At 42.1% G+C, this 58,524-nt stretch overlaps 3 protein-coding genes and 1 pseudogene across 3 annotated transcripts; 1 reads left to right on the plus strand and 3 right to left on the minus strand.

The window, feature by feature from the left end:
* Nucleotides 1-1,216: 1,216 nt before the first annotated feature.
* Nucleotides 1,217-14,475, minus strand: UBAP1L (ubiquitin associated protein 1 like). Its single transcript, XM_019630432.1, has 5 exons — nt 14,267-14,475; nt 8,401-8,958; nt 5,997-6,203; nt 3,150-3,251; nt 1,217-2,232 (listed from the first exon to the last, which is right to left on the minus strand). Exons 1-5 carry the CDS (start codon nt 14,384-14,386, stop codon nt 2,098-2,100), a joined length of 1,122 nt encoding a protein of 373 aa, XP_019485977.1. The 5' UTR covers nt 14,387-14,475; the 3' UTR covers nt 1,217-2,097.
* An 8,570-nt stretch (nt 14,476-23,045) lies between these two features.
* Nucleotides 23,046-24,432, plus strand: LOC109375183 (methyltransferase-like protein 17, mitochondrial; annotated as a pseudogene).
* A 1,752-nt stretch (nt 24,433-26,184) lies between these two features.
* Nucleotides 26,185-37,759, minus strand: PDCD7 (programmed cell death 7). The gene is made up of 5 exons (XM_019630431.1): nt 36,790-37,759; nt 34,690-34,828; nt 29,292-29,528; nt 28,932-29,019; nt 26,185-27,320 (listed from the first exon to the last, which is right to left on the minus strand). The coding sequence occupies exons 1-5, from the start codon at nt 37,657-37,659 to the stop codon at nt 27,197-27,199; spliced, it is 1,458 nt and encodes a 485-aa protein (XP_019485976.1). The 5' UTR covers nt 37,660-37,759; the 3' UTR covers nt 26,185-27,196.
* A 5,910-nt stretch (nt 37,760-43,669) lies between these two features.
* On the minus strand, nt 43,670-55,259 carry CLPX (caseinolytic mitochondrial matrix peptidase chaperone subunit X; the record flags this gene model as incomplete). Its single annotated transcript, XM_019630435.1, has 8 exons — nt 43,670-45,435; nt 46,447-46,553; nt 47,879-47,971; nt 48,796-49,095; nt 52,438-52,602; nt 53,592-53,680; nt 54,516-54,680; nt 55,055-55,259. Coding segments are annotated over 8 exons (1,215 nt in total), but the record flags the coding sequence as incomplete, so codon positions are not given.
* Nucleotides 55,260-58,524: the final 3,265 nt, after the last annotated feature.

The following is a 58,524-nucleotide window of genomic DNA, read 5'->3' on the forward strand; positions in this document are numbered from 1 at the left end:
GGAAGAGCGCAATGATGGTGCCAACTTGGGCCAGTGAAGCAACGTCCTCCACAACTAGACTGAGGAACAAAACGACAGCAACTTGTCTGTTCCCCTTCTCCCAATTCCCCAGCACTGTTCCCATCTCCCCAATTCCCCAATAAAAAATCTTAAAAAAAAAAAAAAAAGAAATCTTGCCATTTGTGACAATATGAATGGAACCTCAAGGGCATTATGCTAAGTAAAATAAGTCAGAGAAAAACAAATATGATATGATCTCATATGTGGAATCTAAAAACAAAAACCCAAAAAACCAAGTTCATAGATACAGAGAACAGATTAGTGGTTGCCAGAGATGGGGTGAGGGGAGGGTATGGGAGAAATGGGTGAAGGGGGTTGATAATAAACAATTTTTAAAAAGATTTTTAAAAAGGAATCCCAAGAGAGCTTCTTATAAACACAAAACGGATTCCTAGGAGCGGCCAAGTTGGACTTTCTGAATCAGATTATCCAGGAGTGGGGCCTGGGACTCATCAACAAACTCCTCAGGGGATTCTCATGAATAGCAGCCAGGTCTAATCGCTCTACTTTTCCTGGGGACACTGAGGACCAAAGAGGTCTTCAGCCAGTCATCAACATAACCAACAACAGAAATTAGATCTTTGGACTACCAGTTAGATGTTCTCTCCACACCAAGACCAGGAACCTATAGTACCCAAAAGAATTGCTCATCTTTTTTTTGTTTTAATTTTCTTAAAATCAAAGTTACTAATGCACACAATTTTAAAAGTCAAATACAGGTAGTTTTACAAGGTTTATATGAAAAAACACAGCTCCTTGTCCATGCTCCTCCATTGGCCCCTCCCCATAGGCAACCATTTAAAAAAAAATTTTTTTTTTAAGACTTTATTGGGGAATTGGGGAAGGGGACAGACAAATTGATGTCCTTTTGTTCTTCAGTATAGTTGTGGAGGACGTCACTTCACTGGCCCATGTTGGTGTTATCATTGCGCTCTTCCTGGGTGAGGCAGATTGGTTGCCGGCCACTGGACGGCTGCTCACAGCGGCTCTTGGCTGCTCACAGCGGCTCTTGGCTGCTCACGCCGGCTGCCAACCGTGAGCTGCCAGCCCCTCACGGCAGCCCACTGCAGCCCCACTGCAGCCTACGCTGTCGCTGTTGACTCACAGCAGTCCAGCTCTAGGTCGAGCTGTTGTTCACCATCTTAGCTGTAGAGGGCGCAGCATCACTGGCCCTCATGTGGGATCCGAACTGGGGCCCTGCTGCTCAGAGCTGGCGCTCCCAACCCAACTCTTATCCAACACATCACTTAGCTGGCCCCATTTTCAAAACTCTTTTAGCTGATTTATTTGTTACTGAAAGAAACCAGAATTTGACCCCAAAATGTGCCTCTTTGACATAAAAATGATTTTGAGCTGAATGAAGTCAGTTAAGAAGCAGCAAATGCAAGAAAAGCTCTCTCTACCCTTCCCCCGTCTCTGTCTAAAGAAGGATATAAATTCTCCTTTCCTGGAGATAGGTTCTTATTCTCCTAGAGATGCGCCAGATGAATCTGCAAACACACCTTACTCCATTAGTTTCCTCCCATATATTGGGTTGTTGGAAAAGTCATGACACATTTTTGAAACGAAAAATAGAAAAAATACGTCATGACTTTTCCAACAACCCAATATTTACCTTCCAACAGTATGCCATCCTTAGAAGCCTAAAACCGATTCCCTTTACTCTGTTATTTCTCTCCAAATGTGTTCTTTGTTGAAACTGCTACATAAGCCAGAATTCTAAACTGCTGCTTTGAGTTAATTTTCATTGAGGTTTCTTCCACATGATAGGTGCTGCATGCATTAACAAACTGTTTTTCTCTTGTTAATCGGTCCAGCTGAAAACCTAAGATGGGCCAAGTTATGCCTCCCCTATAGTATTTGCTCTCACCTGTGGCATTATTAGCATTTTTACAATGAGGATGCATCGTAATTAAATGTAATTACGTAAATAAATGTAATGAGGATGCACATATTCTTATGTGGTCTACATTTAGAATGGATTGCCAGGTCTAGCGCAGGTTTGGGATGCCTGGGCATTGCAGAGTGCCCCAGTGGTCACTGGGCACAGGCCACCAGCTCCTCCAGGGCTTGTTCTCGGCAATTGCCATGGACCAGCAGCACCTCCTTGATCCGGTCCTGCTGGAAGCCCATGTCGCTGAACTGTTCCCAGAGGCGCAGGTATTCCCCTGCCTGAGAAAGCGGAGGCAGAGAGGGCGCTGGGAACTCTGGGAGGCCTGGCCTCCAACCTGGGGAGCCCCCTGCCTGGTGCTGTCTGTATCTACTTCCAGAAAGCTGTGGCCCCCTCAGGCCAGGGGACCCTGATCCTGGGCAGCACCTACATTTTCCCTGTACTTCTGGGGTGACATGGGCTTAGACCTCCCTTTTTGTACCAAGGAAGGAGGCCCCAGCCTGGCCACTGGCTCAGTCCTGGTTTTTCTCCCCTCCTCCAGCTCACTCCTGACTGTATGTGCTTGGGGGCTGGGGCAGGAAGAAGGAGGCCAAATACTGGTGTCCCGAGGATACACAGCCTGGGGTCTCTGGCCAGGCCCCAAACCTTGCCAAGGTATCACATACCATGGCCTCTACTTTCCTTCCTCCTCTGGCCCCAGTGCTTGAAGCTTTCCTGCTTCTCCTCCCTCCCTCCTTCTCTGTATGTCTCCCACCCTCTGTCACTCCTTCAGCCTCTGTGAAGAGCTGCTCAGCGAGCCTGGACCAGCGGCTGATTGTGGACAGGTCATATTCATAGGGCACCCAGAATGTAATGCTGGGCCCAGAGCTGCCCATATTCTGGGTTCCAGGTAGGTGGCAAACTCCTTGAGCTAAGTTCAAGCAACTCTGTGCTGCCTGTGGCTCCTGTCTGGGTTTCTAACAAAGAGTCGGCATTCAGTAACACTTGTTATATTGATTCAGCTAAATAGCACGAAAGCCTTGCCTCGGGTTTCCCTCCCCACCTTTTCCCCTCGCCTTCCAGGCTTCATCGCCCTTGGCTGTCTCCTTCTCCTTATGGCACCCAGCCTGGCTCTGGCACTGTGTGCCCCTGCATGCCAGGCTATTTTGTGTACCCCCATCCGCCCCTCCCCTGCGGCTCAGGTAGGTGGCCTGCTGACCTGGCTCTCAGAGAACTGGAACATCTCCATGGCCTCCTCCACCAGGCCCTCCTCGTAGCCCTGCCGCAGCAGCCGGTCACAGGCGCTAAGGTAGCTGAGAAACTGGGCAGAAAAGGGGCAAGGAGGGAGGGTGGTAAGAGGAGGGGCAGGGGCAGCAGATGGGGTAGAGTAGGCATCTGAGGACCTCATTAAGGCCTGAGCTCGGGCCAGGCTGACTAGGCAACCCCTGGCACACAACATGGCCCCAGAAAGCCCGTAAGCCAATAGAAGAGGGACAGAAGCCTCCTTTAGGGACCTTCAGACAGGTGGACAGCAAATCCTAAACAACTGGCCCAAACTGAGGTCTGAAATCCAGGAAAAGGGCTGTCAGGGTGAGCTAAGGTGTTCCCAGAACCTAAGTGGGGAGTGGGACAGGCCTGGAACATAGGTGTCTCACCCACCACCCACCCCAGCCTGCTCATCCTCCCTAGGGAGCACCCACCTGTGTGAAGGTGACTCCTTACCCATCCACACCTGTGCACCCCACCCCACCTGCAGACATATACAAGGTCGGACAATTAAGTTTGCAAACTTGTTGCAATGATGTTGCTAACCTTTTTTGATATCAGAGGGATTATTCATTATGATTTTGTACCAATTGGACAAACAGTTAACCAAGTTTACTATTTGGAAGTGCTGAAAAGGCTGCAAGAAAAAGTCAGATGACCTGAACTGTTCACCAACAATTCATGGCTCTTGCATCACGACAATGCACCAGCTCACACGGCACTGTCTGTGAAGGAGTTTTTAGCCAATAAACAAATAACTGTATTGGAACACCCTCCCTACTCACCTGATCTGCCCCCCAATGACTTCTTTTTTTACTCGAAGATAAAAGAAATATTGAAAGGAAGACATTTTGATGATATTCAGGACATCAAGGGTAATACGACGACAGCTCTGATGGCCATTCCAGAAAAAGAGTTCCAACATTGCTTTGAAGGGTGGACTAGGCACTGGTGTTGATGCATAACTTCCCAAAGGGGAGTACTTTGAAGGTGACCATAGTGATATTCAACAATGAGGTGTGTAGCACTTTTTCTAGGATGAGTTCGCGAACTTAATTGTCTGATCTCGTATATCTCTGCTACCCAGGGCTGCATAAGCCCCCACTATGCTACAGTTCTGCACCGGTGCTGGAAAGGGGAGGGGACAGAGGAGGATCCCACAGGGCTGAAAACCTGTGCAGGTCACTTCCTGCTTAGTCATTAGGGGCTGCTTTTACCCTCAGGATGAAGTGCTGCCTCCCAACCAAGACTCAAAGGTCTGCTCCTGCCCGTCAGTCATCTCAACTCCTCCCCGAACCCCTTAGGTCTCTGCATATCTGGCTGCCTTGCCAAGGCCAGCCTCACTCCTCTTCCCTGGGGACCCTCTCTGCCTTGTTTTCAATGTGTCATGCCTGGTGCTTTCCCTATCATAGTATATACAGTTTTGTAACTGCTCCACTGTCTTTCTCATCTCTCTCATCCACTAACTTTTTGCTCCATGAGGGAAGGGTTGTGCCAGTCTTGGTCACTACTGTTTCCTCAGCACCCAGCATGGCAGGCAGAAGGGGCTCAATAAATACATGTTGTGTTTATAAAGTGGATTAAGAGCCACCTTCAAGAAGCTCACAGCTCAGTGGGGGAGATAAACCAGATATGGGAAATCATGGGTGCCAGGCAAATCAAAGGAGGATTTATAGGGAGTCGGTGCCAAATAAAGGCTTCAGACCATAAGAATTATGGGTATAAGTGGAGAAGAAACAGGTTGGTTTCTGCAGACTGTCAGAGCTGGGCAGAAAGCACGGATACTATAGACTAATGGTTTTCAAACTGTTTTAGCTTCTAAACTGTCCAAGCACCTGCCCTAGGACACCTAGACCTTGTTGTGAGCACATTTGGAAAACCAACCAGCCAAGCCCTCCTTGCACAGTTAAGGAAACTGAGGTCCTGGCAGGGTGGGCAGCCCCACTTAGGAGACTCCGATGGACCTTGTAGTCTCCAGAGCTGTGGGGTTGGCTGACAATGTTATTGGGTCTACAAAGTTCGAATTCTCCATCTACCCACTCCTGCTTCTGTCCACTCCCTTCTCCAGGAGTTGATCCCAAGGGCCTCCTCCTTAATAACAATCCTGCATGCCAAACTCCATCTGAGTCTGCTTCCTGGGGAGTCCAATCTGCAACAGTGGTTTTTATGTACCTTGGTTTTCAGCATAGCTCCTAACTGCATCTAAACACCCAGGAAGTGTCCAATAAAACTGTTGACTAGATGGATGGATGGGTGGATAGAAAAAGAGAGAAGTGGATATGGGTATGGGTAAACCATTTGTTGAAGGAAGTGGTTAGAGCTGTGCCATCCAATATGGTAGCCAATAGCCATATGTGGCTATTTTAATTTAAATTTAAATTATAATTGAATAAAATTCTCAGTCACACTAGCCACATTTCAAGTAACCATATATGGCTAGTGGATATTGTATTGAACAACACAGGTATAAAACACCTCTCTCACTGCAGAAAGTTCTATTGGGCAGCTCTGGAGAGATCCTTGGCTGCCCAAAGCTCCAGCCCCCTGTATTTGTGGCAAAGACTAGGATAGGAGTAGAATATCGAGACTCGCCAAGTGGGCCTGAGGATTCCTGATAAATTGCTATGGAGAAGGTAGCATTAGGGTCTAGAAACTTGCTCACAACCCCCAATAATTAATGCCAGGCTGAGATTCTGCCTCTGAAGAGAAAGAAACAAATTTCTGCAAATTAGAGATAAAACCACGTGGCCACTCACCTGGCTCTAGCTCCACAGCCCCCCAGCTCTGGAAGGTCACTCACCTGGCTCAGGCTCTGCCGCCCTGTCTTCTGTAGAGCCATGATGGCCCTATGCATGGGATACCCCAGGGCAACCACAAGCCCAATGAGGTCTTGCTCCTCTTGGCTCAGGGCAGGTAGCAGGTCAGCAGAATCAGGGTATAATCTGTGGGTGATGAGAGGCTGGGGCACCCGCCCAAGAGGTGGCAGGCAGGTATATGGGCTGAAGGACTGGAAAACACACAAGCAGATGTGTCATTTACCACTGAAGACAAGACCTGGCTGGGAAGGACATTTTTAAAGGTACCTTTGCATGCCACCTTCTATACAGAGTGTAGGGGCTAATACTGTGGAGGGTTTGGAGTCCTGAAGACCTGGGTTCAAACCTCAGCTCTCTACTGTTTACTCAATGTACTCATGTGTAAAACGGAGGAAATTATACTAGGTACCTCAAGGTTTGTTACAAGGCTTGAATGAGAATATGAGAAAAGTGATTAGCAAAGGGCCTGGCATACAGAAACTGCCAGAACATGATAATATTTCATTTATTGCTTAGAATAACCCTGCAAGAGAAATGTGATAGGTCCATCCTGTTATCCCATTTTACAGATATTGAAATCAAGGTTCAGAGAAGTTAATGACCTAGTAAGCAACACATATTTGGGACCTGAACCCTACTTAGAATCAAATCCAGTGTTCTTTACCCCATGCCTAAAGGGATCTTCCCAGCCAGATCCCCCTTCTTGAATTCGGATGGGCTGAGGTTTGGCAGGGCATGGAGCAAGGTAGAAACTGGGCACAGCTGTGGTGCTGGGGGGACTCACACAGACCCTGGGCTAAGGTGAGTGGCTTCAAGGCATTTCAGTCGGTCTGGCCGGCATCACCCCTAACTCTTCCCCCATGAAGAAGCACCTATCTGCCAGCTCTGAACTCATCACCTTGTCCCCTCCTCCCTAAGGAAAGCCTAGCTGCTGCCCTGGCTCCTGGGTCAGCGTGTGTGTGTGTGTGTGTGTGTGTGTGTGTGTGTGTGTGTGTGTGACATATGAACTCCCCACCCATCCCCATCTGCTCAGGGGTTTCTCTGCCATGCCTCACCCTTGGGTCTGCCCTTTACCCCCAGAATGTAAAACATCCAAATCTTAGGATCTGAGTCCATTCTTGTGACCTTGAAAAAGATTCTTAGCTGCCCTCTGCCTCAATTTCCTCCTCTACAGAACATCTGCCCCAATCCTCCCCAGCCCACCCCTCCAAGGTTGTTGCTACAGTTAAATTTAAAGTAGACCAGAGAGGAGCCATCCTGGCATCAACATCCCTTGATGTGGGCATGGCTGGTCCAGTTCACAGAGCTTCTTCTCTGTTTGTTCCTGGGGGAGGGGTTGCTGGGCCACTTTACAGGCAGAGAAGGGATGGTTCGGAGCACTTCAGTGACTTGCCTAAGGTCACACACCAGTGAATGGGAAAGCTGGACCTCAGGTCTCTTTTGGATTTAATTTCATGTTGGCCTTATTCGTTTGCATCTCCTAGCCTGACTGTGGGGCTGCTGGGGGGCAGAGAGCTGTGCCCAATTGCTACCTCCTGCTATCAGTCCTGACCTAACCCATCTGCTCTGGATCCAAGTTTTGTGGAGTTTGAGACTTATACAGTTTGGACCTCTTAAAGCAAAAATACACAATTATGAATATAAAATTAGGTACAAGGCCTTGGAAGGAACAAAGTGAGGGGCCTGAGGCTTAAGCTTCCTTGGTTTCATGGTCAGTTCACTTCTGCTCTGGGTTCTTCTAGGAGCATGTCCTCTGTCCTGAAGTCTTCCCAGACTCCAGCCACCCTCACCTCTCAACACCTGATCCCTCCCACTATACAGTGCTGCCTTGTCCCACATCTTCTTGGCCAACTCTGTCCTGTGGTTTTGACCTTGTCTCTTCCAACCCAGTATCCGGCAGGAATTAACGTACTGTGACTACTCTTTGATAGAGCCTCCAGCTCACGCATTCTACAGCAAGCCTTGCCCACTAGGAAGCCCGAAGTTTGAGTCATATTCATTAATTCAACAGACATTCACTGAGCACCCCCTATGGGCCAAGTCTGCTTCTGGGTGCTCTGGAAACAAATGAATGCGATCCAATCCCTGCCCTAAAAGAACTCATATTCCACTGGAGGAGACAGGCAGGTACCGAATAATTACAATCATGCGACTTGTGCCCTAACAGAGGCAAAGCAGGCACAATGGGAAACAGAGGGAATGGGGGCCCTCGCAGCAGGGAATATTCCGGCAAACGGTCACAGTTAGACTAGCGTGGTTCAGAGCCAGGTGAGAGCAGGTAAAGGTAGGGAGGAGGAATGCGAAGAGGAGGGGACTGAGGCTGGGGATCCAGGCTATGGGGACCTCAATGCTGAGTTGCAGCCTTGGCTGAGCGGGCAGGTTCCTCACCGCGACCGTGGGCTTGTCGCTCCGCAGCAGGGGCATGGCACCCGCTGTGGAGGGCCGCGGGGGTGGCGCGGGTGTGCTGGGCAGTGGGGGCGTGGGGCCCACGGACAGCGCCGAGCTGGGGCAGAGGCTCAGCGCCCTGTGACGGATGCGGTGCAGGAGGGCGCGTGGTCGCGCGGCCATCCTGCCTTCTGAGAGTCGCCGCCGCGCCCCCGCCAGTTCTGACCTCACTCCGCGCAGCACGTCCAGCGAGCACAGGTAATGGCCTTGGCTGGGGGTCCCTGGGGTGCTGGGCTGGGGGTTGCAAGGACCCGGGTTTTCCTTGCTAGCAGAGGAGGCTTCTTCCTCTTTCTCCTCCTCTTCCTCAGGCAGCTGCTGGGGTCCGGCCTCAGGGCCTTTGGCTAAGGCAGGTGCAGGCAGCAGCCCGCGTTCAGGGCTGACCAGCAAGAGCCAGGCTGGAGGCGCTGACGCTGTCCCCGGGACATCACATTGGAACTGGCAAGTCTCCCGGAGGACAGCCTCCACCCAGAAGAGAGTCCTCCTCTCCAGGCTGAAGTCGTGCTGCTGAGAGAAGGCAACGTGAGGTTTGGCCAAACAAACCAGGGCCCGGGGCACACCCCTACCCCTGGTCTTCCCGGACCCTGCTCGACCAAAGACTTGCCAGACCTGCACAGCTTTCGATTCTGAGCCCCAAGCAGCCATTACAGCCCACCCTCACCCTCGGTTTTATCTAACACTGGGGTCAATGAATATCAATAAACATTTAATGTCAAACTGCATGAAGGATAAAGTGAGGAATAGGTTAACAGAATGAAATGTAGTGAAACCTAGTATGAAGGTCCCTTTGCCATTCAGTATGTAATTGAATGATAGCGGCTTAAAAACTTTCTCCAATAAAATTTGTTCTTACCAAAGAAGCTTTCACTTGAGCCCAGCACCATCTGCCAGGGAGCAGTTAGCCTTGGAGGCCTGCCCAGGTATGTACACCTCCCTAGGGAGTAATACCTGCCCCCATCCCCTTTGCTGCCATCTGAGGTTACTTTGGGACCCAGGAAAGGTAAAATACACGAATCTTTGTTGAACCCTACTTAGTAGGTTCTAGTGTTATTCCTATTTCCAGAATATGAAAACAAAGCTCAGAAAATGCAGTTTGCTAGAGGTCAGATTGGTGGTGAGTGACAGAGCTGGGGTTCCTCTGTCCATCTGACTGTGGTGTTCCCTCTACTACATATCCGGCCACCAAAAAAGCAATCTGGGGCCCACATAAGTAATCTAACTTGAGAGTTTATAAATGAGGCAAAAATAAAACATTCCTGTTGCCTACCTTTAAAATTAAGAACCAGAAATATAAAATGTCATTAAAAATATTTAAAGGCAATTTCAATGCTCTATGATGGTCAATTAAGGAAGAAAGAGGCTGGGGGAAGTGGTGTGTGTGAGGGAAAGGGGAGACAGACAGACAGACACAGACACATTAGATCACAGGCACTGCCCCCTCCCACCTCTGACATGACCCTACACTGAGGAGAGGAGCATACTTTAGCTGTTCCAGTGTGGCTCCCTGACTGAGGTCAAAGACCACGTCTTATTCCTCTCTGTATCCTCAGGGCCCAGGGCAGACCTGGCACAGAGTGGACATTAGTAAGTGTGTGCAGAATAAATGGTTAGAGAAAGAGATTGGAGTAAAATAGGAGAGTTCTAAAAAACAGAGGACAAACTTCAGAACTGAAGATGAGAGACTTGCAGAGAAGAAACTAAGAGATAAAGAGATAGCAGGACTTAGGGGATAAAATGATACAAAGACCCAATAAAAATACCAACACTGGGCCGGCCGAGTGGCATGTTGGTTAAGAACTGGCTTGGGATGCCAGAGGGCCCCAGTTCGGATCCCACATATGAGGGCCAGTGACACTGCCCTCTACAGCTAAGATGCTGAACAACAGCTCAACCTGGAGCTGGGCTGCCGTGAGTGGCCGGGGATGGCAGGTGGGTTGCCATGGGCTACCGTGTGTAGCCAGCAGCCAGTGTGAGCGGCCAGCAGCCGCAGTGAGCGGCCGTCCAGAAGCCGGCGACTGATCTGCCTCACCCGGGAAGAGCGCAATGATGGTGCCAACTTGGGCCAGTGAAGCAACATCCTCCACAATTAGACTGAAGAACAAAAGGACAGCAACTTGTCTGTTCCCCTTCCCCCAATTCCCCAATAAAAATCTTAAAAACAAACAAACAAACAAACAAACAAAAACAACATTTGTGATTTATAGAACTCATCAAGAATTCTACAGTTCATATGAAAAACAAGTAAGGATAGCCAGAAAAACTCCCAAGACAAAAAGATAAATAAAGGGGGCTGGCGCTACCAGCTGTTTTATTATATTTTATTGTATTAAATATCAATAATTAAAACTATGGTACTGGCACAGATGAAGGTATGGAATAGAAAGTCCAGAAATAGACCTTAATATCTATGGGGCTTTAATAAATAATAAAGATGGTATCTCAAGCAATGGGAAAAAGAGGAATTAGTCAATAAATGGTGTGAGCTAGCTGGAAAAAAAAATTTGTATGCATCCCCACATTATATATACAAGGATAAATTCCAAAAGGGTGAAAGATTCAAATGTGTGATATAAAACTATAAAAGTATTAGGAGAAAATAGGACAGAAATCCTTTATAATCCAAGTGGAGAAAGCCTTTCTTACTCTGAATCAAAATCCAGAAGCTACAAAAGTGCATACAGTCACATGTGTAAAATCTGCATGACAAATACACCCTATAAGCAAGGTCAAGGACAGATGTCAAACTGGGGTGGGGTGGGGTGGGGGGACAGCACCACATCACAGACAAAGGGCTAAATTTAGTAACATAGGAAGTACCTAGAAATAAGTAAGAAAAAGACCAATAGCCCAACAGGAAAATGGACAAAAGATAATATGGACAGTCCACGGAAAAGGAAATACAGGTGGCTCTTAGACACAGGAAAAGCTGTTCAACCTCGCTCACGATAAGAGAAGGCAAAATAAAACTACACCGAGATACCATTCACCTATCCTATGGCAAAGACCCAAAGCCTCATGATACTCAGTTGGGAGTGTAGATGGTAAAGGCCTCTTGTGGGGTGCTGATTGAGATGTAAATCAGTATAACCCCTATGGAGTGCAATTTGGCAATATATTCAAACAAATTCAAAAGGGCATTTGCATATACTCATTTTTTGTAGCATTGTCTGTAATGGCAAAAGACTGGGAATAAGCTAAGTGTCCATCAAGAGGGGACTCTGTTGATAAAGTATGGCGTATTCATAAAATGCAATACTATACAGTGACAAACAAAACTGAGGAAGCTTTTTATGTACAGATACGGAAGATCTTAAAATATATTAAGTGAAAGAAATCAAGAGGAACAGTGTATATAAAATGCTATCTTCAGTGTTAAAAAAAGAAATAGCTATATTTGCTTGTTTATGCACACATAATAATCTCTAGAAGAATATATTTAAAATGAGTAACAGAGGTCACCAGCGATGGGGTGCAGGTGGAGAACATGGCAGGGTTGGCAAACTGCCTGGGGCCAAACGCCCCCGCCCCAGTTTTGTAAGTCAAATGTTATGGGAACACAGCCGCCCACTCTCTCCTTTCCTGAATGTCTATGGTCTTTCCCTACAACAGCAGAGTTGAGTAATTGCCAGAGTTTTTACTACCTGGCTCCTTACAAAAAAATGTCAGCCCCTGCTCTGTACCATTTTATAATATATATTTTTCATTTTAAACTGTGTGAATATATTTTCTCTTTTTAAAAAATGAAGTGAAGAAAAATTAACTCTAATTAAAGGGATACTATGAAACAACAAAACACAGACTTGCCGAGGCTTTAAGTATGTAAGGAAGAGCCCCTTGGTATATGTGCTGCCGAAGCGAGCACAGGAAGAGCCCCTTGGAAAAGAGCAGGGTAGAGGGGAGTCTGACAGACTTGTGTTAGAATCCTGGCTGTGTCACTAATAAGCCTGTGACCCTGGGGATCAGTCGGGTGAGAGCTTTGATTTCCTATGCCATGGACTAGGAACACCCAACTGCTAAAAGGATCATAAAAATGAGAGAAGAGTGAACGTATAAAGAGGACCTAGCACAGGCCTGGTGCATAGCGGGTGCTCAATAAATGGTAGCTCTTATTATTTTTCCCTTTAGGTCACTATAGCTTCATCTGGTAATCTAATCACCACATATAACATCATTGTAATGAGAAAATGGGAATACAGCTCAGTGAACTCGAAGGACTGATCAGGAGAGGCTGTAAATCATACTTGGAGTCTCGTGCTTCTCTATTTGTTAGTTTGGCCCAGCAGTAAAATAAATGGAGGCTCAGGAAGGGAAACAGGCTTAAGGGAGTGCAGGTGCCCATATTGAAAGCAGGAGACGGAGCCAAGGTCAGCACATTGGCTGGGACATTAGACATGGACTTGGCAGAAGGGTGCCCATTTCTGCTATTAGGAGAAGTAACCTTCAGAATAGCCTCTTTCCAGCTTGGCTTGAGCTGGGCAGGGAGGGAAAAAGGGTGATAATCCACCTCCACTGGAGCTTAGTAAAGCAAGTTCCTCTTTTGAACAACACAGGCCCTACTGCCAGAGTGACAGTCCACAACACAGCACAGGCTGCCTGGGGAGAGCGAAAGCTCCTGCCCCATAAAGCATGGGGCCCTGGACCCTGTGCTCTGGACTTGACAGAGCTTATTTCAGTTCTGGAAACTTCAGTCCTGAGGAGCCTCAGGGCTACTCCAGGGTCTGCAGATGAAGCAAACCTGCACTGAGCACCCTGCTCCTGTGCCCCCAGGCCACTCAGGTCCCTCTACTGGGCCCTCCCCAGGCCTCTCCTTCCTGGGCTGCGCTCTCAGCTCCCGACTTCCAGCAATCCATTTTTACCTTCAGGCAATACCTGTCCTGTGTCTCTCCTGTTTCAATCCGGCTCTTCGCTAATATAAAATGATCTGGGGTCAGGACCTGGGTTTTATCTTGTCACTAACTTTGGACAAATCATTTCCTTTCTGTGGGCCTCAGGTTCCTCATGTTCAACATGAGTGAGAGCTGAACTAGATCCTCAAACTTTTCTACAAAGCACCCCGCAGACAGCCGAGAACAAGCACACAAGAGTCTGAGGACTCAGTCCCAAGCGGCCCAACACCAGCTCCACTGTTTTTGCAATCTTGTTTCATTTTTGAAAAATTCATGTGAATTGTATATTCTACCCCATGATACATCTGTTATAATATAAATGCAACAGGTTTCCCTTAAATCTTCAAGTAAACTTGACCCTCCAGGAAGTTAAATAATCATGTTTATCCTGAGGTCATATGTGATATGACCACATACACTGGGTGCACATCCTGGTGTGTACGCCATGGGGCATGGGGTGCTTTAAAGGTGCCTCCAGGGAAGACGTGCTTTGGGCTGGGGAACAGCAATCCCTTCTAATGTGTTCCAGGTAACCGTCTACATTTTAACAGAGGATTGTGGAGCCAGTGCCCAAAGGAGTGATACTAATGGTGGAAGAATTTTAGACATGGCAGCAGGCTGATAGGGGAGAGAGCAACTGGAACAGCCTTGCAATGACTTTCAGTCACTTCATACAGGCAGCCTTCCAGTTATCTTAAGGCTAACATGAGACCCATTAAATAATCCCCATCACCAGGCAACCAGCCTTCTTCAAGAAACACCCTTTCCTCTTGTGTTATGTCTAAACTCCCTAGAATATACCAGAGGAGGCCTGGCTGCCCTTTTAAATCAAGGAACAAGGTGCCATAAGACAGCGTCAGAACCACAGACCCAGGGATTGGGAGACAGACAGAGATACAGGCAGACTGACAGACAGATACACTTACCATAGAACCCAGCAGAAGCTCCCTGCAGGCTGGGACACTGAGCTCTGGCCCAAGGAGGGGCTCCGGGCCTATCACAAAGCCCTTGGGTACCTTGAATGGGACACCATCCAGGGCATTCATTCTGTCAGAGGAGTGTGGGGTTGTCTGAGCAGGCTGGGGCAGGCTGTCTGGTGGCAGGGAGACAGCGTAGTCCTGAGGACCAGGCTCAGGCCCCAAATGGCCTCAGCACTCTCCTGTGTGGTGACTTAGCTGAGTCCCACACAGCCAGGAAGGAAAAGATGAAGTGGCCAGTGCTGCACGAGGGAGGAAATGAATAAAAGAGCATTTGAACTGACAGAAATTGACTATTTCATGTTGAAGTCTTACTCTAGACAATTTCCCAAAACACGATCTACAACTCAAGTTGTAAAGCATTGCATCAAAAGAGTTTTTACCTAGATGTTTAAGGAAGAAATATCGAATCACACAAACTCTTCCAGGAAAAAAGGGATACTTTCTAACTTGTTTTGATTTCAGCATCATCTTGATATCAAAACTGACAAGAAAATTAGAGGCTGATCTCTCATGAACATAAATGAAAAAAATTCTTAACAAAAATAATTATGGATAGAAAAACACAATACTACCAGGTTGAGTTTATTTCAGGAATGAGAGGTTGGCTTTCCAAAATTAATCAGTGGGAATAAAGATAAATATCAATAGAAAATGAAAATTATATAATTATCTGTTTCCATAGATGCAGAAAGAGTGCTTGATAAAATCAATACCTATTCATGATTTTAAGAAACAACAAACAAACTCTTTTAACAACTTAGGAATAGAAAAGAATTTCCTTAACCTACTAAAGAAGATCTCTAAAACAACTAAAGCAAACATCCCACTTAATGGTGAAATACTGAAAGGTATCCCCAAAATTGGAAAGGAGACAAGGATGTCACCGTCATCTCTTCTGTTCAACATTGTACTGGTGGTACTAGCCTCTGCAAGAAGAGAGGGGGGAAAAATAAAAGTTTAAGGATTGAAAAGAAAGAAATAAAACCACCATTATTTGTATATGACATAATTATGTCAAAAATCCAAAATAATCTAGGAATAAAACTTAGAATTAGCTAATTTAGTATATTGATACAAGGTCAATATACAAAAATCAATTATATCTCTATATGCAAGCAACAAACCATGTCCATGGATTGTAAAACTCACTATTTTAAAGGTATCAATTTTCCCTGAATTGATTTATAGATTCCAGGTATCAAAATTCCATCACGTTTTTTTGGTGTAAATTGGCAAACTAATTCTAAAATTTATGTGAAATGCAGAGTCAAGAAAAGCCAACACAATCTTGAAGAAGAAACAACATAGTCAGAAGATTTATTCTTTCAGATATCAAGACTAACGCGTACTTCAAAGTTACGTGAATTAAGATAGTTTGGTACTGACATGAGGACTTACAGAGACCAAAAGAACAGGAAAGAAAGTCCAGGAGCAAACCCACACATATATGGATCCTTGATTTATGACCCTACAGAGCAGTGGGAAAATGAAGGCCTTTTCTTTTAGCCGAGCCATGCTGCCACCTGTTGGCAGCTCAGTGGCTGCTCGGTTTGGGCCAGGACTCGAACCGCTGTTGCTCAGAGCTCAAACTCTTGAGCGAGCTCTTAACCAACTGAGCCACTTGGCCAGCCAAATGAAGGCCTTTTCAATAAATGGTTCTGGATCAACTGGATATCCACCTAGAAAAAAATCTTGACCTCTACCTCATATCATACAGAAAAATTCTAGGTAGACTGTAGATCTAAATGTAAAAGGTAAAAAGTAAGTGTGAAAGGCAAAAAGGTAAAGCCGGAAGATAAAATTGGAGAATATATTCATGGTGTTAGAATGGGTAAACATTTCTTTCTTTTTTTTTTAATTGGGGAATTGGGGGAGGGGAACAGCGTTGGGGAGTCAGGGAAGGGGAACAGACAAGTTGCTGTCCTTTTGTTCTTCAGTCTAGTTGTGGAGGACGTGGCTTCACTGGCCCATGTTGGTATTATCATTGTGCTCTTCCCAGGTGAGGCAGATCGGTCTCCGGTCACTGGACAGCTGCTCACGGCGGCTTTTGGCAGCTCACGCCGGCTGCCGGCCACTCACAGTAGCTTACCGGAGCCCACTGCAGCTCCATTGCAGCCTACGATGTCACCAGTGACTCACAGCAGCCCAGCTCCAGGTCAAGCTGTTGTTCACCACCATCTTAGCTGTAGAGGGTGCAATGTCACTGGTCCTAATGTGGAATCCCAACTGGGGCCCTGCTGCTCAGAGTTGGCATCCCAAGCCAACTCTTAACCAATGCACCATTTGGCCGGCCCTGGTAAACATTTCTTAAACAGGTTACAAAAAAGACTAATGGTAAAGGAAAATATGATAAATTGGGTTACATTAAAGTTAAGAACTTCCATTCATCAAAAGACGCCATTGAGAGAATAAAAACAAAAATATCACAGAGCAGGTGAAGATATTTGCAGCACATAGGACTCATATCCAATATATACAAAGAACTTCTACAAATCAATAAGAAGACGCAATACAAAAATAGGCAAAAGGGCCGGCCGAGTGGCTTAGTTGGTTGAGTTGGCTTAAGAGCGCGAGCTCTGAGCAATAGAGCCACCAGTTCAATTCCCACATGGGCCAGTGACGCTGAGTCCGAGCTGAGCTGTTGCTGAGCTGCCAACAGGTGGTCAGATGGCTCAGCTGGTATAACAACAAGATTGCCTGCTTGATGGTGGGCTATGCCCACCCGCAATTAAGACTGAACTTGGCACCTTGAGCTGAGCTGTCACCCGGATGACTCAGTGGATAGAGCATGTGCTCTTAACAATAAGGCTGCTGGTTCGACTCCCGCATGGGATGGTGGTTACACCCACCCGCAACTAATACTGAACACAGCACCTTGAGCTTAGAGGCTACGAGCTGCCGTTGGGAAGCCAGATGGCAACTGACGCCCTCCACAACGAAGATTGAAGAACAACAAGTTGGCTGGTCCCCTTCCCCAATTCCTCAATAAAATCTTTTAAAAAAAATAGACAAGAGATTTTATTAGGCACGTCACAAAAGAGAATGTCCAAATAGCCAGTAAATATGTTAAGTTGCCTAAACTCATTATCCAATAGGGGAATACAAAATAAAAGTGTGATATCACTACACACACACACACACACACACACACACACACACACAGAGTTAAAATTAAAAGCATGACAATATCAAGTGTTGATGAGTGTGTGGAACATCAGGAACTCTCAGGGACTGTTGGTGAGAAAGTCAGTATCAGTCAACAGTATCTACCAAAACTGAGATCTAAGAATTAAAAACTCATTCACACTTAGCTTCTGGGCCTTTTGGCTAAGATCAAGTGTAATATCTATTAGCTTAATAATATTCACAACAGCCAGGGATTTGATTTTTTTATGTATTTTAAACCACATTAAAGATTCTGTCACCTTAAAAAATCAAAACTACACTTATTCACACAGAATTCAAGCTCATGATTGCCTATAATATATACTTAAATCTAGACTCCTGACTGCAGTCTGACATTTTGCAAATAATCAGGGCTTGCCAGGGAATAGCTCTAGCTTAATACAATCTGTCATCCCTACCAGGATGGTGCAAAACCCTGCTGCTAGAGGTCACTGGGGTCATCTCCATGCCCACATGAGAGCATCATGAAGAAGAGTAGGTAATCTGAGTGTAGAGAGGCCAGATGGGCAAATCCCTTAATTCCCTTATCTCTGCTGTCTGCTCACTCTTGTCAGCATCTTACTTTCTATAAGACTCAAAAGTCTGTCTCCCGGCACACTGGGAGTGGCTCTCTATGCTACAGGATCACACAAGTCCCAGTGTGATCAGCACTTGATCGGCCCCATCAGCCTGTTCTTACAGGGGAACTTTGAGGGACAGGGGATTGTAGGGAACACGGGAAAGTTCACAAGTGTTGGCATTCTCAGATTTATCATTCACATCTTCAGCTATCAGTAGAATTTTGAGCTATGGGAAAGGACTATAGTTTTATTGAGACCCAAGTGTGAACTGCCTGTCCACTGAGCAGGAACAGGGCCACCTCCCTCTCCCTCACCTCTGACCCAGCATCTGCACCCTAACAGATATTCTCTACTCAGTTCTGCACTTGCTTCTGGAGTAATGTAAGAGTTTGAGGATTCTGGAACTACATCTCTTAAGAATAGCGAGGGCTACAGTGTAAGACATGATCTAAATAGATAGAACATATTCTAAAATGATGGTCACGTCCACTGAATACAAAATGAGAAGTACAGGCCATTAAGAGGAAGGGAAGTATTCTGGTCCTTACGGGGGTTGGGAAGCTTCAGGAAAGATGGGACTTGATCTGGACCTTGGAGGATGGGAACAGGCTGTGTGCAGGGAAAACGTCGGGTGGAGAGGATGACGCCAGGGAGGGAACAGCTTGAGCCAGGGAGCAGAGGCAGCGCAAAGTGAGGGGGAGACAAACTGCTTTACTCATGCAGTGTGTGCTGGGAGCAGTGTGCAGTCAGACTGAAGGGGTAGATTGGGGCAGAGCTGGGAGGGCCCTGAACTTTAGGCTGAGTGCTGACTCCATTCAGTAGACAGGGGAGAAAGCTCCGAAGGGACCTGAAGGGGTGGGGTGAGGGTGGAGGAGTGGGGATATTAGGAACGCCATCTGTGGTGCCTCAGCAAACAGCATAATCCAGGACCTCTCCAACACCAGTCCCTGGGCCTGTGCCCATTTGGCGGCATCTGAGCCTGGGGCGAGGGGTGGGGTGGGTGGGGATTACTGATTACCATCAGTCTACATGGAGCCCAGGCTATGACATTAGTATTATTTTTTTAAAGGTCTCCATTATACTTTCATCCTTGCCCATAGCTTCAATGATCTATGTGCCAATGACTCACACATTAAACTCTCCAGTTCTCTTCTGAGATCAAACTCATAAACACAACTGCCTACAAGGCCTCTCCTCCAAGATGTCTCAAGGGTGCCTCAAATTCAACATATCAAAGTGAGCTCCTGGTTTTCCCCTCCCCTGAACAGTTCCTCCACCCCCAGGATTTTGTACCTCAAGGAATGTCTAAGGTGCACAAGCTTGGGATTCATCCCAACGCTGTTCTTCCCTCACCGCCATCCATCTCAAATCCCTGCCAAGTTTTCTCTCTTAAATCTCTGGAGTCCAGCCATGTCATGCTACCTCCATGCTATCATGGGACTCGAAGCCCTTATTATCTATCCATCACTTGGACAACTGGTGTCCATGTATCCTCTTCTGTCCTATTATTGTAATTCTGTTCCACACGCTGGGACAAAAATCATCATTTCAAAGCAGCAAACTAAGCCATTCCCCTGCTTAAAAGCCTCGAACGGTTCCCATCTTCTCTTGGAATTAAAATCAGACTTCTGACAAGGGCATCCAAAGCGGTGCGGTGTCTGGCCCCTCCGCCCTCACTTTTACTCCTAGCCATGCTCCTACTCCTATCTCTTGGCCCAACGCAGGGCCTTTGCATATGTTATTATAGAGTTTGCTGCATTCTTCTTCCTTACCTCTTCCCCACTAGTTAATAGCTATTCATTCTTCAGAGATCAGCTGAAACATCACTTCCTCAAAAACGCTTTGACTCCCAAACTTGGTTGGATAGGTCCACCTACTACAGTACAGTGGCTTTCAAGATTGTTTTTTTTTTACTGTGACCCACAGTATGAAATACATTTGACTTTGTGACCTGGCATATACATATGTAAATAAAATAATGATAATTCTTACCCTTATTATATGAGATATGTTCTATTATTTCACCTAAATGCATTACAGAATGCTCAGTTAAAAAAAAAAGGCCTTATTAATCTTATAGAAACATACCTGTCTTTCAAAGCACTCATCACATTTTTTATTATTGTTGGATTATATTTATCTTCCTCAAAACCTGTATTAGGAAGTATTTGGTGTTTTGCTCACTGTGATTGTCCTTGTACTTAGCAAATTACCTGAGCCTCAACAGGCACTTAATAAATATTTGAACAATGAAAAATATAAATTGGTGACTACACAATTTTTCTTTTACCACCTACAACAATTATAACTGACTCTAGTTATCTGTATAATCATTAAGATTCTCTACTCTAAAACTCCAACTCCAGGAGGGCAGGAATCCTGTTTGCTTCCTTTTATGTCTCCAGCACTTATCATCATACCTGGCAAATGGTAAATAAACATTTTTTCCCAAGAACGCAGTTCAAATCCTGGTATCCAGATTCTGGCAAGCATGAGTTAATAAAATTGAGAAGTGTGTCCTGCTCTGCATAGTTATGCACTCTAATACCAAGTGCCTCAGACTTCAATCTTTGCTTTGCAGACTATGAAAAACCCAGTTTATCCCAAAAGGCAAATGGAACTTGCAATGGAAACAAATTCTTCATGGATAGCCAGATGTGGCAAGTCAGGAACTATGTGTGGGTGTACCCAAAAGTAAAGTTAATTATACAGCAACAGCTTACTGGTTACAAGCATTAAAAAAAATATTTAGTTAGAAATGCCTCATGTAATCTTTACCCCTTAAAATATATCACTGCGAATACTTCATAGCATTCACATTCCTTCTATATATATTATACTTACTTAAATGAAACAAGACATACTTTGTGCTTACCTTGTTATTCCCAGGATAGCTACCCTGTGGACAAAACTTGTAGAAGTGAGTGAATTGCTCCAACAGATGGTATAATCCCAGCTAAACTCCTTGATACACATCCTTGCACAAAAGTCACATGGACACAGGGACATGAATGGTTTTAGAATGATTAAGGTTGTTGGCTTATAGTAAAGTCTTTGACGTCATAAACACAGCCTCTTGGGATAAACACTCTTAGAATTTAACATATAACTAATCTCTTTATTTCATTTTCTATACTTCCCTGTATTTACTTAATGTCTTAAAAATAAATGCTTTAATTGGAGTTTCTCACAAGTACAGGGTCTCCTTTACTGGGAAATAAGATAAATACTATTCTTACATATAGGACATGATGAATCAACACATTTCTGGTTAGTCTTTGAATGAGTTTATTTGTCTATTTTCATTAATTTATGTTCAATATACAGAGCCATTTAAGTATAGATGTAAAAAAGACATGATTTAGAACAGGGCTGAAGGCTCAAAAGAACTGTAGTTCCTAGTTCTGACTGAAAATAAGAACTAACAATGACCATCAAGAACAGGGCCGGCCGAGTGGCGCTTTGGTTTAAGAGCTGGCTTGGGACACCAGCTCTGAGCAACAGGGCCTGGGTTCGGATCCCACCTGGGGGCCAGTGACACTGCCCTCTACAGCTAAGATGCTGAACAACAGCTTGACCTGGAGCTGGGCTGCAGTGAGTCGCCGGCGCCAGCGTAGACTGCAGCCCCTGCTGTAGTGGGCTGCTGTGAGCTACCGTGGCCGGCAGCCGTGAAGAGCTGCCATAAGCGGCTGTCCAGAGGCCGGCGACCGATCTGCCTCGCCCGGGAAGAGCGCAATGATGGTGCCAACTTGGGTCAATGAAGCAACGTCCTCCACAACTAGACTGAAGAACAAAAGGACAGCAACTTGTCTGTTCCCCTTCCCCCAATTCCCCAGCACTGTTCCCATCCCCCAATTCCCCAATAAAATCTTTAAAAAAAAAAAAGATCAATGAGCACCCCTATCATGCAGACTGTGGCCTATAAATACCTTTTCCACTGAAGAGGAACCAGGGATCATTGGAGAAATGACTGCTTCCAGGCCTGGGATAGGAAATGTGCAAGATAAAATGGAACAAAATACTGAGACTGAGTGAAATCTCAGGAGCTGAGTTAAAGGGGCTCCCACTGGCTAAAACTGAGGCAATCGATAAACAATAACAATGGGTTGAAAGACAAATATGTTTAGATCCGAGTTCATAATGATACTTAAAAACAAAATTTACTAGTCACTTTTGGAGGACACGAGGAAAACATTATTTTGAAAACTAGTAAGTCAAAGAAATTACATATTTATCTCTTGCTTTTCCTATGCAAATTATCCCCCAGGGTAACTAAATAGTTGATGAGGGGATATTTCTCCTTCTAGAAGTAATCCAGCTAATAATTAAAGAAAGAATGGCAGAATTAAACTATTTTGCAATCCCAAATGAAATGAATCTAGGTCTTGACCATCAAATGGCTACAAGATCACAAAAAGAGACAATCAGACACTAGTGCTCCTGGAGTCCACACCAGGTTAATGAAACATTCTTGCCAGAAAATTCCAATCTAAATGTGATCAAGCCTCTGGATCAGCCTTGTCGAATAGGAATGAGAGCCATATGTGCAACTGTACATCTCAAAACTCAATTGCAATTCAAACTCCCAATTTCACACATAGCTACCATATCAGACAATACAGCTCTAACCACTAAATTATAAAAATTATGGGAACAGGGGAACATGCTATCACAAGGATGCAATTAGCAAAATCCAGACTGGGAATTCTTCAAAAATTGGGCAAAAAATGACCTGATTTCTTCAAGTAGTAAACTACAAGGGGGAGTGTACAGGAGTTAGCAGGAGAGAGACTACTATTGAGTATTAGAAAGAACACACCTATCAATGAACAATACACAAATTGCATCTAGATCTTGATTTGAACAAAGTGTAAAACACATTTATGAGATAAGGAAATTTAAACACTGACTAGATTTTTTTATATTTTGAGTTATTCGTTTCTTTAGATGCGATATGGCACTGTGATTAAAATTTTTAAAATATCTCCACGAGCGGCCCGAGGTATCTTTTGACGTTAGGCAGATGGCGTCGTGGCCTTCGTGTAGCTCCCCAGTCCTGGGCTCTCGCTGCCCTTGTGCCCGGCGTATCCCAAGTGGATAACAACTCCGATTTTCTGGGGAAGAGGCCGCATCGCCGGCACCCCGGCATCCGGCGCTGCCACGGGTGCGGCTGCCTCAAGCACTGACTGACACTGCGCAGGTACTGTTGCTCGGTGAGTAACGGTAGGAAAGGGAGGCTCAAGAACAAGCGGAGACTGGGCCTTCATGCAGCTGATGCCGCTTTTCATCTTTGGCGCATCGAGAACTCGATGCCCAATACGGAGAAGCAGGTGCAAGCACTGACCAATTATCTCTGGAGCCGGCGTGTACCCGTAGAGCCAGAGGAATTGCAAAGGCGGGCTATACATCTTGAGAAAAAATTCCTGGAAAACCCAGGTCCTCACTTCCAGTCCTTGTTCTCACCCCAGACTCATCTCAGACAGAGGAGAAACTTCGTGGAGCAGTGCTGCATTCCCTGCGTAAAACTACCTACCACTGGCAAGAACTGAGGTCCAGACTCAAATTCCAGAGTTCCAACCACAAACCTTGATGGATTTTGGATCGGGTACTGGGTCTGTCACCTGGGCTGCTCATAGTATTTGGGGCCAGAGCATACGTGAATCTATGTGTGTGGACAGTTCGGTTGCCATGCTGGATCTGGCAGAAAAGCTACTGAAAGGTGGTTCAGAATCTGGAGAACCTTATGTTCCAGGTGTCTTTTATAGAGCTTCTACCTGTATCATCACCTAAGGTACAATTCAATGTGGTTCAGCCTTTTCCGAGTGAACTGCCCAGCAAGGCTGAGCGCACTGACGTCGTTCACACCCTGTGGCGCAGACAAGTGATTTTCTGATACTGGTGGAAAATGGAACAAAAGCTGGGCACAGCCTTCTCATGGAAGCCAGGGACCTGGTCCTTAAGGGAAAGGAGAAGTCACCTCTGGATCCTCGACCTGGTTTTCTTTGCCCCACGTCCTCATGAACTTCCGTGTCCACAGTTGACAGCCTCTAAGCCCCTAGCCTGTAGCTTTTCCCAGGCTTACCATCCCATCCCCTTCAGCTGGAACAAGCAGCCCAAAGAGGAAAAGTTCTCAATGGTGACCCTTGCCCGAGGGTCTCCAGAGGAGGCTAATCACTGGCCCCGGATCACTCAGCCTGTCCTTAAACGGCCACACCATGTGCATTGTCACCTGTGCTGTCCAGATGGGCATATGCAGCATGCTGTGATTACAGCCCGCCGACATGGCAGGGATTTGTATCGCTGTGCCCGTGTCAGTTCCTGGGGACACCTTTTACCTGTTACACCATCTGAGCTTCCTCCGTCCCCTGCTGGAGACTCCCGAGAGTTGACAAGGATGTGTACCAAGGGTTTTCTTCTGTGGTGCTTGCCAAGGCTAGAGCTAACCTGGTATCCAGGATGGTAGTGTTGGTACCCCTATGTATCTGTGTGTGTTTGAAGTTTTAATAATAATAATTAAAAGTTTTCTAAGAAGGAAAAAAAATTTTAAATATCTTTTAGAAGTATATACTGAAAAACTTATAAAGTAATATGATGACTGGGATTTGCTTCAAAATAATCCAGAGTGAGTGGTGGGGGCACATATGAAACAATATTGTCCATGAGTTGACAATTATTTCAAGCTGGATGATGGGTGTATGGAAAAAAATCATTATACTATTTTTTACTTTTTTTTTTTTTTAAGATTTTTTAAATTGGGGAATTGGGGAATGGGAACAGCGCTGGGGAATTGAGGGAAGGGGAACAGACAAGTTGCTGTCGTTTTGTTCTTCAGTCTAGTTGTGGAGGACGTTGCTTCACTGGCCCAAGTTGGCACCATCATTGCGCTCTTCCCGGGTGAGGCAGATCAGTCGCCGGCTTCTGGACAGCCGCGCACTGTGGCTGCTGGCCGCTCACGCTGGCTGCTGGCTACACACGGTAGCCCATGGCAACCCACTGCCCACAAGGGCTGCAGCCTAGGCCGTCGGGGGTGACTCACAGCAGCCCAGCTCCAGGTTGAACTGTTGTTCAGTATCTTAGCTGTAAAGGGCAGTATCATGTGGGATGTGGGATCCGAACCGGGGCCCTCTGGTGTCCCAAGCTAGCTCTTAATCAATGCGCCACTCAGCAGGCCCGTTACTTTTGAAATTTTCCACAATAAATTTTTTTTTTTTTAAAGACTGTGGGGTAAGATTACAATGGCACAGTCCCTATTCTCAGAAGTGTAATTCGTTGAAGACACAACTGTAAGTCTAAATCCATAAAGTACCAGTGGCTGCTACCACCACCACTACACAAGGCAACAAACCAGGAAAAACTTACAAAACAAAAATTAAACAAACAACAAAGATAGTACTCACTTTATTAAAATTTTGCTTAATCTGACTGAGAGGAGAGAGAACGGTTTTTTCCCATCTGGCATTAAATGGCTTCTCTTTGGATTGTGCTGCCTGAGTTTTCCTGAGTCCCTGCTTCACACTCCCTGCCCCATCAATACAGACATCATAGTGGCAGGGCTATCTGGACACCAAAGATACATCGTATTATCCTTCTTGCATCTTGTCCCGAGCACATGGTAGAGATTTAGGGTACATGGGCCTGTGGGGTTCTGTGAGATTTTAAGGTTTATGAGCTTAGACACACTTTGGAGGGGTGTGGCTCGTATCCCTGTTAACTCTGAAATGTACACTATTAGGTTGTCGGAAAAGTCATGATGCATTTTTGCAACGAAAAACATAGAAAAAATATGTCATGACTTTTCTGACAACCTAACATATAAATTAAACAACAGAAAGGTACAGAAGTAACTCATCTTGCACCCAGGAGCTTCCAACTACATGAAATCATTTCCAAAGTTGATGGTGTCCTTTCCTGCTTATCCAGAGTTGGCTTCTGCAGAAAAAGTTTAGTGCTTGAGATGCACTTTCCTTTAGCAAATGCGTATTTGATAAATTTGAAGTTTGGAATAAAAATGTGTTTTATCAGTGTGAAAGTATGTGTAGCAATTTGAGAGGCAACAAATTAGCGGCAAAGGTTCAAACTAAAAAATAATGATATTTATTTAGTTTTTTGGAAATATAAATAACAATAAATGACAAAAGATAAAACAAAATAACAAAAAAACTGACATGTTTTATCATTGATATCTCCAGGCACAAAGGCATTTATTAATTAATATTAAAAAATAAATTTGACTACTTCTTATCTGCTTTTTCCCAGCTTTAACTACATGGATGTTTTTGGAGCTTGAGTTCCTAAGAAAATTCCATACTTACATGTATACAGGCCCCTATACTGTAACAGAGAGTAAGTGAGGTTAAGGTCCCACTTCCATAGGGAAATAGGGAAATAAATTTCTATCCTTGGGGATCTCAACAACTATACCTCTAGGAACTTAAAAAGCAGCTGCTTTCATTAGTATCCTTCTACCATGGGGTATGTAGCCATCGTCCATTGAAACGTGATCCAATTTGGGTACAGGTACTCTTCAGGTTTTCCAAGTTCTCCACATGACTACCTGACTAGGCCACCAGCTTTCCGTGGCAGCTCAATTTGCAGCTCACAGCCTCCCAGGCTGCACCAAAAGTGGGATTCACAAAATCCAAGATAAAGAATTTTTTACCTTTCTTCCTGGAAGTTAGAGAGCTCTTTGAGTAGGAAGGGTAAGGAGGTGTTTCATCAAGCTTGCTTTCACACTTAGTACTGGGGGAAGGGCTGCTAAAGCTATCCAGTGCACGCCTTGAGTGTATGGAGTGTCCTTACCCATCACCACACAAGGAAGCTGAGTAAATTAACAGGTCACTCGGGACCAAGCCCCTCAAAACAGAGGCAAATTCAGTGAACCAGGGCTGCTGCCTGTGGTAACAGCCCTAAGTTTATCGAGGTCCTTTTTTGAAGAACCATATTAATCTCCTGATTCAAGAGGCACCTCTGGCCAGGACAGATACGGAAGGAAAATATAGCTTCTGGGTAGGGACATGCCATGCAGAGTTTAGAGGTTGTGGTTTAGTCTACAGCACAAGACGACGGCAGCATCACTAATATTCAGAGCTGGAAAGAGCGTTGGCTGGACCACACTCCTGGAGCGTCTCTATTAATGCAGCTTAATGGCAGTTGCCCAGACGTCGTTGCTGGGGAGCGGGGGAAGGACCCATCCTTGGGGAATGGCGTTGCCTTTAGGATGATCAGATGGCACCAGGTACTGATCCCAATCATGCCTTAATAAGAACATTGTAGAACAACTGTTTATTTGTTTTATTCTAAGCAAGATGTTCAGCAACTAAATATTCTATGTCAGGACTTAGCTTTCAATGACTGATCTATAAGCCCACTACAGAACTAGATTTCTAGGATTTATGCAAAAGACTGTATTTCTTCAAAGTACATATAAAGGGGAAAAACTCCGAAGAACTAATAATCTTATAGATAACCGAATAATGATATACAGTCAATCCTCATTATTTGCAGATTCCTTATTTGTAAATGTGCCTGTTCACTAAAATTTACTTGTTAACTCCCAAGTCATTACTCGTACTGCTTTCATGGTCACCTGCTGACATACACAGAGCAGTGAAAAACCTGAGTGAGTCACCAGCACACACGTTCCCAACTGACGCTGGACAAAGTGACACTCTACCTTCTTGTTTTCAGCTCTCATACTGTGAACGAGTGTCCTTTTTGCGGTCTATTTAGTAGCACATTTTTCATATTTTTGTTCTTTTTACTGGCAATTTTGCTGTTTATAATGGCGTATGAGTATAGTACTGAAGTGCTGGCTGTAATATGCCTTACAGAGAATGCCTATATGTACGTTAGATAAGCAACGTTTGGGCATAAATTATCATGCTGTTAGCCATGAGTTCAATGTTAATGAATCAACAATATATATTAAATAAGGTGTCTTTAAAAAAGAAATAGACCTAAAACAATGCTATGTATTGATCAGTTGATGAAAAGTGGTGGCCAGAGGCTCCCAGGAACCTAACTCCTGTAGGAGCAGTTCAGTATTCTTTAATTCAGCGTTTGCGGCTTTATAGAACACAGCTACTGTGAATAATGAGAATTGACTGTACTTATGTTTAAAAGCTAAAACTTGTATGTTAGCTAGAAATAGACATTCCCCAGAACATAAACTTAGTGTGCTAAAGAGCAATGTAGGAGCTTTGGAAGGAACCTCAGAGATCACTTTAGTTCAGTGATTTTCAAACCAGGCTTTGAAGACCCCTAGATGCTTTGGGGAGTCTAGAAACTAACAAAGTGCTTCCAGTCAATAACAGATTTCAGATGCCTGCGGAACTCATTCATTCATTCTGTCTTACAAACTATTTCTCCAAAGACTGCATTTGGGAAGAGTGCTACTGCTAAAGCTTAAAGGCCACATTCTAGTCCACCATTTTCATTTTATAGGTGAGGAAAGTGAGGCCCAGGTTGCTGCAAAGTTTACCCAGCTCATTAGTAACTGCAGATGAAGATGAGACTCCTTGTTCCTAGCTCTCTTGGCTTTGACCTGTAAGAACTCACAAGTCAGCATGGGTCTTAAACAGTCTCCACAGGCAAGTAGATAGGGAGAGTCTGTTTGCCAGCAGAACAGAACTAAGAAATGGAAGCCGATGCTTGAACTCAACACAACAGCTAAAGCATGGGATAACAAAAGGGCAAGCCACAACCTGAGTTTCATTTCTTCCCCTGTCAAAACAGGGATATTGACTTCTCAAGGATTAATGAAGACTGAACAAGACATATGTGGCATCCTTGAAACTTGGAAACTGTATATAATGACCCATAAGGAACTTAAAAGATACAGGTGACATGGAGAGTGCCCCTCTGACCTTATCTGGATGAGCGCTGGCAGGGAGTGCTCCGCTTGGAGGTAATACTGTCGGAAAGGCTGCAGGAGGTGAGCAAGTGGGAACTCATCTGAAAAAGAAAAAGCACAATACCACGTCTTCGTGCTTCATATCTAGAGTGTATTTCTTAAGGCGAGGTGACTGAGCCTATGATTATGACCATATGATAAATTTGCATTTCATCCTTATCCATGATTTCCAGGATACAGTTTAGAATTGCAAATCCTGAAGGTGTCATTCGTTGCCCACCACCTCTTAGCTCAGATTAAGATCATCATCCATGAGAAAAAGAACTGTCAATTTAGTACTTTCCTTTTCTCCACTGGTTACAGAGGAACTTACCTGGATCCCCAAATAACTTGGACTCAATTTCACGCTTCTGAAGTAAAATTTTCTCTTTTTCTTTCCTCTGTTTCTTTTCTAGTTCTCTTTTCCTCTCTTCCTCTTGTTCTCCTTCTAACATAACTCTGAGGGCTCTCTCTTCGGCTTCATATAGTTCAGAGCGTTTTTTAATGAGTTTTCTCAGTCGCTGAAGATGATGCTCAAAAGTTTCATCTGCTGAGGCTGGAGGACAGACGCCTGGATAACAAGATCCAAATGGCATTTTGGTTACTTTTTCTTATTCTCAAATCTGTGTTCTAAGGAGCAGACTCAAATTAGATTCTAACCAATCTTCAAGGCTCAATTTCATCTCCTTGAGTCTCCAATTAATATGACCATACCCTGACTGTCTCTAACTCCGCTCCCTGTAGCATACCAGTTAACCTTTGATTTTGTTTAATTGTAATGGTTTTGATTCTTCAGTTGGAGATTGAGCTCACTACAGGGAGGAACTGTCTTATACGCCTTCACTGTGAAACTCCCACAGCTAATAAACAATTTTCCCTCTGACTGAATCTGAAGTTCTGGGTGAGCATATTTGGTTGGATAGTGACAAAGAAATATACTTAATTAACAATACTGACCTCACAGAGTCTACTGCTGAGAGTAGGGTGACCAAATGTTTCAGTTTGCCTGGTTGTAGCACTAACAGCCCAGTGTCCTGGGAAACCTGGTAAGTCTGGTCACCCTGATTTAACTGTGAGGTCACCTAACAGTATAGCCAACACAGCTAGAGCTACAATTGGGAAAATTTGATTTTAGACTAGTTATTAAGTGGTATCGAAGAATTATTACCAATTTTGTTAGGTGTGATAATGGCATCATAATTGATGATGGGTATTTTAGTTAGGTGTTCTATTTTTGTACATGTGTGAAATTTTTCATAAAATTTCATAAGGAAAAAATTTTTTAAATTTAATGAATCCTTGAGCGGATTGCAGTTGTGCACTCACTACCACAACAGCCCTGCAATATAAAAACTGCTAAAGCTGCGAGGTGATTCATCCTAGAGTAACATGGGTGTGGTCCATCCTGTTAGTCCTTGGAGATTTAAAAGGAAAATGTGTTTGGTACAGAAGCATTTTAACATTACTGGATACACAGAAGAAGAAAATCCTAATCCCATTAACATAATCAACCATTTCTATTTCCCCATATTGATCATTGTGTCGTTTTTCTCCATGTATTAGCAACTTCACACAGTTCAACATAATACGTGTGTAATTTCCACCTCTCCATGTAAATTTTTGACATTCTTTTCTTGTCTTTATAATTGTTTAATGGTTCTATCCTGTTTCACCAAATCAACGTACCATAATTTACTTAATAAACTCCCTACTCCCAGACACATAGGCTGTTCCAAGTGTCCTATTAAGTATAATGCTACAATGCATACTCTTGAGCAAGTGACTTTTTTCCTTCCTATGGATCATTTCTATAATATAGGTTCTCAAGAGTGGAAATTTTATGGATACTTTCAAGACTACCTAAATGTGGTACTAAACTGTTTCCTAAAAAAGCTACACATTTACTCAGTACCTAACACCTGACACAAAGAAAGTAATTAATATATATAATTTCTTCAATGAATGAATGATTTTCAATAGAGTTTTGGCACTTTATGCTGCCGCCAGTGAAGTACAATATTGCCAGCTTTGAGCACTAAATTTTCAATTTTGGCTGATAACGGCATAAAATAATGGTTCCTTATATATTGTTGTGTCTCTTGTGAAGCTGTTTAATTTGGAGGGCTCATTCTTTTCTCCCTCAACCACTGCAGCTAAGTAGTCATGAATTCACTCTCCTATCTTCACCTCCAAGGCTAAGATTCTTCCAGATAATTTTCTCATAACTGCGTTGCTTAAGCAGGTTTCTATTCACATATTCCCAACTGGAAATGGAAACTCTATGACTCAAATCCACCTTCTGCTAAGTTGCTGGGCTATTATTTTCCAAATACAGATACACATAAAATTCTTATGCACAGAGAAATTTAAGCTGACACTATGTTGCTTTGTAATAATTTCATGGTTTTGTTTAATTTCTTTACCTAGACCAGGGACTGGCAAACTTTTCTGCAAAGGGCTAGATAGTAAATATTTTAGGCTTGTGGGCCAACCAGTCTCTGCTGCAACTACTAAAATTTGCCAGTACAATGAAAATATACAGATACTCCATCATCCATCAGCCCGTAAGTACCTCCAGACCCCATAAGGTGCTGTGGCCTGCTCCCATCTCAGGCTGCTGGGCCTGTGCCACCCACCCACATCACCCTCAACCTTTCATCCATCACTCCTGGTCACCTAAACACATTCCCTTGAAAATGGCACTCTCTGTCCAATCTTCCTCTTGACCCCATGTACTGACATGGTCTAGGTTTCCTCCACCTCTACCATTTACTCCTCCAGTTCCTGCAGCATCTAGATAGCAATTGCCTTTATTCCCCGTTGCCATCCACACCTTGGGGCCTCAGCCGGTCTTTCACCTTGGCATAAACAGAAAAAACTTTGCACCTCTAAAGTCTTAAACCCGATTATTCTCTTCTCTGACTACAACTCTCTACCCTTCCAGTATGCTTATCTTCTTCTCCCCTGAGACACTGCCAGCTTCATTAAAAGTTCCAATCTGATGTATCAGACATCACTTTTCTTCCACTCATTCTCACCAAAACTTGTGATCACCCATAAAGTAAAACCCTAACAGCCTTGTGAGCTATGCTCACCTGACAGCTGCAAAGTACTGGAAAAAGCCATTTTGATGATGTGAGCTGCTGCCAGTATATATAATAGTTACATCAGCTGGGCCCTGCAACCTCCCTGCAACCATACTCCCATGGGTCACTGCTTGGATCTCACTCATTCCTCACAGCAGTTATTTCACTGCTCTCTGAAAGCCCCACTCTACGGACTCTCAGAGCAACCATCTAACCTATTTCGCAGAGGAGACAGGCTGCCTGGCAGGAATTCCCTTAACTTTCTGCCCCTGATTTCACCCATCAGCATTACTACCCATTCTTGTCTCCTTCATTTTCATTCCAGTGGAAGTTGGGTCTTATGTGCCAGGACTGTTTTAAGTACTTTTCTCATGTTTACTTATTTAGCCACCGCAACTCCCCATGGGTAGGTAATTATCATTATCCCCTTCTTACAGATGAGGAAACCAAAGCACAGAGAAGTTTAAGTAACCTGCCCAAGATTGCACAATCTGAGTATTTGCCATTTTCTAGGAGTTAGAAGGTCTACCTTTCCCTTCTCTCTCTCTCTAACCTCTCTTGATCTTTGTTATGGCCTCCTCTATTTATCTTGATATCGACATTCCCTAGGACTTTGTCTTTTTGGCCCTCATCTCATGCTACACAACGTCCTTAAGTTCTGGTTACATGCTGATGAACCCTTATCCAGGATATACCACAGGCTCCTGAAACTCAACAGGTCCCAAACTGAACTCGTCAACTCCAAGCCTGTTTCTCCTTCTCTCTTCCTGGTCAATTAGAATGATATCATCACTCATTCAGTAGATCAAACTAGAACCTAGAAGTCATTTTTTCCTTTTAGCTCCACATGTTGAGTTCCCCAAGTTATTTATTTATCTGTACACACGTACACACGTACACACACACACACACACACACACACACACACACACACACAATTTTAGTCGTACCTCTTAAATCCATTTACTTTTCTCCAACTCACCATCTGGCCCTAGTTCACCCTCCCATACTATCCCTGCCAAGACTACAAAAGCCTTATCAGTCTCTCTCCCTTTCTCCCTCTTTCCTAGATGCTCCAAACCTTTCTCTGCTCTGCCAGCACTGATCTTTGTCATCGTTTCATTCTCTGCTTAAAATCGTTCAATAGTTCTCCCTCAGCTTTAAGCATAGGTGAGAAGTCTAGCCTGGCACGTAAAACACTTTGCGATGTGGCCCTGCTTATATATCCAGCCTCTCAGCAATGACTTGGAGGTGCATACGCCTTGAAGAGAGAAGTTAGAAAGCTGCTCATTTTCTTTTCAGGTACACAACGCAGCCAGTTACTAGTTACCAAATCATTAACACTCAAGTCAGTTAACTCCACAGAATCTGCTTCTTTTTATAGATCATAATTCCCCCTAAAATTTCCTTCTTCTTTTGGACAAAAGTGAGGAAAACTAACAGTGACAAATTATGCTGGTAAATTCACTTGGCAAAAGATTGCTGACCCTCACCTCAGGGAGGAAACGGAGTAGGGGAACATTAAATAGTAGCCCTCAGGTTTTGCATTCTCGTAGAGACATGGGCAGACACAGTAGATGCAAATTCTGCTCTGACTCATGAATCCTCTATGGGGTCGTCTGACTCTGAGGCCTGAATATGAAGCAGCCTCTCTGAAGGCTGGTGCAGAAGCTCATCTCTGAGCTAGTGAATGAGCCTGGCCGAATGCACAATCACATTCTGGCAAGGCTTTATTAGGGTCTGAATCACTGTTTTTATTCATATTTTAAACCACATCGGGGGAGTCATCTGCTATTGTGGTATTTGCTCATTTGTATACTCTCAAATGTCCTTGGTGAATGTCAGTGGCCTACAATCTACTAAATAAAGCAACATGTGGTCCAAACCAGGTGCAAGTGAGGTCACCTCAGCCCAGAGCAGGGAAGGGTGGAGGATGCTGCATCCAAATTTGAAAGACAGTGAGAGCTTAAAATAGCAAAGATGGGACTGAGGGCCCGCCAGACAAGCAGACTGGCAAGAGCAAAGATCCAGACAGGCAAATAAAAAGCATAACTGGGGGAACTTCTAGAAAACCAGTGATCCCTCTAAAGGCAAGAGACCATTGAGGTTTTGAGTCCAAACATGGCATGCAGTAAGCGAGAGGACAAAATCCATGCAGTCTACAGGGCACTTCCTTCCCCCTCCAACCATTCATACCTCTTCAAATCAATGTGTTAAGTCTGAAATGTATCTGAAGGAGCTCTGCCAAGTTTTCCACACCTTCTGAAGTAACAAGTAAAGACAGGATAGCTTTCACTTTGGCACATGGGGAAAGTTGACCACCCACGTCAACCTCACTCAGGAAAGTGTGACCAGGAATGCCTGGAGTAGGCATGATGGGTGGTCAAGAGGAAGAGAGTGCAGTGGGTTCCCACACCTGCCTCTCTTTTCAACCTGGGGTACCAAGGGCTAAACATTTTCTACGGCTTCGTGCTTCAAAAGTTCTGAGGTACTGCTGACAAGCTCAGTTAACGTACTGGGTGAAAATAATAAAGTGTCAAGCATTTTCTGTCAAAAATTTGGGGGAGAGGGAGATGCCATAGTAAAGAAAGGGAAGGAACAGGAACAGAGGAAGAAATGCAACTAGAAATGCAAAGCCATGGTTACCTTTCCTTGCAGCAGCCTCTTTCCTGAGTTTCCTCAATTTCTCCAAGGCCCGAAGAATGTCCACCATTCTTTTGGTGTCTGCTTGTTTTTTCCTCACTTCAGATAAGACACCATCGGCAGCAGCTTTAAGTTCCTGCTCCTGGAGGAGAAAGAGCCCATGAGACCTAGTATTAGGAAGACCCTTACAGCAGACAATAGCTGTCCGCCAGTGAGATTTCAGAGGATCGGACAGTCCCAGTTGTTAAAAGAGACTCTACTGGATCTACATACCAATTTCCTGGACCATGCACAACTCCCCTCTACACTGTTCTAGCCAAGGGATTATCCTCTCTGCAGATTCCATGTGGGTGCTGGTCTTTGTTTCCTAGAGTTTCTCCAAGTGTGGGCCAAGGAACATCTGCACCCAACTTTCCTTGTTAAGTTGGGGCTCTCGTTAAAAATGCAGGCACCTGGACCAAAGATTGAGGCTAGCAGGGAAGATAGGGAACAGGGTTGGAAAGGCCCAGGACACTACAATGCTCTCAGTGACAGCCTAAAACTCCACTGCCAAGGATCTCATCGACATCACAGCCTTTCAAACATCTGAAGACCCTCTACTACTCTTCTGAAGTTGGTTCACATGTAGACTAAATACCTCTGGTTCCTCAAGACACTACTCAAGGGACTCTGTCTCCAACACCCTCTCTGTGGGTGGTAGGGAGGATGCTTTTGCCTAAAGCCCTCTTTCCCATTTGTCAAATCAGTTCCCATAATCCCACCATTTCAGCCACATCATGTGTTTCATTCTTTTGCCTACTTCTTCCTGGAACTACACCTGTTGTTTTCACTTGGCTTTGACATTTCCTTCAAGACTCAGTTCAGGTGTCACTTTACCATCCAAGCCTTCCCTGACACCTTCCCCCAGCAAATTAGATATTCCTTTTCTGGCCTCCTACACACACTATGCTGTACAGACATGATCTCCCATGAGGCGCTATGCCCCTCAGGGACAAGCACTATGTCCTATTCATCTCTATCCCCAGCACCTGGCCTGGTACATAATGGACCCTCACTAAATGTCTGAACTGACTCAAACTCCCTTAGATTAAGGCCTTGCCTCCAAGTATTCTTTAAAGCACTGACATTCCTGGGGGCTTGAAGACAAAGCTTGCCATTAACACACTTCACAAGGTAGTTAGATGCTAAGGCAGTTGCAGACAGGGGGAGGAGGAGGAAGAAGAGGAGGGGGAGGGGGAGGAGGGGAAAGAGGGGGAGGGGGAGAGAGGGAGGGGAAGGGAGAAAACACTAGCTGGTAGTGGAGAGTGGGGAGGGGGCGGAAGTGCCTAGAGGCACTCAAAAGTAATGACAATGTCTTAAACAACTATTTGACTAATTTCCAGTTTCACCTTGGCCCCTATTTAAGAACTTGAGATTAACAGGCTTTGGAATCAGACAACTGGGCTCAAATCAGGAGTGAAACCGCCAGAAAACCCTTGTCATTGCTGGCAGCTTAACTTCCCTATGGGAAAATATCACCTACCTGTCAGAGTTGTTACAAGGATTCAAGATCTGGTGTATGTAAAGACCTTAGCATAGTGCCTAGTATATAATGTGCTGAAAAACACATTGTTGAACCTGGGGATGTGTGGTTTTAAAACTTGTAAGCAAAAGGATCCTGGGGAAATCATCACTATTGCCCCATCAGCCAATTAGAGTATGTATATGTTTCTTGAGGCAGGCCCCAAGTCTGTATATTTTGTATTCTTAAAATCACCTAGAGCAGTACAAGGCACAAGAACCCAGAAGCGTGTTAGTCTTGAATGTCAATGTCAGAATGTCAGAACGTTGGAGCATGAGACAGGAGATGTGTCATCCCTGCAACACCACTGTGTGATCCTACTTTGTGTTTACAGGGCTTTGCGGTGCACCTAGAGTATTTATGTTGTGTACCATACATTATTAACACGCAATCAGTATGGAGATATAAGGTCGGAAAGGCAAGCTATCTTTTTATATTACAGATGAGGAAAAAGAGGTTTAGCCCTGGGAAATGGCAGCGCAAAGCCTCACACCCCTTCACGTTCCAAACTTGTACTCCCAAGGCACGTCTGGGACTCTTACCCGCTTCTTCTCCTCCACCTCCTGCACGCACTTGACCCTCCAGCGGTCAATCTCCTGTTCGCGCTCCGCTGCTCGCGCGGCCTCCGCCTCCCGCTCGACCTCGCGTTCCCGGGCCCTCTCGCGAAGTCGCGTCCGGCGGCGCCGGACCCTCTCCAGTCTCCGCCGCGCCTCGCCCACATAGGCGGCCTGAGTCAGCAGCTGTAGTCGCTGGGCCAGCTCGGCGCGCTGCGGCGCGGCCTGGGCATACAGCAGTGCCCAGGCCGCGCCGTCGGCCTCGGCCTCGTGCAGGGCCTCGCCCAGGTCACGCAACCGCCGTACCAGGCGCAGAGCCTCCCGCAACCGCGCGCGCACTTCGCCCAAGCTGGGGCCAGCCGGCCGGCGCGGGGGTACTGGGCACCCCGCCCGCCGTGAGGTTCCGAACACCGCTTCTAGCCACTGTCGATCGCGCAGACGCTGCAGGACCGCGTCCCCAAGCACGTCGGACGGCGGCGGCGCCTCTGGCCAGCGCGGACTCCAAGGCGGCCCCGGGCCTGGAGGCGGCGGCCGCGGGCGCTCGCCGGCATCGATCCCCGGGAAGGGCCGACACTGGGGCAGTGGCGGAGGTAGCGGCGGTGGCGGCACCGGGTAAAAGGAGCCGCCGCCGCCACTGCCGCCGCGAGAGGCTTCCCCGGGGGCCCGGGGCTGGAGAGCCAGCGGGGGCTGGAGGAAGGGGGCGGAGGCCCCTGGGAAGAGGCCGGGCCGCTGGGGAAGAAGTGGCGGGAAAGCTGGGGAGGGCAGTGGCGGTGGCGGGCAGCCGAAGGGAGCGGGAGGCAGCTGCTGCGGGGGCGGGGGGCCCGGGCGACCGGGGGCGAAGAAGGGCGGCAGAGCCATGGCCACCAACGAGGCTTTCTGAGCAGTCACAGGAATCTGAGTGGTTTCACGAGACTGTGGCTTCCGGGAGGAAGTGACGTAGTACCAAGCGCGACGCCAGTGTGACGCGCCTGGCTTCCTTCAGTCCTTGAATTCGTAATACAATACTGTTCTTAAACTGAGCATTCTAGGTGCGGAGCTAGCTGCTTTGCAGACAGTGCGACCAACGGATACAGTTCTCTTCGTGGAACTGTTTAGTAAAGTAAGCACATTATGTAATCATGCAAACAAATGTAAAAGTGCAGCGGTGAATATGTAGTACTACCAAAGAGGAAAACACGGGGCAAGGAGAATGTGACTTAGAGGTTGCGGAAGGTTGTCCTAAGGACTTGAGGCTTCATCTGAGCTCTGAAGGATAAATAGGAGTTAAATAGAAGAGAGGTTACCACAATTCAGATGCTACCAGAATTTGCAAAAGCCCCCCCGCCTAACAGATAAGAGTAGGTTTAGTGGGGGATCTAAAAGAATGCCAGTGTGGATGGAGCACAGAAAGCCTAGAGAGCTTGGTGATTGATCCCAGGAGGTGGACAGATTATAGAGGCCATGATCGCATATTTTAAAAACAGTGGGAAACCACTGGAAGGTTTTAAGCAGGAGGGAAAGGGGAAGCCAGGCTACAGGTTTTTGTGTTTTGTTTTTTTTTTAATTGGGGAACAGCCATGGTTACACATTGCTTTCATGCTACAATGGCATAGACGACTCTTTTAAGGAGGGCGCAGCTCACAGTGGCTCATGCAGCGATCGAGCTGGCAACCTTGGTGTTATCAGCATGACGCTTTTAAACAACTGAGCTACTAACGAGTCAACACCCTCCGCCCCAGATTAGGGGTTTTTTGTTTGTTTTTTTAGAGACCAATTTTTTTTTTTTTTAAGATTTTTTTATTGGGTAATTGGGGGAAGGGGAACTGACAAGTTGCTATCCTTTTGGTCTTCAGTCTAGTTGTGGAGGACGTTGCTTCACTGGCACACGTTGGCACCATCATTGCGTTCTTCCCGGGCGAGGCAGATCAGTTGCCGGCTTCTGGATGGCCGCTCACACTGGCTGCTGGCTACACACGGTAGCCCATGGCAACCCACCTGCCATCGCGGGTGACTCAAGGCAGCCCAGCTCCAGGTCAAGCTGTTGTTCAGCATCTTAGCTGTAGAGGGCAGTGTCACTGGCCCTCATATGTGGGATCCAAACCGGGGCCCTCTGGCATTCCAAGCCAGCGCTTAACCAACGCGACACTCGGCTGGCCCCAGATTAGGTTTTTAAAATTAAACTCTATTTTGAAATCGCTGTAGAAGCATATGCAGCTGTAAGAAATAATACAGGGAGATCCTGTATACTCTTCACCCAGTTTCTCTGAATGGTAATATCTTGCAAAACTAGTACAACATCACAACCAAGATGTTGATGCTGATACAAGTCAAGATACAGAACATTTATTTCCATTACTTCCAGGATCCCTCCTTTGCTATTTTATAGCCACACCCACCTCCCTTCTTAAACCTCTGGCAACAACTAGCTTGTTCCCCATTTATATAACTCTGTCCTTTTAAGAATGTTATATAAATGGAGTCATACAGTACAATACCTTTTGGGATGCGCTGTTTCCACTCTGCATGATCCCCTGGAGATTCATCCATGCATCAACGCATTCCTTTTTATTGCAGAAAAATATGTGGGTAAAATTAAACCACACTTTAATCATTCACCTGTTGAAGGATATTCCCACTTTGGAGTTGTTTCTATTTGGGGGCTATCATGAATAAAGCTGCTATAAAAATTTGTGTAAATGTTTTTGTGTGAACATTAACCTCAATTTCTTTGGAATAAATGCCCAGGAACACAATTGCTGGGCCATATGGCAGTTGCATATTTGTGTTTTTTTTTAACTGCCAAATTGTTTTCCAGAGCAGCTGTACTATTGTACATTCCCACCTGCAATGAGTGATCTAGTTCTAGTTTCTCTCAATTCTCACATTTTGCCGTGTTCCTATTTTTTTAGATATCCTGACAAGTATGTAGTGATATCTCATTGTGGTTTTAATTTGCACTTCCTTAATGACTATGTTGAACATCTTTTCATATGCTTATCTGCCATCTTTATATCCTCTTCCACTGAAATGTCTGATCATGTATTTTGCCCATTTCTAATTAGATTGTTATTTTACTGTTGAGATTTGAGTTATTTATATATTCTACATACTATTGGGTTGTCGGAAAAGTCATGATGCATGTTTGCAACAGATGGCACTAGTTCATTTTTGGGAGTACTAGAGTCATTCGCATCTATGTTATTGCTGTCATTCTATATAAAAATTGAGCGATTTAGTTGAGTTTTGTAGATTTTACAAGTTGAAGATGGAAGACCAAACTGTGCATTTTTGCCATATTTTACTGTTTTACTTCCATAAGGGGAAGAACACGAATCAAGTTTGTGAAAAGTTGCATAAAGTTTACGGTGACAATGCTCTACAAGAACATCAGTGCCAACGATGGTTCACAAAATTCCATGCTGGTGATTTTAATCTTAACGATGCTCCTCAGTCAGGGAGGCCCACTGAGGTTGATGATGACAAAATAAAGGGACTGATTGAGTCAAACTCGTGTTACACGACACGAGAGATTGCAGAAACATTGAACATCCATCATTCAAGCATTCATGACCACTGGAAGAAGCTGGGATACATAAGCAAGCTCAATATTTGGGTTCCGCATGAACTCAAAGAAGTTCATTTGACAGTGCATATAAACATCTGCAATATGCTTATTAAACATGAGGAAAACGATCCTTTTTTTGAAACGACTGATAACTGCTGATGAGAAGTGAATTGTTTACAACAATGTGGTGTGCAAACGGACTTGGTCCCGACATGATGATTCCCCTCAAACGACATCGAAAGCAAACATTCATCAGAGGAAGGTTATGCTCTCAGTGCAGTGGGATCTTAAAGGTGTTGTGTTTTTCGAGCTCCTACCAAGGAACCAAACAATCAATTTGAATGTATACTGTCGGCAATTGGACAGTTTGAACGAATCCATCATCCAGAAATGTCCAGAGCTTGTTAATTGTAAAGAAGTTGTGTTCCATTGCGACAAGTTGAGACAACACACAAGTTTGATCACCCGTCAAAAATTATTGGAGCTTGGATGGGATGTGTTGCCACACCCACCATACTCACCTGATCTTGCGCCGTCAGACTTTCACTTGTTTCTGTCTCTTCAAAACTCCTTGTGTGGTATAACATTCAATTCAGATGAGGCTGTCAATCAGCACCTTGTTCAGTTTGGCACAAAGACAGGTCCTTCTAAGAATGAGGAATTATGAAGCTCACTGAAAGATGGTTAAAGGTTATCGAACAAAACGGGCAATATATCGATTGGTATTTGTTCTTTATATAAATGACCTTTGAAAAACAAGACAAAATATGTCATGACTTTTCCAACAACCCAACAGTAGAAAATATGCAGTGTGCCAATATTTCCTCCCAATTTGTAGCTTGTCTTTTTATGTTCTTAATAGGGTTAGAGCTTTACTTTTTAAAGCAAAAGTAATGGATAACCCCTTGGGTAAGAGTCCATTTCTATACCATGAAAAGAACCATTCAGAGCCTGACCCAACTCCCAAAGGACCTCTCATATTTCTCAGAAATTCTTTGTAATAGTCTACATATTTACTTGTATCCCATGTATTATGTAATACTCTATATATTTAAAGGCTTCCGTTTTTCTTACAAAAATTTAAGGTATGGATATAACCTGGTATTTTCTAAATACTCAGTTTTCATTACCATTTATTGAATACGTTTCCTAATTTGAAATAGCACCATTCCCTATACTAAATTCCCAAATATATTTTGGATCTATTTCTGGAATTTACATTTTTTTCCATTGATCTGTTCACTCATACAGTGGTACACACTTAAAATTTTAAAGCATGATATATATATATATATATATATATATATATATATATATATATATCTCATATATGTATGAAAAGGCAGCACCTCCTCATTCTTTCAGTGTGCTGGTTAAGTGGAGAGACTCTGAAATCAGTCTACCTGGGGTTAAATCCTGGCTGTTACTAGTTGTGTGACCTTGGGCAAGCTTAACCAGTGGGCTTGTTCATCTATTGAGTTGTCGGAAAAGTCATGACATATTTTTTCTGTTTTTCGTTGCAAAAATGCATCATGACTTTTCCAACAACCCAATATAAAAAAGGGTTGGTAATAGAAACTAACTCACCGAGTTGCTGCACTAAATGAAGAGTACCACAGAGTAAGCACTATACGAGTATACATTATCACTTTGCTTGTTTACCGTTTTTATTTTTCCATACACACTTGCCTAGTTTCAATTTTAAAACTTATTGGTATTTTTATTGGAATATTAGATATATAAATTAATGTAGGGATAATAGACATCTTTATAATACTGAGTTTCCCCAGTGCAGAACATGGGATACCACTTTTCATCGGATTTGCAAAAATACCTATCCATCCACTGCAATCACATTAGTCCAATCCATCATCTCCTGGCAGGCTTATTATAATGGCCCCAAATGTCCCTGATTAGATCCTTGTTCCTCTATAGTCTGTTCATTTATACTGCAACCAGAATGGTCTTTCAACACTTAAGTCAGATTATGTTATTTCTCTGTGCAAAACCTCCCAATAGCTTCTCCTCCCACTCAGAACTAAAGCTTGGAAGGGAACTGAAAACAGCAAGGCCAACCTTAAGTTTACTGTGGAGGGGATATGGGCTAAGGGAGTTGTGTTTTGTTTGTATGCCGAGAAGTGATCTGAAAAACAGGAAGTGATGAGGTAGGAGATAGAGGGGCAAGTGCTGGAGAAATGTTCACGAGCAAGCCTCTAGTGATGTTTTTCCCCATTTTCCTCAGAGCCTCCCCTTCCCAACAATCTAAAACACAGCTAATTATGCCCAACTTTTCTGCTTTAAACTCTTTAAATAATTTCTGCATAAAATTACAACTTAACCTGGCTTACAAGATATTCTATTATTTGTTTTAAAATGTATGGAGCACCAAATATACAAAGTACTATGGTGGGTGCTCTTTTAGTTAACAAAACAGGCATGGTCTTCACCCTAGTAAAACTTACGGTATAGTCAGAAAGACAAGTGAAATATAAACTTGGGAGGTTTGCTATAGGACAGGAAATAGTAGGCAGTGTCTAGGTGCTGCTGGGAATGACTCAGAAGGAAGGAGTAACGTAGTACAAATAACGTAGTAGAAATGCTAACAAAAGAACTAAAGGCCTTGAGAAATGGAGAGGATGATGGGATCCCCTCATAATGATGTAGAGTGATTGAATTTTGTTAAGAGGGATTCTTCAGTTGTAACTGGAGAAAGAAGGTTGGGTGCTGAAAGAGGTAGATTCATAGATTTGATGATGGGAAGATGACTTCCATCTTGTGATGGTTTCTGAATGGAAGATGAGGCAAAGTTCTCAGTTGAATGGAGAGGGGAGAATATATTAAATGGTCATCTCAGAGCAGCAACGTGAAGTTGTATCTGCTGCCTATTTCTCAACTCCTAAAGTTCTCTAGTTGTTGTTTCACACTTCTGAGATTTTATTCTAATTTTCATTACTGCTTTCTGGAAAATTTCTACTTGTTCCAGATCCATTTGGACCACCACCTTTTCGCAACCATGCCTGGTACCTACCTCACATTATTATAATACACTGATGCTTGTGTTTGCTTCCCCTACTAGACTAGTAAACTTCATGAAAAGCTTGGTCTGTGTCCCTCGTTTGGGGCCCATGCAGAATATTTAAGTAAGGATTTTCAATACTTAACATAAACTTTAATAACAGACTTTTGTCTGTGGAATCTACAACCAGAATTTACTAGAGGGATATGAAAGTGCCATGGATTAACCAATCACTAGAATAAAGTAGTTCATGATATCGGTGTCCTTTTAAAAATGGCACTGCATTATGGACACACCACCACACTGGCTTTCATTTAGTCCTTTTGTTTTATTCAAATGACAAAACATAAGTTTCAAGATACAAATCGTAGTTATACTCAGTTGTGTTTGATTTAAAAACATCGATTATGTTTTGTTAACAACTTCCAAAACCAAATGTAAGTTGTTGTGACTAAAATGTCTCCCAGTCCAATTCTGGAGGATTACCCTTAATATATTTAGTAGCTACTCCAATTTTCACTCTACAAAAAGGAAAATGATGATGCCATAGAGAAAGACAATGAACAGTTATAATATGAAAGGCTTCCTGAGAAAAAGTTTAACCATTGCTAGGGAGACTAACAAGGATATCTGTTTCTGTTCCATACTATAGCAACCAGGCTTAAAAATCTGCGAAAGTGCATTTCTGGTCCTACCTCAGCCATAAATAGCTATCTCACATCTCTTATTACATCACTGAAAGCGCAACCCTTCTCTTAATCAACAGGATTTTGAATTTGCTTATAGTTTATGGTTCTCTTCCTAAGAAAAAGGGGGTTCAAGGAAAACTTGAGTCTATAAACCAACAAATAAAAACAAATATTTCTATGTACTCTGATTTAAACCATTTTCAAGTAAGTTTGAACTGAATGAATAGTAAATTATATCAACATTACAGATGAAAAAGTTTAAAAGGTACCCAAATATTTTAATATTTATGAGAAATAATTTTTATTTTTAAGTCCCCTAAGTTGCCCCTAGTTTAGTTTTGTTACATACTGAAGATTAATAACTTATATTTTAGTGTGAACACATTAACTTCTGCTGATAGCAAAGCACAGGTTTTTAATGTTCTATGAAGCCAAAGAATTAGACAAAATCCAGCACAAAAAAAAAAAACCAAAACAAAAAAACTAGCTGAGCACTTTAGGTAAGTGCACAATATTAGGATATTTTATTTAGTTCAGCACATGGCTGTTATTATGACTGATGCTGCATGCTACTTTTAAAATTAGATGTAGTCTTTTTCTGAAGATTTAATAAGGCAGACTTCAGATCCATCTGCTCACTCATGATACTATAATTCATTAAAGATGGCAAATAAATCAGACAAGTCAGCAAGAGAATGGCCTTTCTTATAGTACCAATTGGGAAGTTAGTGTCATGCATTAGTAGGTAAGACTAAGAATACAGCTAAACAAATCATTAAAATATGGTTCTCCAGGGTACTTTTTCCATGAAATTTTTAACCACTTGGAAACTACCTGTTCCAATTTTTAAGATGAATAAAATTCTAGTATTTTCAGGAAACAAATATGGGTAGAAAAGGTTCAACTAAAAAATGGTATCCCAATCTTCAATTTTAAGAATTTATTTTCCCATTTGTAGAGTAACATTATTGTAAAATCCAGTTATTGCAACACCTGCATTGCTTAAAAGAACTCCTAAGAATTTTGTTTAAGCATATTTTTAAAAAACGGAACCAAAATAATATACATTTTTATCTCTGAACATTATGTCATTAAAGTCCACATAATGTCCTCTGTATAAATCAATGTAATGTTACCTAACATACATGATCTGATTTTTATCCTAAAGGCTTCTGACCATGTATGATATCCAAGATAGATCCAATGCTTTTAATGTCAGACTGTAGAGACAGTTACGATCCTAAACACGAGAAGGAAAAGCTTTATATACAGGACAGAAGTCTGACATGACAGTTTAGCTGTTTGCAGCATCTGCTTGGCGAGGCCATCCTTCTTCTTCAACTCCAGAATCATACTCCTCTTCAGAGGACTCTTTTGTTGGAGCCCTATAATGAAAAGCCATCATTTTTTTAAAAAATAAAAATTAGAGATAAACACAATTTCTAGACTCAATAAGTTAATCCACCTCGCTAGAAAAGTCACACACAAAAAGAAAATATTAAGAGTACTTTTAATATTAAGGTTGCTTAGTGGTAAAATATGGGAAACACTTAAGACCACACAACCAAGGGCGGCAAGTAATTTTCCCTAACAAATACATTACTGAAATAAACAGACAACAAGGCTTCAATTGTGAAGGCTTAAAAAATCCACTTCTCCAGCAAAAATTAGAGTCTATTTTTTTCAACACAAATGCTTGACATTTAACATATGTCTATGGTAAAGAAGACAGCGTCTGACCAAATCCAGCTTGACTCAAATTTGTCAAAATTATAAAATTATAATAAAGACAATTCCTTTATATATTAATGTCATTAAACAAGAAAAACAAAAGATTGTTTCTATGAATAACTAAAGTTGTTGAAAACCAATCAACTACCTCCTAAATTACCTTAGAACATAAGCAAACAAAATATGCCTTGTGATAGTTAAATCAGAAACCTAATTTTTGTGTATAATATTAATGTGAAGCTTTGTATAATAAATATTTATTGAATAGATCAGGTCAGTAAACTACAATCTACAGTCCAAATGTCACAAGACCAAAAATTATAGTTTTGATCTTGTGAAAGATATGAAACAAGTCATCACAAATTACAGAATTAGCAGCAAAGTTCATTTAAATCTTTTTGCATTACTTTCACATCTCTTTTGATACTTCTTCCTTAGGAGAAAAAAGTGGAGGCTACTTTTGAAGATCAATTTTCAAAAAGACTCACAAAATATTATTTTGTAAAATAAAATTAGAACATTTTTCTACAGAAAATGTTTGAGATTATTGCTTCCCTTACGATTATAAGGATTTTTATGCAATTTTTATGGAAGACCAATAAACTATAGCAATAAAGAGCTGATCTCAAATTTTAGATCTGTTCAAGCTTGACAATACACATTACCGGATGTATCCTGGTTCCTTTTTTCCTTCTACTACTTCTTTGTTAACCTCCACACATACAATATCAGAATTAGGGACTTCGAACATTGGTTCTAGTAACAGCTTTTCCTAAAGAAAAAGTAATGAATGACATGGAAAACTGAGGTTACATACAGAATACTTGTATTCTACAGGCCACAAAATCTAAGCCATTAAACTCAACAAATATTAATGAGTTCCTATTATGCACCAGGAACTGAATGTTGAAAAAGTCAGTGTAAAAGCTTTCATATTCTTCATATTAAAACAGCTAACTAAATTCAGAGAGAAGTCATTCTATAAGGAAGGCTGCTTATCTGTAGTTCTACCTACTTAGGTCACCATACATATACTAAAGACTACACTTTTGGATTCAGAAGTTTCACAGAAGCATTCCTGGCATATTCAATAACCAAGGAGGTCAACTGGTACTCCTTACTTTGAAAATGATTTAATCCTAAATCATCTCCCCCAAGCTTTTCAATTTTGAACTATGACTTCAAAAAAAGCATTTGTCTCAAGAGCTGCAGTAGATCTAAAGTTGTTTACTAAAGAAAACCAGTTTAGCCTACAAGTAGGGGCTGGATTCCATCTTTAGGAAAAAACTGGCTAAACACATCAGATTTCTTTTAAAAAGTCAACTCTCTCACTATTCTAGTTTGCACGTTTCTGTAAATCTGTTCTTAATTAGTAACACCGTAAATCTGTTCTTAATTAGTAACACCTGAATCAGTAACAGGTGTTCATTACAGAGTATAATCTCAGACTGTCTGTAATGGAAGTGTAGTTCCAATCAAAAAGTCCCACTAAATCATATTTAAGCTGTGAAATCCTTAAAAGACAATAGGAACATGCATTTGCTTTGGGAGCATGTCGGCAAATAGTAATCCACTGTCTAGCCAGACCTTGCCAGTAGGGGAGAGAACTCTAAGGAAGACAGTGGGTGGCTGAAAATAAGCTGAGTCTCTAGGACTTATTACAAAATAAAAAATAGTGAGCTCAGAGCACACTGGAGAATTTAGGTATACAATGTCATGGTATCTGCAACTTAATTTCAAACAAACAAACAAGAAGAATGAGGATTTCAAAGGGTCTGAGAAGGTACTCTGAGGCTTAGGTAAAAGGCCTGTGTAGAATTTTTCTGAAATTCTCCCTCCTTTGATCCTGATTTTCTCTATTTCATTAATCATATTATGTGTGTCCTTTGTTGCAAACACCTTAAAGATTCTTTTCAGAAAGAAGAAAAATATAATCTACCATGACAAAAATAAATAAATAAATAAATAAAAATCACAAAAACAACAATTGGCCAATTAATTCTCTGGATATATTTCCAAAGGAAAAATATGGAGTCTCATATTCTCAAAACTTAAATCAAGAAATAATCTAGTTTTTGTATAATAACAGCAACTTACCATTATGGACCGAAGGCCTCGTGCACCTGTTTTTCGTTCCAGTGCCAATCTGGCTATGGCTTTCAAAGCATCCTCAGTAACATTCAGTTCACACTACAAATATATTCAAAAGACATGAGAACTCAGATAATAATACTTGGTGATATATCCTAATATAACCATACAGCATTTGATCTATTAACTATTACTACCCACCACCATTACTGATCTTTTTAGAACAAGAAGGGACCAATGCCCTGACTTTACACATAGAAAAGTTTCACAGGGTTAAGTACACTGATTCACTAATACTTAGAAATACAAGGCCAGAATCTTTGTCTTGACTGACTCTATCCCCTTTCAGATGAAAGCACTTTTAGACTATCAATTTATTACTAGAAAACATGCATTTTAAATAGTGTTACTAAACCTCTTATCCTATAAAACAAAGATAATAAAACTTTAGATAAGTCTTTCTACATTACCACACATTTCAAAATAGTACAGTTCAAATTATTGAGAAAATACAAAAAAAAAAATCCCACTACTTTGGAACATCAGAATTCACAAGATTGGGGCCGGCCGAGGGGCTCAGTTGATTAACAGCGTGAGCTCTGAGCAACAGGCTCACTGGTTCAATTCCTACATAGGCCAGTGAGCTGAGCTGCCGCTGAGCTGCCAACAGGTGGCAGGATGGCTCAGCTTTGAGAGCATGTGCTCCTAACAACAAGGTTGAACACGGCATCTTCAGCTGAGCGGCTGAGAGCTGCCGAGTGACCGTTGGATGGCGACTGGACTTGGGAGCTGAGCTAGCTGTGCCCTCCACAACTAAGATTGAAGGACAACAACTTGGCTGCTTGCCTCCCAATTCCCCAACATTGTTCCCCTTCCCCAATTCCCCAATAAAATCTAAATAAATAAATAAATAAATATCTAACCTTATCCATGCTGAATAAGGCCTGGTACTGCGGAATAACGGCATTACGTGGTTCAGTTAGTATTTGTACAAGCGTTTTCTCATCTAAGCTATGCAAAGGAACTACCACAGGCAACCGTCCCACAAACTCAGGAATCATGCCAAATTCAATCAGATCTCTGGCTTCTACGTGACGTAATAATCGATCTTTTTCTTCAATATCTTGATGAGTATTTGATTCGCCACTTCGATTAGCAAGGTCTGCAGCAGCTGCAGCCCTTCTGCCTTTCCCCAGATTAGATGGTGTTCCAAATCCAAGATACTGTCAAAGAAAAGACAGATTTTATAAATAGCTGAATGAAGTTGCATTGTACCAAGTATTTTGCATGCATATCTCATGTGACCTTTGCAACAGAAGAAAGTTCTATTATTCACATTTTACAAATGAAAAACACACCTAGAGAGGTTAAGTACCTTGACCAAGCTCTCGTTGCTGTAAATGGTAAAGCCAGGATTTGAACTCAGGTCTATCTGCTTTCAGGAATGAGAACCTAACCACTATGTAACAACTAACTCTCAAAAAATGAATTCCTAGTAAAAGTAGAGAAGTAAAAACTATGAAGGGAAGTCCCTTAGAACTCAGATAATGATGTTACGGGGTTTTTTTAAGACCTCTAGGCTAGTGTGATTTCCAAAATATGTAAGAACTATGAAAATAGAGATAGTATTTATTGTGTAACCAAAGTTAATTTTGTAATGCTGTAAATAGGAGTAGTGCCTATGGAAAAGCAGCCTTATAAAGAAATTATCCACAAGTGTCTTAGTCACCGCTAAGCATTCTATTAAAATTATGATTTGTGGTTGCATACTTCAACCTATGAATCAGAATAGTTTAAGATTAGATTTTAGAAAGAACATATAAGGATGACATCAAACAAGAATGCTAACTTTGCTGCAAAAGGTTAGGTATCTAAGCTGTATGGATCTTGCTTCAATCAATGTAAAAGAACCACCATACTCTTGGCAATTATTGAGAAAGTTTAATTTTACTTCAGCTTTTTTTTTTTTAGCTGAGCCATCCTGCCACCTGTTGGCAGCTCAGTGGCAACTCAGCTCGGGCCGGGAATCGAACTACTGTTGCTCAGAGCTCAAACTCTTGAGCGAGCTCTTAACCAACTGAGCCACTTGGCCGGCCCCAGAAAGTTTAATTTTGATGTCATATAGCTTTTGTCAAAAGTATAAGAGAAGCACATGATATGTGAGAAGATAGCTTAAGTTAAAAATCAATTCCACTGATTCTCTAAGCTGTGTACATGGACAGTTAGTGTGTCAGAAAAGAAACTACCTTTCATTCAATAATTTAAACATATATTAAACATATATCATATATAAGGGTATACAGCAATAAATATGTATATAAACGTTTCTTAAGCATTATTATAAAACACTGGGGATATAAACCCAAAGACAGCCCTTACCCTAAAAAAGCTTATTTAGAGTGGGAACACATGAAGGTATTAAAGTATCCTACGTGCAATGAAGGACAACTGTACAGGAAACAGTGGCAGTGGAATGGAGGACAAGAGGCACATTCATATAGGGGAGTGAAGGCAGGAGGTGATCAAGAAAACCTTCACAGAGGAATTGCCTTATCATTTAACAGGCTGAGTCTTAAAAAACGAACATGTATTTGTCAACTAGACTGTAGTAGTAGAGAGCATGAGCAGGGCAACAGGAATAAAACTTAGGAATGCAAACAGTTTGATATGGTTGGAATACAGATACATTATTTAATACTGTGCCCCTCGCTTTCAAGGAAGGTTGACAAAAACAGTAGCCACGTGACATGTGTAATCCTCTATAAAATCACTGTTCAAGATTCTCATATGCCTCCTTTTCATAAAGATCTATATGACAAACTTTTTAAATCTTTGTCTCTCCTAAAGACCTCATATGACCTAAACCTTCCTTCTACATGTTTCTGTTCTCTTTTCTGACATTATTTTAAGTATTCTTTTCTACATGTTTCTAGCTTCAAATTCTTTTTTGGAATTATTATAAATATCAGAACATGGTCCCTGCCTTTGGTTACAGAATTTCAAAAATAAAGTTATCTCCTCCTCTCTCTGTCTCACACATATACACACACAGAAATAATTTCTTGGGCCGGCCGAGTGGCTCAGTTGGTTAAAAGTGCAAGCTCTGAGCAACAGGGTCGCCAGTTCGATTCTCACATGGGCCAGTGAGCTGCACCCGAGCTGAGCTGCCAACAGGTGGCAGGATGGCTCAGCTGGTGAGAGCACGTGCTCCTAACAACAAGGTTGCTGGTTTGACTGCCACATGGGAGGGTGAGCTACACCCACCCGCAACTAAGATTGAACAAGGCACCTTGAGCTGAGCTGCTGAGGGGCAGACAGATGGCACAGTGGTTAGAGCATGCACTCTTAACAACAAAGTTTCTGGTTCGACTCATGCATGGGATGGGTATGCCCACCCACAACTAAGACTGAACACAGCACCTTGAGCTGAGCGGCCATGAGCTGCCGATGGGCAGCTGGATGGCGACTGGACTTGGAGCTGAGCTAGCTGCACCCTCCACAACTAAGATTGAAGGACAACAACTTGGCTATTCCCCTTCCCCAATACCCCAGTAAAATCTTTTAAAAAAAAAAGAAAGAATTTCTTCTTTCTAATTTGTTAGGCTAATTTATATATAGAAAATTTCAAAAGCAAAAAAATCCCATAAATTAACTAATATGAAAAATAAAAATATAACCTTATCCATTCTGAATAAGGCTGGTACTGAAGAATAACAGCATTACGTGACTTCATTAGGATTTGTATGAGTTTTCTTATCTAACCTATGTAAAGGAACTACCACAGGCAACTGTCCCATCAGCAGCATATTTTTATTACTACTAAACTAGTGCATGCAAGGCTAAGGAGACTAAAAGCAAGAAATATAGCATCTATGATCTATGATATATTCTTTTAGGTAGGATACTATGTTATATAAAAGGGACTATTTGTGGCTAGCTATTAAGCAACACACAAAAACATGGAAAATACAGGTATGTTTTGGGCTTCTATGACATTACATTTTATTGTAATCAGTCAACATATAGGTACTGGGCATGTACCTTGAGGATGTGAAGAAATAAGTTCCAGTTAAAATCAAGACTTATAAGAATGTTTAAGAAACATTCATAAAACTACGTGGGATTCACAACCCTTGCTCCAACCCCTAAAATGTTTCCCTCCATTTGTGAATGTTAGCAGTGGCCTATGAGAGACTTTATGGGTAGGGGCAATGGAGACAAGCTCTAAATATTGAGTTGCAGTGAACTGGGCAAGAGGAATGAATAGAAATTTTACTAATACAGTACCTACTTCAAATAATAAAAGAACTCTTCAGATAAAATATAAAATTGAAATCATGAAGTTATACTTTCAAAATGCCCATATATAGATGATATTTAGAAATCTTCCAATTTACTACTCTGAAATTAAAAAAATAACTAGAAATATATTTTTGGTATGCTCTAAGAAAGCCTAAATTAAAAAGCCACAACTGGCAGCCAGCAATTACAAGAACAGAAACTGAGTGTCCATCCTCTATAACTTCAAATGCTCTCTACCCCAGTAACACATCAGAAAAACTTACTTTTTCATTTTTCCTCCTGCTGATGATTCTGTCTAAACCATTGAAAGCACCAGATGCAACAAACAGGATGTTTGTTGTATCAACTTGTACCGTTTCTCCACGTAGCTTGCGGGAATTCTTTTCGGGAACATTGACTATCGTGCCTTCTAGTAGTTTTAATAAGCCCTAAATAAAGAATGAATGATTTATAACATCATTATATAAGTGTATTATTTATTATACTTTAGATAATGGGATTCAATGGGGAAAATAATATGTGGTTATGCTCAATGAGCATAACTAAAGAAAACTCTCACATTTCTACAACACGAAAATCCAATGCACTACCATACTCTAAAAAAATTCATCAATTTATTTAGGTTACAGGACTCCTGATACATTCAGGAAACAGTCAATCTAAGAGGTTGTTTTTGATGGTAAAGATGTAATTCTGACATAAAGATAGAATTATGACTATCTAAGATGATATCCAATAATTGCAGGAACAATCAAAATCTGAAAATAGTTGAAGATTTGCCTTTCATATAAATTAAAATTTTATTCCACTCCTAGTATTAAACTTTGAGAATACCTATATTTTGAGATGCCTTTATAAAAAACTTATTCAGCACATTTTATAATCGCATCTCTCTATGTCTTGGTCAAAAAAAGAAACCAATTTTCAGTACTCTGTAGTTTACGTCATAGTTAGTTACCAGTAAAAGGTCAAGTGGACCAATATATCATTATGACTTTGATTATGACTCTACAAGGAATGAAACACTATTTTATCTATTTTATCCTATCTTCTAACTAAGTGAAAAGAATAAGATACATTTACATAGTTCATTTATGTCTAGAACCAGAACTTGTCTTCAAGGGTCCCCTAGAAATGTTTAACTGGGCCTTTGAGGAATAAAATTAACAAAAATTAAATTTTATTTTTTCTGTTCTTTAAAATATTTTTAATTTCCTAAGGAAGATAATTTGGTATTTAAAATCGCCAATAACTTTCTCTTAGGATCTGAACTACTTTAAAATGTTATTTGGAGTTTGGGAGTGAGAGAAATAAACAAAACAAAATCTAATTGAATGTGAAACCAAACGTACAATATTGGGAGGTTGATGTATTCCCTTCCTTTTAGTGGGCTTGAACAAAATATTCAACTGCTTACTTGCTGAACGCCTTCTCCACCTACATCCCGTAACTGATGAATGCCTGGCACACTGCCAATCTTATCTACTTCATCCAGAAAGACAATTCCTATAATTTAAGGAGGATTCTATTTATAATATGAAAAAGATACACACACACGATAACCTCAACTTTAAAAGACTAGGTAGGCAGAGAGCAAGGTTATTCAAGCTTTCACACTTAACACATTCAATGGCTTATTATAATAAAAATACACTGTCTCACTCCCATTCATCATTTTATGCAAACGTTTTATAATTTATTTTATAGAATATCACTTGGTATGATAACCACTTCTCTCTGAAAACAGTTATCTATCCCACTAATGTTTTCAGGTTCTTTATTCTATGAGCTGAGAGAGAGGGGCAGTGTGGAAGTAGGAGGTACATGCAGTGCTGGTACTAGCAGGACGCTGGCTTATTCTTTCCCAACTATGTTCTTGTCTTAAAGGAAGTTGGACAGGAAGCTGTCAAGCTCTTCATGTAAGACAGATGACAGAGGGGAAAGCAGAAATGCAGCATCTATGACATCCTGCAGGTCAGTAAGCTAATCTGTTTCTAGATTCATCCTGTACTCTCTTGCCCTTGTCCTTGCCCCCTCCCCCACCCCACTCCACCCTACCCCACCCCACCCCAGGAGTCTGGAGGGGAGTCAGAGCAGGAAAAAAAATGATAGTATTAAGGATCTAATGGAATTGTAATTTGGTCATTTTCACCCTAGTAGTCATCTAATGACAATTAGGCAAAGCAAACTTTGTGGCCCTTGAGTCACTATGCTAGAAAATGTTTAACATACCTTTTATATAGTTTTACTCCTTGATTCAAAATAATTATTTTAGCTCTTAATATTACTGCTTCCCCAACAGACTACATCTGGGGAAGGATAAGCTATGCTGAAAACATACCTTGTTGTGCTTTTTCTACACTATAATTGGCATCTTGGAGCAGTTTGGCAATCACAGATTCAATATCTTCACCTACATATCCAGCGTGAGTCAAAGTCGTACAGTCACAGATAGCAAAAGGGACATCAAGGCATTTAGCTAGAGTTTGTGCCAGCAGAGTTTTACCTACAAATAGAAACAGTAACTAAAAGTTTACCAAAAATATGTTCATATATAATTTCTCTACCAAAATGCAAAATGAATTTGAATAGTATGTAATAAAAAATTACTGTTTATCTTTTCTCCACTATTATTCAGATCTAATGGTATATTATTACTATCATCCCTGTTAAGATGTTAGAAATTGGCCTAAATAGCAATACCAAGGCCTCAAATTCAGCTTGAAGACTATGCAGAAATACTGAAAATGTATCTATAAGATTGGCCTTAGAGTTTTCCTCTCAAGAGCCAGGTTCTCCGATTCACAAGACACAGGTTACAGAATCATTTATACTCTATTTTTTAAAATGAGTAGTACATTTTTTCAGCAAGTTATTTACCTGACCCAGTTGGTCCAAGCAGCAAAATATTACTCTTTTCAAGTTTTATGTCATCATGGGAAGAATCCAATACTTCACCTCCTCGCTTTTCCTGAGGCATTTGATTTACTTGCTGCTGCATTGATGCTCCTAAAGCATTACCATGTGGACTAATTCCAGCAATCTGAAGCAATTCTGAAAAAAAGCCAAAGAAATTACTAGAACTTCATTTGATTTTACTTGAAGACATGCCCCCAAAAACCCTACATCTAAAACCAATCACTTATTTAGAAAAATTTAAATATTTCGACATTCTGTCTTACCTAAAAGGAAGAAAATTTCCAATTATCTAGTGACAAAGGTAAAAGACACATTGATTATTCAAGGAACCTCAAACAAAGGAAATAAAATTTTTATCCTTCCTGTCCTTATTTCTGTAAACCTGTATGAAAAATGCCCTTTCACTCAAGAGAAGGCAGTATAATGGAAGAACAGTGTTACGAGTCAGAAAGCTTTAGCTTTGGTCCTTCCTTTGTCTCTGAATAGCTATATGATTTTGGCTAAGTCAAATAAACTTACTGCTGTTTCCTAATCTACAAAATGGCAGTAATTCCTGTCCTATCAATTTCAAACACATGGTTGAAAGGTGTAAGAATAAAATGCGACTGATTTGGAGGCACTTTGAAAGATAAACAAAAGTATATTATTTTTTTCAGTACAAATGAAAAGAAGCAAGCTGTAGAGAAAGATAAAAACACTGAACTAAGAAATAGGGAACTAGAGTATTGGTTCTGTTGCTGTGTTGCTGTAGGACCATAGCAAGTCACTTAACTTTACTGGGCCTGCTTCCTTACCTATAAAGTGAAAATACTGAGACATATGACCTCTATAGTCTCTCCCACATGTAAAAATGATTCTATGAGCCTACCAGAGAAACCAAATATGGTACGATTCACTATCCCTGGCCCTATCTGAATCTCTGATTTCACAGAAACTCAACTGGATCTTTCTAGTCCCTTTAGGAAAGTACAATGCTTAACTAGACGGTATTGATATTGCTGGTGCACTGTTTATCAGTAGGGTCCCTAAAACAAAAATAAAACAAAAAATTTTTATATTTTCACTCTCGGCTGAAAGAAAGAATCCCAATAGTATTTTCAATTGTCCAGATTTGTAAATATCCATATTGCTCCTGGTTCTCAGCATTTGAGGTATCTGTGCTCATATCATACTTGCTTGTATTTTCTGAATTTATTTTTAGGTTGTTTCTAATAAAATGGGTTAAAAATATCAGTAGTTCTAATGCATTATTATTTTAATCAAATCAATAGATGTCCAACAGACAGAACTATTATTATTGTCCTATTCCATCTGGCTGTCACTTTTAAACTATCTTAGGGTCACACTTAAGGTAAAGGGTTATTCTATTCATCAAGAATAACAGGCATTCGGGCCGGTCGAGTAGCGCGTTGGTTAAGAGTTGGCTTGGGAGCGCCAGCTCTGAGCAGCAGGGCCCTGGTTCGGATTCCACATGAGGACCAGTGACGCTGAGCCCTCTACAGCTAGGATGGTGAACAACAGTTCGACCTGGAGCAGGGCTGCTGAGAGTCCTGGTGACAGCGTAGGCTGCAGTGAGGCTGCATTGGGCTGCCGTAAAGCTACCGTGAGTGGCTGGCAGCCAGCGTGAGTGGCCGGCAGCCTGAGTGAGCTGCCAAGAGCTGCCGTGAGTTGCTGGCCAGTGGCCGGCGACCAACTGCCTCACCCGGGAAGAGCGCAATGATAATACCAACATGGGCCAGTGACATCCTCCACAACTAGACTGAAGAACAAAAGGACAGCAAGTTGTCTGTTCCCCTCCCCCAATTCCCCAATAAAATCTTAAAAAAAAAAGAATAACAGGCATTCAATAAACATTTGTATTTAATTAAATTTTGCTACATGTGAGGGTTAATGATTAGTGACTAATTCACAATGCTACACCTCAGTACAATCTACATCAAGCAAAAAAATGCAGTCCCCTATTTGAGTGCAATTAGTTAGCTAGTTGTCCCTGGCAAAATTGTTTATTTTTATTTTTTTAATTTCAGCAAAATGTAGTTAGGAATTGTGACAATATAGGAAGGGGCTTGGCTCAAATGTATGTCTCACCAATGAGGAAAAAATTATTTAGGTGAATAATTTGAATAAAATTGCAAGAAGTAGATTAACTACAGTGGAGTAACATGATACATGTATTTAACTTACTCAATGGTTTAAGTTAAATAAAAAGAGGAATAATTTAAATAGTACAGAACAGACAATGTTAATCATTCCACTTTATGAAAATATGCCTCAGAGTAAACTTGAAATAACTCTCTTGTCCTTTCGTTAGTCTCTTCCTGGATATCCCTCACTGCATAAGCAACTCTCTATACTGAGCAGGACTATGTGCAGGCAGGCTAGCATAGTGGTTTTATTTGCATGAAACTCATCAGCTTCGTGGCCTGGGACAAATTACTTAAAATTTCTGTGCTTCAGTTTTCTCACCTGTAAAATGGAGGTGAAAATAACAGTTTCTGCCTTACAAGTTTTGGAAAGATTAAATGAGTTAATATATGTAAAACACTTAGAACAGTGCCTGGCAGATAGTTTTGTGTCGTTGAATAATTTACTAATAGTATTACCATTTTCTTACTGTTTAAATATTTGTATAATATAGCGCTCAAACGCAGCCAACTATTTCATCTGGTGCTCAATTTAAGAAAAACATACAATCCAAACATGGAGAAAAAAACAAACCTTCAGTCTTATTCAGAGTAGTATGTTGGTCTCTAAGATGTGATTTCCAAAGAAACTTTCAAGGATATTTTGTTATATATGATTTTGGCCTAATACCCTATCTTTGGAACTTAAAACCCCACATATGACAAGACTAAACTATACATAAAAATAAATTTTACTTAAGCTTTAAAACTATTAATTTCCAAGTCAATCAATATATGTAATTATAAATTGCTTTTACCTAAATTCTTAAGTACTATTACTTATTAACATTTAAATTACATTAAATCACTACATATATTTCTTTCAAAATATTCACAATAGACTTTTACTTCACTAGCCATCTGCCCAAATTTATGAATATATTATCACCAGATATTTGATTATATTTTTGGATTATAAAATATATATTATATATGCACTTAAAGTGTATTATTTAGATTTTACATTCTTATATATAATCTAATTCTATTGCACTTGCTGTGTTCCTTAATTTTATCATGCATGGTATAATAATTTCCATACAGCTTAAAAATAACTAGAGATAATATTTTTATTACATATAATAAATCTCATACCAGAGTTGGTAAACTAGTTATGTTCTTGTGCTGCATCCTGTATGTACAGAGGGTGCAAAAAAAAATGTATACACATTTTAAGAAAGGAAAAAACTGTATTAGAATTGTAATACTCAATATATACCGATAACAAAAGATGAATACAAGTCATGC

This window comes from Hipposideros armiger, unplaced genomic scaffold (genome assembly GCF_001890085.2).
Source record: "Hipposideros armiger isolate ML-2016 unplaced genomic scaffold, ASM189008v1 scaffold_910, whole genome shotgun sequence".
In the NCBI taxonomy this organism is placed as follows: Eukaryota; Metazoa; Chordata; class Mammalia; order Chiroptera; family Hipposideridae; genus Hipposideros; species Hipposideros armiger.

Excerpts from the sequence above, each read along its gene's own strand:
- UBAP1L (XM_019630432.1), bottom strand. The coding sequence starts at position 14,386 with ATGAATGCCCTGGATGGTGTCCCATTCAAGGTACCCAAGGGCTTTGTG. Across the intron at positions 8,959-14,266 it reads AGCTTCTGCTGGGTTCTATG|CACGACTTCAGCCTGGAGAG; the intron begins GTAAGTGTATCT and ends TTCTCTCAGCAG. Across the intron at positions 6,204-8,400 it reads GCGACAAGCCCACGGTCGCG|TCCTTCAGCCCATATACCTG; the intron begins GTGAGGAACCTG and ends TGTGTTTTCCAG.
- PDCD7 (XM_019630431.1), bottom strand. The coding sequence starts at position 37,659 with ATGGCTCTGCCGCCCTTCTTCGCCCCCGGTCGCCCGGGCCCCCCGCCC. Across the intron at positions 34,829-36,789 it reads AGGTGGAGGAGAAGAAGCGG|GAGCAGGAACTTAAAGCTGC; the intron begins GTAAGAGTCCCA and ends TTTCTCCTCCAG. Across the intron at positions 29,529-34,689 it reads AGAGGCTGCTGCAAGGAAAG|GCGTCTGTCCTCCAGCCTCA; the intron begins GTAACCATGGCT and ends CTTGTTATCCAG.